Source organism: Equus przewalskii, chromosome 11 (assembly GCF_037783145.1).
Source record: "Equus przewalskii isolate Varuska chromosome 11, EquPr2, whole genome shotgun sequence".
In the NCBI taxonomy this organism is placed as follows: Eukaryota; Metazoa; Chordata; class Mammalia; order Perissodactyla; family Equidae; genus Equus; species Equus przewalskii.
The window spans coordinates 15,993,071-16,065,159 of NC_091841.1; the positions used below are offsets into that span (position 1 = coordinate 15,993,071).

General features: G+C 36.3%; 2 protein-coding genes and 3 pseudogenes across 2 annotated transcripts; 4 read left to right on the plus strand and 1 right to left on the minus strand.

The window, feature by feature from the left end:
- The first annotated feature begins 1,352 nt into the window (after positions 1–1,352).
- Positions 1,353–2,279, plus strand: LOC103566581 (olfactory receptor 4C3D-like). The gene has a single exon (XM_008543030.2). It carries the CDS (start codon positions 1,356–1,358, stop codon positions 2,277–2,279), a length of 924 nt encoding a protein of 307 aa, XP_008541252.1. The 5' UTR covers positions 1,353–1,355.
- An 11,057-nt stretch (positions 2,280–13,336) lies between these two features.
- LOC103545200 (olfactory receptor 4C11-like) lies at positions 13,337–14,355 on the plus strand (annotated as a pseudogene).
- A 12,764-nt stretch (positions 14,356–27,119) lies between these two features.
- On the plus strand, positions 27,120–27,877 carry LOC139074631 (olfactory receptor 4C11-like; annotated as a pseudogene).
- A 7,937-nt stretch (positions 27,878–35,814) lies between these two features.
- LOC103566585 (olfactory receptor 4C6-like) lies at positions 35,815–36,738 on the minus strand. The gene is given in 1 exon segment (XM_070566094.1): positions 35,815–36,738. A coding segment is annotated over 1 exon segment (924 nt).
- A 22,327-nt stretch (positions 36,739–59,065) lies between these two features.
- LOC103544423 (olfactory receptor 4C16-like) lies at positions 59,066–59,996 on the plus strand (annotated as a pseudogene).
- Positions 59,997–72,089: the final 12,093 nt, after the last annotated feature.

The window sequence follows — 72,089 nt, forward strand, 5'->3', positions numbered from 1 at the left end:
CATGGATGGAGGAGCTGCTGCTGTTTGGTAATAAAATGCGGGGATCACTAAGGGCATTTAACAGCGATATTTCATATGACTTTATTCATTCGGGCAAATATACACTAATATACGTAGTAAGTGTCCAACAAATGTTTATTTGCTAAGTGAATATGTAATACATACCATAAATAATAGATTTTACACGTATTTGTGTATGTATATATTTATAACACTTTATCTATCTTATCTAGTAAACTATTTCTTTCTATTTTCCACATTAAATTTCCATTTTTAAAATGTGAAAATAATGATTTCTTTTGTTTAATAGATCTTCATGTATTGGACACCTATCCAAGAGATTTTTTTATCTCAGTCTACTCAAGCTGTAAATTTACTGAAGATGACTTTGTTAAATTGTATGTGGAACAGAATTTTTAAGAATAAAAAAACATTAATTATAGACATAATAGTTATCTTGAAAATAAAATGACCCAGTAACATGTTCTTTCCTAGGGGCAGTTAATATTTTCATGCTTACCCTAAAATGTATGTCAGAAACTATTAAACTGGCATGCACCTTCCTTTCAAAAGTTTATGTTTCACCTAAAGTAGAGAGTAATGATAAACAGAGTGGGAGGACAAGGGCACTTGAATGCCCAGGTTTATGGGCTGGGGAAGCATGCGTATTTTTACACACAAAGAAGTGGCAATTCACTAAGCATTTGTTCATCATCCAATAGGTTCCAGACACTGCAGACATTATGCCTGGCTCTATGGTAGGCACAGCGAGGAAATACACATGAATAGCATAAGTGTTATGGTAGGTACCAAGGAAGGTGTGTCACCAATGACTTATATATTTCCTTTATTTGTCTGCTTATGACAGAGACTTAGTGATTATGTCTTTCTTTCCAAAGTTACAGCTACAGGTTCTAATGAGAATTCTCCTGGAAGAGAGAATAACTCTTGCCTTTCAAAATACACCTCAGAGTTACAATTTGTAAGCTCACAGACACAGAGGAGGGCTGAGAAGCATGGGGCTCTGAAATGATTAAATAAAGTCACAGAATTGGAACCAGAGGAAGAGTACATGTATAGCCCAGTATTTTCTCAGTAACTTACACATCAAATGTTGTCCTATAGATTATTTATAGGTGACAGATACTAGATGTATAAAAGATGGAAAATATCATGGAGGAAATAAAGAATTAAAAAAATTACTGTGGCAGGGAGTATCAAGGACAAGTTCCGCAGTTACAGTGAGTACTCTAATTAGTACTATCAAATTCAGACTACAATGCTTTCATGAATAATACCTATCTTTCTTTATCCCTTGTAGGTAATTTAGGCCTCAGGAAGGCATTATTTCCCAAATGGATCACCTCACTCCCAACAATGTGACTGAATTTATTCTCTTGGGACTCACACAGAATCCACACTTGCAGAAAATACTTTTCATTGTCTTTTTGTTCATTTTCCTATTTACTGTGCTGGCCAATTTGCTCATTGTCGTTACCATCTCCCTCAGCCCCACACTTTCAGCTCCCATGTACTTCTTTCTTACTTACTTGTCCTTCATAGATGCTTCCTACACCTCTGTCACCACCCCCAAAATGATTATTGACATGCTGTACCAGAGGAGAACCATCTCTTTACGTGGCTGCCTTATTCAGCTCTTTGTGGAACATTTCCTGGGAGGTTCAGAGATAATCCTCCTCATTGTCATGGCCTATGATCGCTATGTGGCAATCTGCAAGCCCCTGCACTACACTACCATCATGCGACAGGGGCTCTGCCGCCTCTTGGTGTTTGTGGTCTGGATCGGGGGAATACTGCACGCCACTGTGCAGATTCTTTTTATGGTCACCTTGCCCTTCTGTGGACCCAATGTCATTGACCATTTCATGTGTGATCTCTTCCCACTGCTGAAACTTGCTTGCAGGGACACCTACAGGCTTGGAATGGTGGTGGCAGCCAACAGTGGGGCTATGTGCTTGCTCATTTTTATCATGCTACTCATTTCCTACGTAGTCATCATGAGCTCCCTGAAATTCCAAGGCTCTGAAGGACGACGCAAAGCCCTCTCTACATGTGGCTCCCACTTTGCTGTAGTTGTACTTTTTTTTGAGCCTTGTATATTCACCTACATGCGTCCTGTGGCCACATACCCTGTGGACAAGTTAGTGACTGTGTTTTTTGCAATCCTCACTCCCATGTTAAATCCTATCATTTACACAGTGAGAAATACAGAGGTGAAAAATGCCCTGAGAAGTTTGTTGAAGATGAGAGTAACTTAGGCTGTTCACAATGCCAAAAAGTGATGATGTATTTAAATAGGGAGGATTATATCTGTTGTAAACTGTGGAAGAAAATTAACACATTTTGCACATCCCTGATAGAAAAACAATCCCAGATATTAGCATTTATTGAGTACTTAATAGTAGTTAGTCTCTTTGATATGTGCTTTTATAGCTTTTAATACACTTTACCAAAGCTTCAATATTCATCTGCATAGATTCAGGATGTGCAGTGGAAAACACAACTATAAACCCCTAGTTTGATGATTCTAGAGTGCGTTTTTCTCCAGTCTCACAGCTACTTGACTAAATTTTTCACATGTATGTTACTTGGATGAAATTGGGTTTTTTGTAGAACCTTGATCTCAGAAGATCTTTTATTTTTGCTTTGCCTGTGGCAAATCAAAAAAGAGGCAAGAAATTCTTACATAGATATATGGAGAAGAATGAAAAGTTCACTGCTGATTTTTTTTTGGCACCATGAATTTACTAAAAGTAAAAAGAGAGACAGCCACAAAAAGAAGAAAGAATAATTTATATCCATCTCTATTTTTACCTAGAAATTTTGAAATTACTCTCAATTTGGTGTTATTTTCTTGAATAGCTTTACGGCTCACAGTTTTTCTTGAATATAAAAGACTTTTTTTCCTTTTTCTTACCAAGACTTGAGGAGCCATTTGAAGCAACAAAGGTAGGCATTCATTTAGTTAATCTCAACAGAAAGACATACAGTTATAATCCAATGCTATTGCTCTGTAGGCTGATACATATATTTATATTAAATGTTTTATTATCGATCAGGCACTTTGATTAGGTGATTTATCACATGCTAAATTGATAGTTCCGTTATTACTAGCCCCATTTTACAGAGAAGCAAATTGATTCCAAGAGACCTTTATTAATTTACTTGCCTCAGGTCAAACATCTAAGAGTTTTAGCTACAAAATTCAAACCCTGGTCTTCCAAATCTCAACCCTACGAACTTTAAAAGAAAACACAGTTGTAAGTTTATGTCCATAGATAAGAAATTTTTCTGCAGTCTTAATAATTCACTTTGTCCTTCAAGAAAGATGGTGTTGAATTTTTGTAGCTTTGTCTCACATGTAGCTATATAGTTAAGCAATAATATTCCTTTATGCACATGGAAAATATCAGGTCATTCTTTATTACTACATAACACTTTATAAATCAAAGCTCGTCTGACTATAACACTCCAACTTGTGTTCCTTCTCACAAATTTGCCTTTCTCAAACCCACCTGTCATCTGAAGCTATTTTTTAATTTGATCATAGTAGTGCCAGAGCACCACTCTTTGGGGTGACTGAGTGCTTTAGTTTTTGTATGGCTGTCTCAAATTCATAAGAAATAAAACCTTTTCCTGTGAAATCTAAGCCTGGAAGATTATATAAATAGCACTTAATCTATGAAAAATGATCAAGTTTGCAGTTGCTGGTGAGAATTAAACATTTCAGTGGAATCTGGATTAAATGATGTGGTTCATTTTGACTGTCAGACAGGGAATGAGAGTAAGCCAGGGGTAAGGAAAAGAAAAAGTATTGAGTAAATGTTGTTTCTACTCTAAAACAAAAGGGAAGATTTGAACAGGGAAACTAAAGCCAATGATTATGTCTTAGGGGTGACAACAAGTAGTCAGTGGAGGGGTGAGAAGCTTAACGAGAAACAAATTATAATCAACAGCAAACTTGGAAAGTGTAAGAACTGAAGGAGGAAATGTAAGGCAGTCTGAAATTCTCAGTAGATGGAATTTTGCTGGTTTGTGACTATGTTTAAGGAAGGTTAAGATCTTCCTTTGTATTCATCATCAAGAGTCTTTCATGAGGGTCGATCGCCATCTGATTTCTTGTAATACTTAAAATGACATATAAGGAAGTAAGTATATTTACTCCAAAAGTTAATAAGATAAGTAACATTAGGATCTGTTGTATAAAAATCTTTTGGGTCACAGGGACTTTTAATTCAGTGAAAATGTTAGGCATTAAGTGAGAGGAGTGAGTTAACTCTTGTTGAAGGCCAAAAATGAGGCATGCATTTCGATAGATTATACACTTTAATTCTCTTAATGTAGCAACTTCTATTAGAAAGTTCTTTACTTCATTTTATATAAGAAGAAAGTGAGACTTAATGAGCATAAGCAACAATATCATCTTTTAGAGTCTGCCATCTCTACTATTCTGACTTCACAGTACTCCCTGCTAGCATGATATGAAAATATCAAAACACAGAACTGATAATTGGCCACATTGTGAAGACTGCTTGAGGCATTTTCCCCTTATTTTTGGGGACCACTTTCTTCCCTCAACTCTCCTTTAGCCTTCACTTCCCAGATTGCCTGCACTCTCTTGATTCCACTTGTGTCTGAGAGAAGCCATCCGATAATCTAATTTCCACAGATGTATTTCCTTTCATGGGCATCATGAAAAGTGGGATGTAATGGGCTCAAGAAATAAAATTCAAATGGTTTAACTTCAAAGAAAGTGACACATAGGTGAGAGAGATGTTTGGAGAAAGAACAAGTAACTCAATCACTGAGGAGACTGATACTTTGTTTGGTCTTGAGGGTAGCACTTTGAGGATTTAAATGTTGTTTCTATAGGACTTTTCCCGTTGTTATTCCATAGCATCAATATTTATTACTTGAAAAATGGCTCCATGTCCATTTAAGTTTAGGAAATTTTGACATTTCGTTTAGCCAAAAAGTATTGATCAGTGCCTACAGTGTGCCAAAGAGTCTGGGAGTTGTTGAATACTACAGACAAGGGCTGTGTTTGTGTGGAACTTAAATTCCAGTGGGGAATAGGTGGATAATAAGCAAGGTAACAAATAAATAAATGTAATTGTGTTAGTAATAAGTTTGCTGAAAAACATTTTATTAAGAACCTGATGCGGAAGAGAAGAATTAGATACAGATTTGTGTAGTTGTTGTTTTTGGTTTTTTGTTTTGAGGAAGATCGGTCCTGAGCTAACCTCTGCCAGTCCTCTATTTGCTGAGGAAGACTGGCCCTGAGCTAACATCCATGTCCATCTTCCTCTACTTTTTATATGTGGGACGCCTACCACAGCATGGTGTGCCAGGAGGTGCCATGTCCACACCTGGGATCCCAACTGGTGAACCCTGGGCTGCCGAGAAGCTAAACATGCAAACTTAACTGCTGTGCCACCCAGCAGGCCCTTGTGTAGTTGTTTGAAGCACAGCTAGATATTTAGTTAGGACCAACTTCAAATAACCATATTATCCCCACTCCCCCACCTCTTTCTTTTTATATGTAGGTTATTCTAACACATGCATTTGCAATGAGGATGTTACTTCTCCCATGTAGGTAAAAATGGTTTCTTGGGAGATGAAAATGTCTGTTTTTATATATAAAGCTTAGGCGTACATACATAAATAGCATACCCATGGTGTTACGATTTTAGGAGGGTGATTAGAGAAACAGAATATCTAAAAAGTGGGCAGTAATGAAAACAAAGATTGAGGAGCACTACTCTAACCCACGGTTAGGTAAGAACACAGAGTAGTTTTAGGATGTTAGGAAAGATAATCCAAGTGCAGAGATTGGCCCATCACCTGTGAGAATCATATGTGGCCAAATCTAGAGACTCTTCCTTCTCAGAAGACTTCCCAGGGTGTATGATCAAATATGTTAATGAACCAGTTGTAAATCTGTGAAGTGCGTTGTAAATGTAGGATATTGATATTTTTTACCATTGAAGTTGGAAAAACAATCAAGACTATAATCCCAAATATTTCTAAATTGAAATCATGTTATGAAGTGAGACAGAATTTAGTCCTATTTTTTTCTGACTGTGGTATATTTTTTAATCCTTAATAATGGCAACTGTCCTTCAGTTGGATATGACACAATTTGAGTAGTACTCGAAAGATGAAAGAGCACCAGATTAGGTGATAGAAAAATTCAGTCTTGGCACTTGCTAGGCAGCTAAGAATAAATCCTATTGAATTTTCCTCATATATATTAACAGGCAGACAGAACATTGTGTGGCTATACTGTTATTGAAGAATAGACTTTAGTTGTGGAGCAAATAATTGAATCATTAATACGATGATGTGGTTTTGTGTTTGTGGAGCATCAGGTTAGCCTGGTTCCAGTGAAGTTCCACCTCTGGGAAAGGTGGATCATTGCAGGAGTGGATGGGAATTCACTGGTATGGTGTTTAGCTCCTCAGTCAGTAGAGATGCAGCCTCAAAGGGATACGATTGGAATGAAGCAAGTCTTCACACTTTGAAATTCTGTGCAATTTGAAAATGGCACTCTGCCCTCTTTTAGCCCAGGTCTATTATCCAAAGGAGAACATCTTATTAACGAGGTGTCTTTTAAAATGTGGATTGGAAACTGTTTGCAAATTAAGCTCAAAATGCAGCCAAATGGCAAGCACAGTTCCGTGAATGATTTTGTAAAGCTTAATTGGCTGTGTTTTTTGGCAACATTTTCTATTTAGAGGACGTTTAAATTCCTCTGCCAACCACGAGGGTTGATTTCTATTTAAGTCTTTGGACACTTAGAGGATTTGTTTTAAATCTTTCTTTAAAATCATTAGAAAGTCTGGTCCTATCAAAATAAGTTCCCATTAAATGATTGGATGATTTGTTCCCAATGCAGGCTTATTTGGCTCCACATTTGGATTTGCCACATTGAAACTCTAATATGCCATGATTCCCAGTTCTTATGTAGATGAAAGATCACATGAGTACATCCTGGGTGGGGTCAGAGCTTTGGTGACCCTGACATGATCCTACAAATTTTACTTGCACAATCTCCAACTTCTACTTCCTGGGACCATCAGGTAACTGGCTTTTGGAGGTCACAGAGATGACATCAGACTTAGTTTTGGAGGCAACTTTAAGAACTTATTTAAGTATTAGACATGTTCTTATTAATTTGAACCACTAATTTGAAATCATTGAAATAACTGAATCACCTATGCACATGGACAATTATGTTATACTTAAAATGTGTCAGTAGTTCACTCGTTTCATCTATATACACAAATCATGGCCTCGGGATGGAGAACCTTGAACTAGGAAAAAGTTTTAGCTTGATCTACCTTCTTTTGTAAAATTATCAAAACTTGTGTCTACCTTTTGGTCTCTATCCAGAACATGGGATTAGCAAATAAAAGAGTGCATTTGTTTCAGAGATGTGATCTTAGGAAGGGAAGGAACAAGACTAGCTGGTAAATCTAAGATAGTTTTATAGAGTTCTTTTTACAACACATATCAACTGTCAAGTCAGTTTCTTGGATTCAAACCCAGAGTCTATCACTTACTAACTGTACAGCCTTCTTTCATGCAACTCTTTCTCTCTGTGTGTATATGTGTATGTATGTGTAAGCATTATGCATATATTTGTTGCATCTCCATAAATTTCTGCTTTCCTGTTATACTAATTTCTTTTAACTTTTATTTTTCTACCAATATCCTTTGAGAAAAAAACTATGTGATGTTTTTCTTTCTTTTATAATTAGTTAATGATACTTCAAATTTCTGGCTTCAATTTTTAATGTAAAGGTGAATTGGATTTTAAAAATTTATTTATCTATCTACATAAAAGCAAATACATTTCTCTCTGAGTATCTCTGCCTACAAGGGTGGTTTTGGTGTTGGTGCTAATGTTGATGCTGATGAATTGTTCACGGAAGGAGTGGGGAAATCAAGAAAGGTCAATCGAGGATTAAGTCCCATCCTTCCAGAAGCATTTCCAAAAAACATTAGTTCTTGTGTCTACAATGGTATAGCAATTTCTATCATATAAAAGTGCAACTGTAGATAATTCCATCTTCACACATCTCTCAAGGAAAGCAAAGTGAATTAGGAAGACTATCAACAGAAAAAGTCCTTTTAAATCCTTTAATTAGAGATGTATACTGTTGATGATATATGTGTCCAGATCTTCTGAGGAACACTGGGCTACTGATTGTTCATTAATAAATGATGACCCAGAGGTACTTACTAAACACATTGCCATCACTTCTTGCTATCCAGAATTTTGTTGAAGAAATTATTTTACTCCATAAGAAATTCAGACACAAGAAGCATGTATCAGCTATAATTTCAGCTTCATGGATTCAAATCCAGGCTCTATCATTTATTAACTGTAGCCTTAAGCAAATTAATTGTTTTGCTCTTTTTCAGTCATAAAAAGTGTCTAAATATATCCATATGTGATGATTCTATGAGAAAATATGCATAAAGAACTAGCAAAATGTCTGGTACACAGCACATACTGAATTATTTATTACTATTATTTGTTAGATATGGATAGCTGTGTATAGACTATATATCTTTCTACATATATTGCATTGCATTTAATTTAGGTTTATCTTAAGACCAATAATATCTTTATTGTCCTCAATGAAATTGTATGAACGAATGATTGATGAGTGCAAATTAAAGTGAGATATGGTTTTTCACCTTATCGCTTGGTTAATATAATCTAGATTGATAATATTTAGGGTTAGTAAAGCTGTGGGGAAAATTACTATTTAACATACTATTTCTGGGAATAAAAGATAGTTAACAATTATGAGAGAGCAATGTTACAGAATCTATTAAATTTAAACATATCCATATCTTTTGACATGGTAATGACAGATTTCTCCAACAAAAATAATCAAACCAGTAAGTAAGGATGTCCATAAGTGATGTCCATTGCAGTATTGTGGGTAAGGAAGAATACTATAAATAACAAATTTCAAGCAAAAATAGGCTGGTTAAAGGAGTTATGGTGTAACCATAATTCCGCAAAATGGAATAACGTAGCAATTAAAATGAAGGAAAATCCATAAATATTGACAAATAATGACAAATAATTTAACAAACTAAGTTAAAATTTCAGGTATAGTATATTTTTATAATTTTATTTACTGTAAAACCAGAAATGACTCTGCATACACAGTATACCTACATGCAAATGTACATCTGAAGAACATGCTCTAAACTCTTAATAGAGGTTGAATGAGTGCTTGTCATTGGGAGTGGTTCTCTACGTTAAACTTTCTATCACTCTTTCCATCTATATAAAATTTTCTCCAATGGCCATGTTTTACTTTTGTAATATATAAAAATAAATTATTTTTATTTAAACTATTCTGCTTTTGGAGAGGACTGCAGGCTATTTTAGAAAAAGTTTTGGAAGATATTTCTTTTAATGTCAATTCATAATCTTACATCCTTCATAGCATTAAGGAGTCATTAAGCTGATATCCTGTTAGCCATTTGAGCACTTAATAGAAGGACATGTTAAACACATGTTTACTGAAAGTCCAAAGGCAGGGGAACTATTTTAAAATAGCTTGTGGTCAGTATCATTCTCCTCATCCTGGGGGGAAAAATGGGGATACTGATCTAAGCTCTTTACATTGTAAAATCATTTAATCTTTACAACAGCTCTTTGGGATTGGTAACATTATATCACCATTTTACAGAGGATGAAAGTGAGGCACAGAGAGGTTGTCTGGCATATTATAGAAATTCATAAGGAAGAACTAATGGCAGTGCGGAAAATCAGGAACTTTACATATGTTTCTTTAAGCTTATAGCTTTTACTACTTATTCCCAACTGAACTCTAGTCTAGCACATCTACTCAAGGCACCTCATACCTAGGGTTAGTAGTGTATATAACTAAGTTTCAATAGACAGCCAAGATATGCTGGACAGAATAATATTTAATAAACATTTAAAAGATAATTTAATATTTTATCACTTTTTAATGTTTATAAGTTTAAATGTTACAATTTAAACTCTAATGCTAGGGACTTATGTTAAATACAACAACTGAAAAAAACAATTGAAATTTAGCGAGAATATATAACTTCTAGTTAATTACATCTCTGCAAGGTCCATAATGAAATCCAAGTTTTTGTGATGACAAAGTCACTCCTTCTCTCTCCCTCTTTATGGATAGGGTATTTTCTTGTATCCCTCAGACTAATGAACATGCCAGTAAGTGAGAAATATGTACTATCTACATAATGATTAGATATCTGAAGAAATGTAATTCCTTACTTCTTTATATGAACAGTCTTTTGAGCTATGGTATTTCACAAGAACACTGGAAAGAAAAGGACATTGTTACAGAGAAGATCTGATGGCAGTGATTCAACACTGAACTCGAAGTCCAAGGTTTGGTTCAGTTCTTGGGTTTGGCTACAGCATGTCTGGGAGTAGAAATACTGAAGATGAAAGATGGTAAATGGGATATTCGAGACTGAATGGCAGAAGAATAGCAGTGAGGCTTGGATAATGATGCTTTCTAATTTCTTGAGGCAGGGACTGGCACCAGCATTGCCTGGCCCGCATGGTTCAATGCAGTTTTCTTTGGATGAATTCAGTTTCATGGATTTTATTAAATTTTATTAAATGACTAGTGTGCCCTCTGCACAGCACTACATATTTGGTAGAAAGAGAATAAATCAGCTCTCCTTAAGCATCCAAGTGAGGAGATAAAACCAACATGAAATTTTAAAAAAATAGCTAAGAAGATAATTGAATTATTTCTGATAGGCAACCTATAAAGGTATAAGTAGCAAACACCTAGGATGATGGTGTTGAAGGGGGCATTAGGGAGGAAGTGAGGCATGAAGGAGGTGTGGCAATGGATTTGTTGATAACAGATGGCATAAGCAGAGGCAGGAGGAAGTCAGAGGCTTATAGAAATGGAAAATAATCATGATGACTATTTGAATAGTGCTCTCCAAACATTCTCCTACCTGTTACTTCCTTTGATCTTCATGGAAGTGTTGTGAGGCAGGGCATAAAATTCTTAGAGAGGTTGTAGAGCATAGCAGCTAGTAAGCTAGTAGTCTGTGCTATGAACTTGATCATATACCCACCAAAAGGCTTAAGAGAAAGTTGTACATGTTCTCTAAGCCTTATCCAGTGCCTCAAAGAAACCAAGATAATACTAGTTTCTGTCTCATACAGCTCTTGTGAGAATGAAAAGAGAAAATCATGAAGCTCTTAGCATAGTACCCTCAAATAATAACTACCTGAGACCTACTGACTTTAATTGCTAGCACATTGTGTTATTTTTGCAAGGTTTGAATGTCATGTAGTCAGTCAGTGGCCTGAGTGAGATTGAGAACTAAATCTGCTCATTCTGAACCTACGGCCTTTCCCACCATCCTGAAGAGACTGAGCTGTGTGCTCTGGTAGTAAGAGGTGGGCTTGACTGCAGTGGGAAGGAGACACACAAAACATACAAAATGAAGTTGATTTCTTTTGGAGAGAGTCTTGGACAACATATTGAGAAGTTGATGTATGTACTAGTAGTCAAAAGAGATTTGTGATGAATTCATAGATTTTAAGACAGAAGGGACATTATCTTTCCTAGTGCATTTCATTTTAAAATATTTTAAGTCATGAGATGGCTCAAAGCAAATCTTACTTGGATTTGTAAATGTAAACATTTGGAAGTGTAAACATTTAATGCAGATAATAGCCCAGCTGCTGTGTTTGAAAGAGACAGAGTCCCTGAGATGGCTCCTTTGAAGCCCAGCATTCCACTCATTTACCACAACTGTCTTGTTCTCCAGATGAGGAAACTGAGACCCAGTGTAGTGAGCAATGTAGCAAAGTATCCTAGGAGTTAGAGGGACAACTTGCAATAAAACCCAGTTATCCTGATTTCCAAGAATGTGTTCCTTCTACTTCATTATGGCTATTAAAAAATATTTGAAGTTCTTGGGCTGGAGATGGGAGAAGTTGAGATTAGTGCATTTTGAAGATTTGCAAAGTGTCCTGGCAGCTGTATTTAGTATGAAGGATAATTCTAAGAGTGGGTCTTTGAGTATTTACAGGAGTCTTAAATAACACTTAGTTTACATCCCCATTTTGAAAGCAATAGTCTCTAGCATATTCCCACCAAGTGACGGACAGCTTTTGCTTAAGTAACCCTATGACACTGAAGCAATTATTTTAGCACATCATTTGGCTGCAGTAACAATTGCTAGTTGAGAACACTGCTCGCTGCTCCTCATCCTCAAGATAGGATTTGTCATAGGACATATCTCACGTGATATGAAAAATAAATGTGATAATGCATGCAACATACCTAGCACCTTTCTAGTACACGGTGTAAAATAAATGAGTTGTGTTTATTGATATTTTGATTATTCTTTAGAATTCTTTGTTTCATCTGGAATAACCACTTTACAAGGAAAAATGGAAGGAATGATTTACACTGATTCAGGCTCATGTGCAGAGATGGTGTCAGCTCAGTTGGGCCTGGGTCTTCCTGGAGCAGAGAAAGAGAGTTAAGAACTTTATTTTCTTTAATCAGCATATCTGGAAAATGATTAGAAGCTTGGAAGCTTAGTTAATGGTTGTAACTTCTGGTTTCAGGATTAGATTTTATATGTGTGTGTGTGTGTATATATATATATGTATATATATATATAAAATTAGAACATGTTCTTTATTATGGAATTGCTGTTAAATTTTATTGTAGAATTGTTTAATGAAATGAGCACAGAAAGCATAAATATCACTCAAAGTATAATAATATTACAGGATGATTGAAATTATATAGATATGAATGTAGATAAGTAAAGAATAGAGTAGAACAATGAGAAATATTTGTATGTTGAAAGTCTGAAATAAATTTTTATACTTACTTATAATTATGCTTTAAGGGAAATAAAAATTGGAAGATGACAGACCTCTGGAACTTAACATTAGTAGAATCATATATGAGAAAAGATTATTCAGGTTAAAGAAATATGAAAAGCAGCACATATGTTTGCATACACAGGATGTGAAACCTGATATCATGCACCTAATATGAGTAGTAGATTTTTTCAAATAAATAGTAATTTTCCTCTATAATGCCAACCTCAGGGATTTACTCAAATGTCTCATGTGCCCTGACTGACAATGAAGATAAAATTATGGCCACCATGAGCCTGAAGCTGAAGAAATAATTTCTTTTTAAAGCACAACCAAACCAAGATACTTAAGAGGTCAGGAGTAACGGGTGCAAATTGCTGTCCAAATCAAGAAATTTATTTTCTTAACCATTTCTCACCTGTGTCCTTTCTACATTCACTGTAACCATGGAACTGAATAGCAGTGTGAATGAGATCATTCTGCTTGGGTTAACACAGGATATTCTAAAGGAGAAAATAGTGTTTGTGGCATTCTTGTTTCTATATCTCACAACCCTGTTGGTGAATTTACTTATTGTGATGACCATAAGATATAGCTGGATGCTTGGGGGCCCCAGGTACTTCTTTTCTATTTATCCTTCACTGATGCCTGCTTTTTAACAACCACTGTCCTTAGGTTGCTTATAGATTCTGTATCTGAGAAGAAAATCATCTTTTACAATGAGTGCATGACCCACATCTTTGCAGTTTACTTCTTTTGCTGCATGGAGATCTTGGTGCTCATCCTCATGTCCTTTGATTGCTATGCGGCCATTTATAAGCTCCTGTGGTACACAACTATCATGAGCCAGTGTGTCTGTGGGGCGTTGGTGAAACTGGCCTTGGTGGGGTCCTGTATCCATTCCTCAGCACAGAGTCTCTTGACTTTGAAATTACCCTTCTGTGGCCCCAATGATACCAATCAGTATTTCTGTGATATGCAACCTTTGTTGAAAATTGCCTGCATGGATACTTATGTCATCGATCTACTCATAGTGCTTAACAGTGGGGCTATATGCATGGAGAGTTTCATGATCCTGCTTATCTCCTATATTTATATCTACATTCTTTGAATAACCACAGCACAGAAGGAAGAAGGAAAGCCCTCTCCACTTGCACCCTCCACATTATTGTTATCACCTTAATCTTTGTTCCATGTATATTCACATGCACGCACTCTCTAACCACATTTCCAGTGTACAAGATTGTGCCTATGTTTTACACTATCAGGACACCCTTGCTCAACTCTCTGATTTACACTCTGAGGAATGCAGAAGTTAAAAATGCCGTGAGAAAATTATAGGGCAACAAACTCTGACTTGAGGTGGTAAAGAGCAGAAGACTCCATTTGCTAATTCTGTAACAGTTTAAATAAAATTGGATTGATAGAAAAGAGAAAGTATTGTCATCCCAATGTAAGTAATCTAGTCTAGCCGCAGTAGGATGTTTGAAGAAATAGGTAGTATGATCACAGTGCACAGACACATTTTCTTTCCAGCCAACATCACAAAAAGTGTCATAATATCAAGAACAATGATATTTGAGGGAGGATAAACCCACTCACTTCTCTCTGCATTGCAGCTTTTTAGTCAGATCCTGTTGTAAATATAGCGTTAGCTCCCTCTTTGTACATTATTCTGGTTTGTATTTCTCTTCTCCATATTTCTCATCCAAATTGAAAAACTTGTCCCTGATCTTGACTCATCCATTGTGTTGGCAAATCAGTTCCGGATTCTACTAAATCTAGATCTTATCTTTTCTGGCTCAACAGTGAATAGCCCAGAGTCACTAGAAGAAACTTATGATCCAAGGGTGTATATTTATATATTTACATATCAAATAATTAACCCCCTATTTCATGCTTGTTTCCCCTTAGTAACACTCTTAAAAATTAGCTTTTCCTTTGTCTCTTTAACAGGTGCAATGAGATAATTCATAACACCTTTGATTCAAACAGGGATAATTCTAGTTATAACAAACATATTCATTGCATTGATTCATAATTTCTCTCCATGTACTTTGAGATATTTTTTCTTTGTTCATCAGGTTAGTTATTTTTTTGTTTATGCTATTTACATTTCTGGGTTTTTTTTTTTCACTTTCTTTTATTTTCTTCTTCTTTTTTTTTTTTGGAGGAGATTGGCCCTGAGCAAACATCTGTTGCAAATCTTCCTTTTTTTTTCTCCCCAAAGCCCCGGTACCTAGTTGTATATCCTAGGTGTAGGCCATTCTAGTTCCTCTACGTGAATACCACCACATCATGGCTTGATGAGCAGTGTGTAGATCCGTGCCCAGGATCTGCACCTGTGAACCCTAGACCACGGAAGTGGGAAGTGGAGTGTGTGAACTTAAGCATTTGGCCACAGGGCAACCCCCTATACTATTTAGTTTTATATACATATCAGCTTTTGTAATTTAAGTCTGGACACGTCCCTAATCTTTGGTTGATGAATTGGTGGCAATTTTTATAAAATTGCGAGCTGTAAAAACCAACACCTCATGGATGAGATTATGTAAATGAAAAAGGCAACAACTGACATAAAAAACAAAACCAATTTCATAATAATCCACCCGAAAAGAAAAGATGTTCAGAGAAATGAGATTCCCATCTTGGAAATACAGAACAAAATATATCAAGGAAGCAAAATTTCTCATGAGGTATCATGTACAGTCGAACTGCAGGGAAGTGTTTCACTGACTAGTGTATACAGCCGGTCAGTTGCCTGGCAGGTACACTTCTGGGTTAGGAGAAATGTTTCAGGCTATGACTTCTTGAGTTCTACCTTCATCAAGCAAAGGTATGGTCATTGGACTTTCTATAGAAATGGTCCTCCTTGGAGAGAAAGTTACTGACCAGTGACTAGGATAACCACCTGGTGTTTTGATTTATATTTTTCATTTATCTCATTAAATTTACATTCTGGTTCAAGTAGTGTCAACTAATGAGTATGGACTGGAGGAGTCAGTCCATGAAGAAGTGAACAATGAATTTATCTTTCAGAATAAATGTAATCAGGACTATTCTTCTCCAAATCTGAGACCCTAAAGTGTATCAGATGAACCCATAAATGCCACCTTGGGAGGTTTGGCATGAGCATTCCTCCTCAGGGATAATGCTACTGATGGACTTTCAAACTCTGATAATAAATGTTTGGAAGATTTATTTAAATCTCATATTCTTTACTAGAAAATATCTCAAAGGACAAGTCCTGTAAATCATGAGGTGGAAATTTTCTGGTTTGTAACATAGGGCATCCATAAGATGCTTTCCTTGCCAGCTTTGCCACAAATTCAGCATTGGTATTAATTGCTATTTATTAATATTATATAAGCAGAAGAGAAGAAAGGGAGAAAGGAACAGTAGTAATGACGATAAGATTATGGAGTGTAGAAAGCCTTTCGTCTTGAATTTTTGGAGTCTCCTCTGGGCAGAAGTGTTTGTGGAAAGTCACTAATGATTAGAAATCTTCTTTCTTTTTTCCATCAACTGTGATTCACTGAGAGATCTCTGAAAATGCATGTGTTTAGGACACCAAAGCTCAGAGGAAAAGTTTCATTTCAGATCTTATATTAAAACTCTAAAATAAAATCAAGAATTCTTACGGGGTTACATACTGTCTCTAAGCTGATGACTCATATTTATATCTCCACCTCAGAACAGAATTATATATTCAATGACTTGCTTGACATCTTCCCTTATATAGCTAATGGTATTTTCATATTTAATGACTGATTGTTCTTGTCCTAAACATACTCTGCCGGTAATCTTGCTCAGGAAATGCCATCCTTCCAGAGTCCCAGGCCAAAAACATGTAGTCAAAGTTTGATCATTTCACAGCTCATATATAACCTATTAGAAAAAAAGTTGTCTTCAAAATACATGCAGAATATGATATATTTTCCCACTAATTCTCCTACCATCCTGGTCTTGGCTGCCACCATCTCTCATTTAGATCACAGCCATAAACTCTAAGAATTCTCCCTACTTCTACTCTTCTTCTGCTAAGTCCATTTTCAGCACAGCAGCCAGAGGATCCTTTTAAAACTAGAGTCAAATCAGGACACTTCTCTGCTTAAAACTGTGCAATGTCTCCATTTTGCTCAAAGAGTGAAAAATCCTCACAATGATTTGAACTTCTGTTGCCTCTTTGGCCCCTTCTGGTACTTACACACTTGATCCCTTGGTTCCAGCAACACTAGCTTCCTTGCAATTCCTTTTTTATCTAGTAGGTTATATGTGAGCTGTGAAATGATCAGACAGTGTGTCACTTTATGGCATTTGCTTCAGCTGTTTTCTTTACTTAAAATCCTCTTCCAGTAAGGTGCTTGGTGAACAGCTTCATCTCCTTGTGGCATTATTATAATCTCCCTTCAGTGAGGCCTCCCTTATGTCATATTTAATACAGCATTCCCGTTAGTACTCCAGATCCCTTAATCTTACCCTATTTCTTTCAACTTAATAGCATTTGTCATTTTCTAACACAGTATTTAACTTATATTAATGGTTTCTTGTCTGTTCCCACTAGAACATGAGATCCAAGAAGATATAGATTTTTTTCCATTTGGTCAGAAATATATACCAAGCCAGTGGTTGAGTGCTGTGATCATAAAGGAAGCTCATTAAATCTTTATGGTAGTTGTTGTTATTGAGTGCTTAGAATTTGATGAGTCTAAACTGAAGATTGTAATACTAGGACCTGTTGGTTTTTATAAGAATGTTTTACTTCATGTTTCCATTTGAGTGATAATTTCAAAATACATGTAAGTATACTCTGGGTCATCTGATGACCAGCTTATATACAATTGTAAACATATAATCTCAATACCAGAGTGTGATTAATGTTATGGCGGCTCTAAACACTGCTACAATATGATTGAAGGCTGAGAAGTGAGCAGACATGAACCTGAGCAAATAATTAAACTCACATTGTGGTTTATATTATGGGTGCCTTTTTATTTGGTCAAAATAAGCCAGTCTATGAGAGGCCTCTCATCTCTGGGCATTAACAGAATTCAGTGTTTCCTTTAAGTCTAAAGATGAGACCCCGATCCATAGATGTCCCAGAGTGAGGGGAAGGATGTGTCAACTAATCTTATTGTGGCAAATATTTCATGATATATACATGTATCAAATAACCACATTCTATAACTTAAACGTACACAATATTGTACTTCCATAATATATCAGTAAAGCTGCAAGAACAACAAGTAAAGGAGATGCAACCCTGGCAGTCAATTTCTGAACTTTTCTTCCTAAATATCTATTTTGATGAACATCAAACTCAGATGTTATAGGTTTTGATTGCCGATGTAAATCTGTATGCTTAATGTAAAAATATTCAAAATGTTTGGTAAGGAATTTCATCTTTGCATGTGACATATAATCCTAGAAATCCAGTTATTCTCCCAGGGGTACAGTATTATCATAAAGAGGAGACTGGTCTCATCAATATTTTCAGTTCTGTAATTTCTTTGAGTAAGGCTAGATTTCTATAAAAGACAGGCCAAATGTTAGCATGGTTTAAAGTATAGACATTTACTATTTTTGATATAAAAATTCTATGTTAATGGTCCAGTTTGGCAGGGCAAGTTCATTTCCTCCTCTTTTTTCAGGAGCCCAGGTTCCTTCCAAGCTGCTACTTGGTCATCCCCTAGGGTCTTCATTTTCAAAATGTGATGCAAATATTAGCATCACTGGCATCACCTGGGAGCTTGTTAGAAATGCGGAATCCTAGGTTCCATCCTACACTTAATGTGTCATAATTTGAATTTAACCCTAGAAGTTTCATATGTACATTATAGTTTCAGAACATTGACATAGAGCACTGTCACCTACAGTCGTGACCCCATCAGTTTGGTTTCAGGTGTCAAGAAGGGAAAATAAATTTGAGTAGTACAATCCAATGTTTTAGACTTCAGTCTGGAGATTAACATACCTCTTCTCCTCACATCCCATTGAGAAGAACTTAGTCACAGAGCTGCATCTAGATGCAAAGAGAACTGGAGAATGTCAGATGTGCTCAGGTGGCCATGAACACAGGAGCCCCTCTGTTACTACAGAATAAGGGAGAATGGGTTTTAGTGGACAACTAGCAGCCTCTGCCCCAGGCACCTGGCACCTAGAACATCCACCAAAACATTGTTTATTCAAAATTAAATTTAGCTTGAGAAATATTTATTGACTTCCTATTATTGCCAAGTACTATTTTATGTAGTAATGAAAAAAGAAAAACTCTGTCTTCACAGCTCATATTCTTGTGTATTATGCCATTTCAAAAAACCCAATAAATAGTCCAAGAGTTTAGAGTTCCCAGGATTTGAAGAGATTGAATGAATGTTTCTTAAACTAAGGGCTGGCAATTTTTTTTAATGATGACTTAAAAATTTGCATTTCAAATGGCCTGCAGCACTATAAACTCCCATTTTCATCATAACTCTCATCCCTTCCCAAATCCTCTTTCATTAGATCTTCTGGATCTCAGGAAAATAACAAGCAGAATCTCCTACACTTTCAAACTCTATGTGAATAATTTCTTGCTTTCTTGGGTCTTCCTTCCATATGCTTATGTTTCCTACCTAAGGACTTTTCTAGTAGTTCTACTTTTACATATTGATTATAAATTTTAGCTTTTAGTGATCTTTACTTTCTGGTGAAAACTAGGGAGCAGGCAATTACAAACTATCTATCATATATTAGTATTCTGTAATAGATTAGCAAATCTATAAATAAATAATTATAAAAACTTGTACTTTTTAGAGATATATGTTTCTCATGGTACTATTTTTAATATGATGAAAGACATATTTATTATTAGACCCAAAGACCTTTTGTCTCTCTACAAAAAATTAAGAAGACAAAAGTCAATAAATTTAAACTTATCTTTAGTAATCAATATCTTAGTACATTATTTTATTTGGAAATAATCTAGATATTCAATGACTATCCATTATTTGGTCTAACTTATTATAAGCCTTTTTGTATTTGCATCTATTTACAATAATTATTTTTAAAATTATTCTTAGACATCAAACATCTATCATCTTAAGTTATTTTTCTTGCTGATAATTTTGTAACAGAGATAGCATGAGCTAATTTAAGTAGTGTATTCAGGTAAATAAAGTTATATGCTTTCATTACATTTAATATTGACAATACTGAGGGCATGTTTGTTTTTATTAAACTAAAATGCTTAAGCTAGCATTTATGTATTAAAGATTATCCTGATCATGTGAAATTGAAAACCAACTGAGTTTGATTATATATTTCTGAGAGTTTTAGGAATACTTAATTTATATAAGCATTTATTTTTCTTTAGGCCAATTAAATAGAATTATCTTTAAAACCACATATATAAAGTATACTAAATATATAGATATATATAAACATATGGATAGACAGAAACAGAGATCTTATAACTTTTATTTTAAAATTTTAACCATGTCTCAGGTATAACAATACAATACTCAAAAGAATAGCTGGATCCAAATTGTGTTTCTTGCAGATAGACTAAGTTAATATTACCTGCTCAGATGGCCAAAGTTTTTAAGACTTTTTATTTGTGCACTATAAGGATTCTTTTAAAGAAGCTATTTTTGGATTCATTTTGTCTTTTAGGAGCTTCTCCATACCAATCAAAGAATGCATTCCATTGTCTCCAAGAGGTTTGAGATCTAATTTTCAAGAGTGCCCTTTAATGTGGACTATCTTATCCAAGTCAAAGTTTCCCCAAAGAGGCCACTACAATTCTAACTTATCCAAAAGTTCACCAACTTTTCCGGAAAGACAAACGATCCTGGTCCACAGTGGGTATACATATAAGAGGCAGGTGTCTTTAAGGGAGGAGGAGAAAGAGAGTTTGACCAGGTGGAACCCATCTCTGTCTTTAGATTCCCTGAAACAAATAATCTATGGGAATCCTAGTAATTTTCCTGCTGCCCCAAACCCAGACAATCATGGGTTTCTCCCCTTACAGACACAAGTGTGACCTACTAAGAAGCTTCAACAAACAAAATAAAGGTATGCACAATAAAGTCAGAGAGCTCGAATGCAAAGAGAGCCGAGAATGGATCCAAGAAAGACATGCTCAAACTCTAGGGTCTGTGAGAAAACAGTGAGCTCAATGAACTCTGTGGATGCCAGCACTTCGTTGCTCATTGGCCTTGGAGTCCTTGAGGGTCTTCTTTGAATTCAACTTCTGATGTCATAAACTGTCAAAAGTCCAGAAATAACAAAATTAAAGCCATCAAATCAATAAATAGTATTTAGTAAGAGTTTACGGTACATATAAGACAGTTTGTGAACTGGGACCTTCATATCAGTCTTTGAAAGTAGAATGGGTTTATCTGAAGTACAGTCTACATGCTGTAAACACATTGCACATGATTTATCTTCAAAGTAAATCAGAATTTAAAGAGTGAAAACTATGAACTCTCTATTGGACATCATCTCTTTTTATTGAATTAATGAATAATAACAAAAATACAGAAATAGGCTTATGCTCCTGGATTATATGCAATAACTTGTGGCCAAAAATTTTCTTGTCATGAAAAACTAGAAAAGCCAGATACTATAGAAAAATCACCTGTATGAGGTACTGGAGACCTGCTGAGGTAACAAAAATGGAAAGGAATAAGGCTCGAGAGAGACAAGCCCTTCAATAAAGTGAATTGAATTCTGTGATTGCTTTTACCCTGGAAGCATTTGTTCATTCTGGGCATAGACAGGAGCCTGAGAGTTTGGGATTTACACCAGTTGAGTGTTACTTCTGGGACTTGGATGAGGGCGAAAAGACAAGGAGAGCTTTTGGAGGAAATTTGGAGAGCCTCAATCATACAGTATTTTCCCCTTAAGACATGTCTTCAATTCTAGAGGCTGTACAGGGTGTGTTATGGGTTGAATTTTATCCCCCCAAAAGATCTTGAAGTCTTAACTCCCAGTGGCTGTGAATGTGAATTTATTTGGAAATAAGGTCTTTGCAGATGATCAAGTTAAGATGAGACCATTAGGGTGAGCCCTAATTCAATACAACACGTTCTTATAAAAAAGGGGATATTTGGACACAAAGATAGACCTGCACACAGGGAGAATGACATGTGAAGATGAAAGCAGAGTGTGGTGATTCATCTACAAGCCGTGGTACTCCAAAGATTGCCAGCAAACCACCAGAAGCTAGGGGAGAGGCATGGAACAGATTCTCTCTCATTTCTTCAGAAGGAGTCACATAATAAAACCAAATAAAAAAGAGCAGAAGGCAAATAAATAGAATATAAATATGAAGATAATACAGATAGAGCCTAAATCTGGTATTTGAATAGAAGAATAAAGTTGATAAACTTCTATGAAGTGGTGGTAGTATCATGGGTGTATACATTTGTCAAAAGGCATCTACTGTACATTTTAAAAAGGTGTATTTTGTTGTATGCAAATCATACCTTAAGAAGCTGATTTAGAAATAAAAATGCTTCAAAACTTTTTCCTTTCCATTTTCTCTCTTCTCCCATTCTTTAGCTACTGCCTTCAAAATATTTTAGAAATTATAGAAATTTTAATTAGTAGTTTTCATTGTAATTATTTATATGATAATATATACTATTAGTGTCATTAGGATTTATCATTATTATTATATTTAACAGTAACATTTTCTAAAGGAGGAAACTAGGAGAAGAAATTTACCTAAAATCACAGACACATAAGTGACTAAGCTAGAATTTAATTACGTCACATCTATTGGAACTTTTACCTGGGCTCAGAGCTTTGCCTGCCATTAGAAAAGATTCAATTTAAAGTCCTTGGAAAATTTTAGGAGTCTATACCTCAATGTGATTTTGAAGGTATGCTTTTTTCTTAGAGCAGGGTGCATAGTGGAGCATAGGGTGCACTTGGTAACTGAAATGGGAAGTGTCCCTTAAGACTGCTAAAGAGAGGACAAGGGATCTGAAGACAGAATCTGCCTGTTGACAGTCTTATCCGGGATTAATTGGCCCCATGGTTTGCTGTGATCCTAAGTTAACTGATCCAAGCAGCTCAGTAAGCAAATCCTTCAGGGTTGGTGGGAAGAATAGAACCCTCATCACTCCAGATGCTGGACTTCGGTGAAATTCTATGAAATTCCTACAAATATCTGATGGAGGAAGAAGAAATATCTAACTCCCATGCTCTGCCAAGGAATGTTTTGGGGTAATAGAGCTAGTTTTGGAGATATTTCCATCACAAAAGAGTGGGAATATTTCTTTTTTTTATTCTAGAGCACTCTAAGAGTAGACATAAGAAAGTTTCTACTGGTATTATGACTCTTTTGTAGAGGTTAACTTAGGCTTTTTGGAAGGATTGTCTATCTGTGGACTATCTTCTCTCCCTATAAATCTTGCAAGGGAATGCAGAAAGGATCTGCTTGAAGTACAATTTACATGTTGCAACATACTGCATATGATTCATCTTCAGAGTAAATCAGAATTGAAAGAGCAAAAACTATAAGGTCTCTATTGGACATTATCTTTTTTTCACAAGAAGAAAGGTAAGTTTTCAAGCCCCACTGAACTATTTTCTTTCTCTTCCCTCCCTCTGGGACTGAGTTTTAGGGCAGCTGCCATCATCCAGTTCTGTCTCCTAAGAAATCTTAAGTTCCAGGAACATATTTCTCACGGAAATGAGATGATTCTGATGTTTCAGAGTCCCTGCCCTTTATTGGCCTCTATTTGATGCAGCAATGTCTCAGCCCCAATTCTTATTTTAAAAACTGGTATATTGAATGGGTAGAGGTATAGTATACCATACCTGCAAATTTCTTAATTGCAAAGCTTAGGGTCAGGAGAAGGATAGGAATGCATAGGGATGATATTATGATTCTATGATATTGATTCTTCTAATATTGGCTATCTAGGACCCACTGTCACCCCTGTTAACAGCCAAAATTACACTCTCTTTCTGGGATTAGTGTAAAGGATAATATGAGCAGTGGAAGAGAGAGAAGTAAAACCTAGTGAAATCCGAGGACAAACTACTCTTGATCCCTATCAAGGCTCTTTGCTCACCCTCACATTGTGGGTTTTCCTATCTCATCCCTTGATTCTTATTTCTCTGGCTTTTTCCCACATCACATTTTTCTCTTGGCTTTGATACTTTCCATCATTCCCTAACCTCTCTATCTTCTCCTCACCGTTACTTTTCAAATACACATATAAAATGCTCATCTCTTTGTTTGACCCATCCTGAAGTTTGCATCCACTTAATAGTCAGGACTATACTGAACCTGTCAGTGGTCCTATTCTTTACCTGTTTTGGTTTCTTGGCTTTATACTTGCTCTGCCCCAGATGTTTGGAGACTAAGCTTTGCATGGCAGTGTAGGGTGGAGTTCTGGAGAGAGAGATGGCCATGGAGCATGAAGGTTTGGATTCAGGTTCTGGTTCCGGTTCCTTTCTGATTACTCTTTACTAAAATTTTCCTCCCAGCTTAGCCCAAAGTGCATAAAATAAAATAATAGGAACTGGCTTTATGAAATATTGTAAAACCAAATGAACAAAAGATATTAAACAAAAATGAGAGAAGGCTATAATTAGGGATTGCATAATTCCATAAGCACACACACACACACACACACTTTAGCAGTGGAAGGTCATTAGCAAGAAAGTTATTTGACTGGGAAAACATAGAAGGCCTTGCTAAGGAGATGCAATTTGAACTGGATACTCTGTACACAGGTAGCAATGAGTATCAGAGGAAAGTCATTTACCACTAAGAAATATGGAAAATTCAGAGAATGAGATGGTTGGAGTGTATTTATGAGGGACAGCAGTGTCAGGCTTGGTTGGAGCATAAACAGAAGCACTGGGAAGAAAAAGTGGAAAGCAAGATGAAGGCACAGCGTTAGAGAAGGCCACGTGAGTATTTCAGTCATTGCATTTGAAAATCATTTGTAACCATTTTATTGTATTTGTGATTCATCATATTTTCAAATTGTCCACTTTTATTTTTCAATGGATAGCAAGGAGCTAAAAAAGAGGGAGAGGACACAAAAAGTGAGGAGAATAGAGAATATCTGAAATTGTGTTTCTTCTTTCTGTTTATGAACAAAAATTAGCCTGGGAGGATCCACTTAAAGAATTCTAGGATTGGCAATTTATAATACTTATATTTGTGAAGTATCAGCCCAATTTTGTGGTACGTACAAGGCAATAATTCTTACAATGAAAACTCACATAAGTATCTCATTCAAAGTATTATTTTTCTTTCATTAAATTGTGTAAGACATTATGTTTAGCATTAAATGGATATTAAATACTGTGTGGAAGGAATTATTATGTTCTATGTTTTGAGTGTATAAAAATGATCCTGTTTTTAGGGCAGTGAAAATATTCTGTATGATATTATAATCATTGATATATATCATTACACATTTATCCAACCCCTTAGAATGTACACCACTAAGAGTTAACCCTGAGATAAATTATGGACTTTGGGTGATTACTATGTATCTATGTAGATTCATCAATTATAACAAATGCACCATTCTGGTGAGGAATATTGATAATGAGAGAGTACACATGTGTGAGGGCAGGGGCTGTATGGGAAATCTCTGTACTTTTCTCAGTTTTGCTGTAAACCTAAAAGTGTGCTAATAAATTAAAGTTTAAAAACAACAAGAGTAACAAAAAATTATTCTGTTAAAGTTAGAAGAGATATTTAATTTCTCTATTCTCCACAAGACTAACTGAGAGTTTCCTAAGAAAGGAAGTAACAAGTCTGAAGCCTCTGGTGAATCATATTTGGGATGCCTGCAGACCCCATCTTTATTTTGTTGGGGCCATAGAGAATCAAGTTGTATGCTTTCTACTGTTTCTAAATGTAGGGCATAGAAAGACAAATGTCTTTAGTAGAATGCTGACATCTTAAAGGAGGTAGGCACTTCATTACAGATGACCTCAAAGTCCAATTAGACTAAATTTAGTTAAAAAAAATGACAATTTTATTAAACGACTTTGAGTGATTCTTGTTAAGTACTGTGCAAGTCTTAATACAAGCTGCTATCATGTTTTATATGCCTCCAAATTTTGAATTTTACCAATAAAAATATCTTTAAACTTCATAGCCTGGGTTTCATGGTCTTCAACCAGGAGGACAACTTGCTTTTCCAAGCTTTTCTACTATAATAAAAATACAGTTAATAAGAGAGTACAAAATGCTGAAAAACGTTTTATTACTTATTAAAAAGATTGATAATTTCTAGCCTTTGGGGCAGTAATATTGTACATCAGCAATTATTCTAAAGTTTTTTGTAGAATTATTATTTATGAGAGTGAAAATTGAAGCAATGTAAATATCTCAATGGACAAATGGTTAAATAAATGCTTCCTATAAAATTTATATATTATAATATTATTAAATTGATAATTAAACAATGAAAAGTATAAGAACTTGGGAAGAACTACTATAACAATTCTTAAGTCAAAATCAGAACACAAATGATAGTACATGACGATTTCAATCACATAAGCTATATTATGAGGCATAGGTAAAGGGTTGTCAAAGTAAAGCATATTTCATTCAAGACCCTGAAGGGCTCGGGGTTAATGGGAACAAAGATGAGTGAACCAAAGTGAGAACATTTTCTTCAGGAGGAATTCTCTAACATTATGCTTAATTATATTGAAATATTGTTGTTCAGATTTCAAAGCACACAGATGTGATGCATAATACATGAAACATACCTGTGAATGTGTGTGCATATGTGTGGGTATAAAATCTTTTTTTAAGTTGTTAGGAAAACTCAGAATAAGATAGTGCAAGTATTTGGACTCCACTTTTTGAAAGAAGGCTAAAATTTCAAAGCAGTTAAATTGCTTGCCCAAATGGTACAAGTTCTGCAGTTCTCAATCCTGGCAGGAATCAAAAATTTTAAGGGACATTAATTTTTCATTTAAGCAAAAGCTTTGGTCCAATGTAATGTGTTTCTGAATTAACAGATAGATCTAGGAGAGGCTTGGACATCTGTAGATTTACAAAACTTCATAGATGATTAAAGGCAGTTGGAAGTAACAGGATGGTGCAGAAACAAGGAATTCGGAGTTCAGCCTATTGATATTCCTAAAATGTCACGTCTTCTCTCCTCTCTGACAAAGATTAAAACTTTGTTAACTTCATCTTACCTAGAGCAGTAGTATGGTGATGAATAGCAGTGTGACTGAATTCATTTTGTTTGGATCGACAGAGGATATAGGAAAGCAGAAAGCAATAATCGGGGTTTTCTTAATTCTTTACCTTGTGGCACTGTTGGGGAACTTTCTCATTATAGTGACTATTAAAACATGTAGGACTCTTGGGAGTCCTTGCTGATGCCTGCTTCTCTATAACCACAGCCCCCAGATTGATTGTGGATGCCCTTTCTCAGAAGAAGACCATTTCCTTCAATGAGTGCATGACTCAAGTCTTTGCCCTCCATTTCTTTGGCTTCACGGAAGTCTTTGTGCTCATCCTTATGTCCTTTGATTGTTATGTAGCCATTTGTCAGCCCTTGCAATACACAACCATCATGAGCCGGCAAGTCTTGTTGTGTTGGCGATTCTGGCCTGAGTGGGATCTTGTATCTACCCTTCAGCACAGATTTTCCTGGCTTTGAGATTGGCCTCCTGTGGCCCTAATGTGACTGATCACTATTTCTGTGACTTGCAGCCCTTGTTGAAACTTGCCTGCATGGACACTTATATGATAAATTTTCTAATTGTTTCTAATAGTGGGACCATATGCATGGTGAGTTTCATAATTCTGCTCATGTCCTATGTTGTCATCTTGTTCTCTCTGAGAAACCACAGTGCAGAAGGAAAGTAAAAACTCTTTCCACCTGCACCTCCCACTTTATTGTGGTTGTCATATATTTTGGTCCATTTTTATTCAATACACATGTCCACATGTTCCCTTAGATTTTAGACATGGGCTCAATTTGAGACAGTGGGAGAAGCTATCAGGGAACAGATAAGTCTTTCTTGACCTCGTATCTTAACAACTTGTCTTACTGTCTCTGGGCCTGGCAGATGTTGAAAGCTTTTTATTCCCCTTCCGTTTGGGGCTTTTTTATGCTCTCTCATTCTAGTGTCCTTGATGTAAGAGGATTTGTCTATCCATATGATCACCAGGAAGTCTTTACTTAGGCCTTAGAAAGCCAGTAATTATCTTAAAAATTCTGTACCCTTCCAAATGACCCTATGGGACCAGTCCCTAGGAAATCATCTTATGGCTTTTATATGGCTGTCCATGGGGAATCATCTATGCATTGCTGCCCCTCAGGAGTACTATTAATGCAGAAACACTGTTAATGTGGGCTGATGTCAACTGGCCACCCTCACCTGACTCCATCAGTAAGTCAGCCAGTCTATCGTCCTGTCTAGACTTTTAAGATCTCAGTCTCTTGGGCCCAACAATATGGAGGGTTGTATGCTACATTCTCAGAAGAAGACTCTGAAATCCCCCTCTGTTACACAAATTCACAGACAAAAACACATCTTAAGTTTGGGGTAAGGGGGAGGTGTATCTCCACAGTAATTTCCCCAAGGTGTTCTCACAAATCACTCTGCCCCTTTGACCAGATTTATATCCTGTATCGAGTTGTGAGAGACTTATCTTCACCATTTCATTTGGCTTAGAGATAGGTATACATGATTTGGACCCACTTTGTAATTTTCCATCTATTGCAGCTAGTCAAAATTTCAGTTATAACATCTTGTTACATAAGAGGTGTTAATTCATAAATAGTTTGTATTAGCACTAGACTTCAAGATAATTTATTTTCATTTAGAAAAGGATGATACGTTAATTTAAAGACATTTATTTTCAGTCACATAAAAGATAGATTTTATGGAGAAAATTTTGTAGAATTAAACCTTATTTGTAAACAGGAAAAACTACAAAGGGAATAGGGTGAGACTGACTATATGAATGATTAATGAGGAAAGGGGAGGAGGTATCCCTCCAAGCATAGGAATGGGAGAAAGGAAAGGAAGTCTGAAAATCAATCTTTGGATCAGGGAAATAAATGAAATGACAAAGTCACTTCATGAAAGATCTACAACAGTTGTTCTAAAATCCTTTTGTGATTTCTATGGTGAGGGATCCATTTTTTAGTTTCTCCATCTCCACATTCAGGTGTGAGGCTTCTTCTACAGAAAAAGAACTTCTAGGATCCTAAAGAGAATCATCACTAGGGTGTCAATAGACAATAGGGAGAGTTAGTGTTGAAGTAATTTTGGCACCAGTCACTTCAAATAGCTGGACAACTAAGGGGCTGTGTAAGACCCTAGAAAATGACAACCAGTCATAGAGTTCTGCAGAATACTGCAGAGGTCTCTCATCCTCCTCCTTTCTCCACCCAGTGAGGCAGAAGGAGAGGATCAGATCAGAAACTAGAAAGTGTTTGAATAAATAGAACCTGGTTAAGGAATAATAAGTGTATCTTTTGTCCTATGTGTACCCTGGGCCTCTTGGCTGGCCTGCAGTATAAAAATGCATACTTAATAACTCCATCAGGAGAGAAAGGGTTTTTTACACAGCAATTCCAGTAAAAGTACATACTAAGATTGCAGTTTCTATGGGTCAGGTACCCCTCCCTGAAACCATCAATGTAGTCAAAAAAACAAGATTCTCTGATTTTCCAAGACTTGACCATAGCTTACCTTTGGAGCATGCATGGAGACAGGAATTAAATTTGTGGTTGAGAGTGGCAAAAGAGTTGGTTTATTACAAAAAAAGTATTGACTTCACAACAGGCAAAAACAAACTCAAGGTCTACCTGGTTTTGATCACTCTGCTTTACCCATTTTCACAACTGCTTTCTGAAGTATCCGTGGCAGCAGATGTTCCCATGGCTACCTCCTGTCTATAAGATGACTTTGTACAAATTGGAAATGTGTGCTTCATCCTCAAGACACTTTACTTCCAGGTAGCAGAAAATTGTCACAATGCACTCACTCATTTACGGGACCCTTCCCTGCTATCTGTCAAAACCCTACTATGATAAATATATAAGTCTAGGAGACCTTGATATAAATGGTGCTTCCTTAGATGTGGGGCTTACATCTACACAAGTGTGGAAGCTTTGGATTTCTCCTTCAGGCAGAATTAATTCTTATTGATGCAATGTTATGCCATGTCATTGAAAATTATCTCTCCATCAAGGATACATTTTGCTACCATTACATTCAGTTGAATGTAGTCTCTCAGAACTACTGTTAACACTGCTTCTGGCTACATCAGAGAAAGGGATTCCTGCTGGAAGGGTCCATGAGCTGATCACCATCCTTTTTTCCATATCTCAAAATTAGAGGTGTTCATGTCATTCACACAGATATATTCTGCTGATTTCATGCAACATCACAATCCTTTCTCAGTCAGGGGCATTAGTTATTGTTACTCAGAATAATTTCCAGTCTGATTTCATTTGTGGTTCCCTCCCTCCCTCCTTCCTTCCTTCCTTCCTTCCTTCCTTCCTCCCTTCCTTCCCTCCCATTCTTTCTTTCTTCCTTTCTTCCTTCTTTGTATTTCTTTCAACAAGTTGTTTATTAATTACATTCTAGGTTCCATAATTGGTGGACACATTTTTTTTTCCTGGCAGTAGTATTCTTTTATTCAGAGAATAGCATGGAGTAGCATGAGGGCAGGACCCATGGTCAGTAAGAGCTGCAGAGTGTTGAGGGCAGGGCTAAATTTATAAGGCATAGGTATGTGAGTTATTTCTTTACAAGACAAAGGAAAGATGGTGTAAAAAGTAATTAAATGGTATCAGTGCAGGTGGGATCTGGTTATTGGGGGTTCTATAACTTTAGATAAGAATCAGATCGGATTAAATCAGAACATCCTACGCTTCCCGGAGGATGATATAGATCGGTATGTAGGGCAGGTCACCTTGGACTTCTCTCCCTGTGGCAGCCTTGATCCTCATCATAACACCCCCCTGAACCCATTTGGCCCCAAAAGCTTTTGGGGATATGGACGATAGTCAATCTTCAGTAATTACTTCCAGCTGTACAAGGTCGTAGAGCTGTCCCTAAATGGGGCCATAGGGGTACAAGCAGAAAGTCCGGTGGACCAGAAGATTGTGCCTGTGGCGTCCAAGGCTGACAGGGTATAGAGAGCCTCTGGAGAGGTGAGAATCATCTGATGAGAAGTGGTCAACAAACAAAATTTTGTTGAAATTTTGTCAGTCTGTCCCTGAGTTTCTGTGTGAAGCAGAGGCCCAAATTGCAAGGAATACTTAAGGTGAATGAGAACTTGGTTTTTTTTTTTCAGTTCTTTTCTCTGTCTTGTGGTGTTTCACCACACAGATGCAACTTAGTATTCTTAGAATTGAGCAACTGGCTTAGATTGCACAGAACTCTTTGAAGACTTCTGTTGTTTTTTTCTTTTCTCTGCATAGCTCCTTCTGCTCCAGTGCTCTGCTTCACAGGTTATAGCCTCTTCAGTCACCCTGAACTCTGATCTCTGCATCTTCATCTCAGTGAGAACTGTGGGGCCTTGCTGGCATTCTCCCTCAATGCACCATAGCCTGGAATGCTCTCTAGCAGAAGCCTGTGGTTATCCTAGAGCTCACCAAATTTGTTTCCTTTCCCTAAGGATCCCACTATTATATTGCTTGTTGTCCGATATTGAAAACATTGTTTTACATATTTTGTCCAGGTTTTAGTTACTTAGAGCAATAGGAAAGTCCAATTTCTTCATATGTCCAGAAATTTTAAGCACTGTGTTTTCTTAAAAATATCTATCCCATTTGTTTTTATATTATTTAAAAAGTGTTAATTATTATTTGTAGAAGTGAGAACTAACGCACTTCTCTTACTTAAAAAAAGGAAAACATTACAAATGAGTACATAATCAACTTTAACATCAATTCTACTTCCATCACCATCTCCCTTGTCCCCACTTTCACTGTAATTGAATTTTTAAAATATTTTTAGTTTATTCAGCAACCTTTCCCTCTTTATTTTTAATGTATCATATACACACAAAACTCTGTCAGAAATGTTTTCCATTGACTTTGTGAGATAGGTTCTAACTTTTTTTCAAATTGATAGTCATTTATCTTAATATTGCTTATTTCTATATTGACAAAAACTTCCAACTTCATCATACATTAAATTACCAAATATATATAGTTGAATTCTATGCTGAATACTTATTTGTATATTCTGTGGGTATATCTTATTTTTAAAATTACTATAATGTTATAATGTACTTGGCCTTGGCTCTTCTTCTTCTCCCCCACCTGGAACAAATATTTGACTATTCACATATGTATATTCAACCACGTGAACTTTTGAATCATTTTATCAGTTTCCATGAAAAAAATTTCTCAAGATTTCAATTGAGATTTCACTCAATTTGTTAATTAATTGGGAAAAATTAAGAACTTTAAAATATGGTATCTTCCCATGATGAATTTTGTAACTCCTTATTAAGATGTGTGTCTTGTGAAGATGTTTAGCGTTCCTCATAAAGAATGTACACATTTTTATGTTCTTTATAGTCTTATTGTTATTATGAAGCAGACATTTCCTTTTATAATTGTTTGTTGTAACTATATTTGAAAGTATTATTATGCTGATTTTTGACTAAATTCTTTTAACAAATATTAAAATCTGTCAGTTGATCATCTTGGTTTTGTAAGTGGATGAACATGTCAGCCAATAATGAATTGTGTTACTTCATTTTCAGTTTTGACTATCTTATCGATTTTACTATTATTTCATGGATTAACACAGAGTTTCCAAACTGACAGCCCATAGACCAAATTCACTCAAAATTTTGTTGATTTGTTTGATCCCAAATTGTTATTATATTATATATTATTATATTGAAATCATTAAAGTTGGTATGAAATATGTATGCCTGATTTCTCTTGAAACCTGGGTTTGTGGCAAATTTAGGCATAAATTCCCTATAAGGCAACACCAGACCAGAGCTGAGTCATGGCAGTTGATGATGTGGGCAAGATCTGCTCCCTCTCCAGAGGTGACAAATGTCTTAAATGTCTCTGCACAATTTTGCTTGTCTCATTTGTTTTATCTTTCTGGCCAATGTAGGCATCTGAGATTGCAAACTCTGCATTAGACGTTCAGTAAAATATGTAATAATAGCGTTATAAAAAATAGCCTTGTCTAATCCCTGAATTTAATTTTCAATTCAGTTAATTTCCGATTCCAATTCAGTTCATTAATTCAGTTAATTTACAATTAACTGTGAAATATTCTTTAGTTTTCTGGAACATACCATTTCATCAAGTTAAAGAATTTAATTTTAATTTGCTGCATTTTAATTATAATCCAAATGAAATTTTATCAAATCCCATTTTGGTATCTTAGAAATTATCAAATTACCTTCTTATAAAACAATGTAATTTTATCAACAGAAAGTCCTAGTAACAGAAATCAGTGAACCAAAGTTTGTATCAGAAACCAGAGTATATAAAAAAATTTCCAGGCCTTACTTGCTAAAATGCATATAATGAGAAATAGAGGCACCCATTTTATGAGAACTAATTTAATCACCTATAAAAAGATGTGAACAAACAGGCAGATGACTAAATTATGCAATGACAGTCACATAAAAAACTCATCTATAGGATACAAAAGACAAAACTAAAGCTAGCATTACACTACTTCTTTTATTGACCTTTATCAAGTTATTAAACATCACATATTACACAAATATAAAGTCAAGGTCCTCACTCCAAGGTCTTTCCCAGTATTTAGAAATATGATTATAATTAAATAAAGATCATCCTAAGGTTTTCCCAAGGACCCAAGTAATCACACTATTATGGATTTTTTTCTTCTGTATTGATGGATGGGGGAAAAATAAAGAAATGTAGGGCTAAGAGGAGTATTTTACTCTGAAATATTTTTAAAAGTTATTGTAGGGCCAGCCTCGGTGGCCTAGTGGTTAAGTTCAATGCACCCTACTTTGGCGGCCTGGGTTCAGTTCCTGGCTGCAGGCTTACACCACTCATCAGTGGCCATGCTGTGGTGGCAGCCCATAGACAAAAAATAAAGGGAGATTGGCAATAGATCTTAGCTCAGGGTGAATCTTCCCCAGAAGAAAAGAAAGGGTATTGTGAAGTTTCTTCTATAATTGAAAATTAAAGGACAGATAGAAACTGACTGCAAAAGCTTTTCACACCATGTTGCCTGAGTCCTCTGTAGCACAAAAGTTAGAGTCCATCTGCATTCTGAAAGAAGTTTTGACTTTGGGTCATTTTTAAGAGATAACAACAATATTTATGCTTTTTGGGGACTTGGGGAGTGTTAGATGTATGAGCACTGCACGATCTGTGGTGCACATCTCTAATTCGCTTCTTGCAACTCTCCTCCTGGACTCTTATGCTCCATTCACTCTGATCTTTTACGTTTCCTTGAAAATGCAATGGTGGTTCCTGCAATATAGATTTCTTTCTTTAGAATTTTCATCCCCTTAATTCTTTTATGGCTGTTTCCTTCTGATCATTCTTGTCAATTATTGGTGCTCATCATTATTAAACTTAGTGATTAATATATTTTATCACTTTTCCTAAGGATATCTCAACAGAATTCAAAATCAGCAGAAATATGCCTACTAATAGAATCCTTCTCTGATTACTCAATACGATGTGCCCTCCACGAAATAATCATAGCTTTCCATTTCAATTAATTCTCTTGTAATGATCACTCTCTGACTTTTGGTTTTGCTGAGGAAGATTTGTCCTGAGCTAACATCTGTTACCAATCTTCCTCTTTTAGTATGTGAGCCACCACCACAGTATGGCCACTGACACATGAGAAGTGTAGGTCCGCACCAGGGAAATGAACCTTGGCCACTCAAGCAGAGTATGTCAAACTTAACCACTTGGCCACCAGGGCTAGGCCTGTTTATTTTTAATTACTTATTAGTTGTGTCTTTTTTTCCCCCTAAACATCTGAATTTGATTGTTTGGAAAACAAAGCTCTTGTAGTCTATAGCTATTCAACACATATTTATTGAAAGCTTAACAGGTGCCCAGAATAAATAAAACAAAAATCTTTCCCTCACAAATGTCCAGTCTGGAGAGAGATGGAAAGCAACAAAAACAAAATAATCATTATACAAAAAAGTATACATTTTATCATCATTGCTAAGAAAATGAATATGTTGACATGGAGAATAATGTTCTGAGTGGAAGAATCTTTAAATAGAGCCATAGGGGAAGACTCTCTGATATAATGACACTTAGTCTCTTAATCTAGGACCAGCAGTTAGAAGGAAACAGCCACTTGAAGACGATAAGGGCTTGTTTTCAGAGAGAGAGAGAAGTCAAAGCACTGAGGTAAGAAAAGGCTTGCATAGCACTGAGGGCAAATGAAAAAGCCCAACATGGCTGATGAGCAGTGAGGGAGGAGGTGAGACCCTCAAGAGGTGGTTGGGGAGATGGAGGCAGTAGAAAGATTAATCAGGGGACTCTAGGACAAGGCAAGGAGTTTCTAAAGGCAATGGGAAGCCAAGAAAGGATATAAAACAGGGAGTATCATATTGTAAATACTCTAAACCATAAATCAGACATATTTTTAAAAGATCCCACTGGCTTCTAGTGGAGAATGGACAGTTTTGTTTATTACATATTTATTTTTAATTTTTAAATATATTTATTTTATTTTACTTTTAATTGAGGTATAATTTTTTTCTTACGTGTGGTGACAAATGTTAACTAGACTTATTGTGACAATTATTTTGCAATATATACAAATATTGAATCATTATGTGTTACATCTGAAACTAATATAATCTTATGTGTCAATTATATCCCATACATTTCTGAGAGAATGACTTCTATGGGAAACACAAGATGTTCTCAGCATGACAGTCACTTGCCAACCAAAGTGCCTTGTTTCATCCACAGTTCCCTCATGGTGTTTTTTACCTCTGTGCTCCTCAGGGTGTAGATCAATGGATTTAACATGGGTGTGATGATGGAATCAGACACAGTCATTACCTTGTGTATAGAGTAAGTGTCTATAGGCCTCATGTACAAGAAAATGCAGGGCACAAAGACAACAACTGTGAGGTGGGAGCCACAGGTGGAGAGAGCTTTGCGCTGTCCTTCAGAGCTGCAAGACTTCAGGGAGCAGAGGATGACCACATAGGAGGCCATAAGGATAAGGAAGATGGTCATACACATCACCCCACTGTTGAGGATGACTAAGAGGCCCAGATTGTGGGTGTCCATGCAGGCCAGTTCCAACAATAGAAACAAATCACAAATAAAATGATCTATGATATTGCGGCCACAGAAGGGTATTTGATACATGAAAAGAAGCTGTATTACTGCATGGATAAATCCCCCCACTCAGGCCCCTCCCAGCAACAGGTGGCACACCCAAGGTCTCATGATGGTCATGTAGTGCAGAGGCTTACAGATGGCCACATAGCGATCATAGGCCATGACAATGAGAAGGATGATCCCCACACCACCAAAGAAATGCTCTACAAAGAGCTGGGCCATGCAGCCTTCGAGGGATATGGCAGTGCTCTCAGAGAGGGAGTCTATGATCATCTTATGAGTGATGACAGAAGAGTAGGTGACATCCAACAGGGACAAAGAAGTAAGGAAAAAATACATAGGTGATCTCAGATTCTGACTTGTGATCATGGTTACCACAATGAGAAGGTTTCCCAAAACAATGAACACATACATGATTAGAAATACAGCAGAGAGCATTTTCCTCAGCTTTGGGTTCTCTGAAAGACCCAAAAAAATGAATTCTGTCATGTTGTTTTGATTTGCCATTTATTGTGTGCTGATATAGCTCTGACTGAGACTTGGAAAATCTGAAATAGCAATATATGATTTATTATTACTTCATGTATTACCAAGACCTCAGAAACTCATTGTTGTGTTTATTCACTTATTTACCATCCAAGCATTTCGCTTTTAAGAACCTGCTAAATAAAGAAAGAGCTTAAAAGATAAGTGTTTCATTAATGCAAGATCTCCTCCAAGCCTTTTCTTCTCTTTTTAAACGGCTCTTCTATGTGAAACAGGTTTTTCCTCCCTTTCCCTTTATGACTTTTAGTATTAAGAGCAAAACTTGCACTGTGGCACAGCAGTTAAGTGTGCACGTTCCACTTCTCGGCGGCCCAGGGTTCACCAGTTCAGATCCCAGGTGAGGTTACAGCACCGCATGGCACGCCATGCTGTGGTAGGTGTCCCACATATAAAGTAGAGGAAGATGGGCATGATGCTACCTCAGGGCCAGTCTTCCTCAGCAAAAACAGGAGGACTGGCAGTAGTTAGCTCAGGGCTAATCTTCCTCAAAAAGAAACAAAAAGCCAAATTTTTGAGCACCTACTTCACTCCAAGCACGAGAATAACCCTATGATTGATGCTATTTTACAGATTAAGGAACTAACTCTCATAGAGTTTAGGAAACTTAACCAAGTTTGTACAGTTGGTAAGTGGTGAAGCCAGACTGTGGATCACATTTCTGACTCCTGAGTCAGTGCTTCACGCATCAATATTGCTTCTCTAGTAATTGTGCTGTAAGTTTGTCACTTACCAATCACCGGGCAAAGTAACATTACGATCATTATCTTGTTATCTTCCAAACCATCTGAGGTGGGTTTTTTCCTCTTATGCCTTAATTCAAACAACATGGCAATCCTTTTTTAGTTTTGGGCTTTACTTCTAAATAGTAAATGATCAAAATGCATCTAAAACCAGTGAGTCTATAATCCCTGACAAATATATTTTTCACTGATGAAGGTTACAAACTGTGATGCTCTAGCAGAGACACAGATCCACAATGTAACCTACTCAGACCTGAATCAGCCCAAGTCATTTCTTTTAGTTTCCTCTTTTCCTTAAATGAAACAAAGGATCTCAGAACATAATAATAGCAATAGTTAAAGTTAGCTTGTATGTTCACTATGTTTCTGAGCATTGTGCCAAGTATAATCTATGTATTACCTTAATTAATCCTTATGATACCATATGAAGCAGATACCATCACTCCTCCCTTTGTAAAAAAGAGAAACTGAGGGCTTAGGAAGTTAAATCTCTTGTGTAAGATTATATAACTAGTGTGCTGTGAAGCTGGCATTTTGATCACACAGCTCAGATTGTTAACCACTATATTGCATCTCTGCTGAGGAGAAGAACAGATTACGTGGTGTTTCAGGAGAGTTACTATTGCAACCTAGAAGAGAAGATACAGTGTAAACATACCTCATATTACTTGAGACTTTTAAGCAGAGGCTGGCTACCACATCTTAGAAATTTTGCAAAGAGCATAGGTTCCAATTTATATTTGGACTATAAAACTCTGTGATTGCTGGGGGGTCATTCTTGCTATTCAACAACCCACCGCCACCTCCATCCTTTACACTAAAAGCAGGGCATCCACTGGACTATGGGGGTGCCATCTTTTTCACATTATTTAATTTAATCCTCTCCCTCCTAGCCCAAGAACTGAGATCTTTCTTGCAAGAACCCTTGTGAATTGAAAGGAGCGCTGGCTTGGGCATCAGGAAATGAGAAGTGGATTTTATTCCAGGTTGCGTCACTAATGAGTCTGTTTTTTAGGTATGTTGCTGGCACCTCTGAGCCTCAGTTCCCTCATTTGCAGTCTAAAGATGGGTCACTAGATGAATAACAACAGAAGAGATTCTGTCCTCTCCACACACAAACACTCATCTCTTAATTGTGTTAATCATTTATGATTCTAGGTGAGATTTCCTTAAATAGGTGATTCATTTCACATTTAAAAAAATTGAGGGTCATCACTCTAACTAAAATCTAGTGCCCCATCTCTCCTTATGGCTTGGAACTTAGAGTGACTTTCTACCAAAATAATACAGAATTAAATTTGTCTACCGAACATTCACCTCCTGTCACCAGCACCTCCTTACTTACTCAACTTCACTGCTCTGTTCTCCTCACTTTATTTATTTCAATGTCAGCCCACCCACTTTTGCCAGACTCAAACCATTTCTTTCCACCACAACCTTTCTGTTTGCAGGGAATGCCATTGGATTCAGACATAGAAAATCTATCTCTAGGTCCCAGCCAGGCCACTTACCACTTTTGTAATCCCAGACTCCTCAAGCTTCAATTTCCACAGCACAATTAGTAAAAGAGAAACCAGATGCCATATATGTATTGCTGACTATTTGAGTGGAATGCATACAGGGCTTGTTCTCATTTAATCATGATAAACAGCCATATGATGTAAGTGTTAGGATTGCATGGATTTTCTGAAGCAGCAACTGAGGCTTAGAAAAGTTGTGTAACTTCCTTACCAGTTTCTTTGCAGGTACACAACTAATTCCAAAGCATAGGCTTTAACTGCTGTGCTTTACATCCCCCAATACTTTAACCTCCTGCCTCACAGAGCTGCTGTGAAGGCCAAAGAAGGTAATACATGTGAGAAACTTTTGGAGAGCAGTATTCACACATTTTTCCTAATCACGTCCTTATGTCTATAAGCTCTAGGCTTGCCTACCAACTTTTTCTATTCTCTCCATCAACCAATCCATTTCATGTTTCTCTTATTTCCATAGGAAAATGCTTAAGGATTGCTATTTCTTCCATATTTCTCAAAGTTCCTAATAAATTAGTAAGGATGCAGTGGGCTTCAATGTAATCCAATACATTTTATCAATTGGAAGGAAACTACAATGTGCTGTAGGGCACTGGTAATGCTGGTGCCAACTCATCCTCAAGGGTTGAGAGCAGATCTCTGATCAGAGTCTGGTTGCTATTTGTCAACCAAGCACAATGATGCCATTTACTGGCTGTAGTCTTTACCATTTGCATTCCTAGATACACTCCAGCCAAAACCAAGAACTAAACAGTACCTTAAACTTCAACATCAGTGTTGAATCACACCCTCAACTGCCTTCATGATAGTTCCTTTCACAGTGGATCAGTGAGGAGTTATTTTTTAGAAGGCTGTTCAAGTAAAGAAAGGGGCACTTATAACTAATGCTTTGCTTTTTCCTTGCCAGTCCACTTCCCTCACTTTCCTTAATTATTTAAGTAGGCAACAAATATTTTAAATACTTTTTCCAAGATGTGGTCCATTTTCTTTAATAAGGGCTGGACTAGTAAATTTAAATTAATGATAATAGAAATCATTATGAACTAAAGAAATAAAAGAAAAATAAGTTATTTTTCTTAAAGCTAGACTGTGGCTAAGAGAAAGGAAGACTAAAGCTATTCTTAGCAGAGGAAAGTTCATGGACAAATGACATCCCCAGAGGTGGGGATAAGAGTCATTGCACAATGTAAAGTAGAGAGTAAGGGCCTCAAATCTCAGAAGTCAGTTCTAATTTGACTTCTGGAACACCTTTTAGCTGTGTAATTAACTACAGATGATTTATTCTTTCAGGTGTGTATTTGCATTTAGAAATAATTTATATATTTATAAATGTGATTTTATAATATAATTATACAGTAGGTACACATATATACTGCAATTTGCATTTTAATGAATAGTTTATCATTAATAGCATTCCATGTTAATATATGAAGCTTTATCTTATTTCACTTTTATGATATCTCAACAATGTGATGGTGAAAATTTTTGACTGTTTCTGTATATGTGCATATATATATGTCCATATGTTTCTGTAAGACAAAGTTTTACAATAGAATGCAAAATAAAAGAGTATAAACATTTTAAATTGGAATAAGTATTGGTAAATTCTAATTTTAAAATGATTATTCCCCTCAATAATGTAATAGAGAGTATTGTTCCTTCTATAACTTTTTGTCTTCTTTCTTTATATCAATTTCTTACATTTCAATTGTACTACTTTTCTTTCATCTCTATTATCTTACAGGCATGTATTGTACATTATAAAATAATTCAGAAAAAATTTCAGTTATTATTTTGAAATGAGTATATTGATGAATCGACAGAAAATAATTGTCACTGTCTTTTATCTATGAAACTATTGTAATGTTTGCTGAATTTTTTCTGAATTAGTTTTTTATTTATATATATTATTTACATATGATATATTACAACTTTTAAGAAAATAATATTCCTAGGTTTTTTCGTTTTTCCTTAAGCAAAGATTAGAGGCCAATTTTAGGCAAGAAAAGAGAGAGCCTTGAATCCTAGGATAGAGGATAGAGAAAGAGAAGGAAAGAAATGGAAGAGTGTGGGAAACACAGACATATACTCGTAGGGAAAGTGAGGGAGAGAGAGAAGTGAAATTGGAAAAAAGGGCAACAGAGAATCTCTTAGTGACTATTAACAGATATATTATCCACTCCATTTCTTGCTGCCTATGAGCATTTTTTGGAAACTTAAAATTTTATTTTATTTACTAATTTTAATTTCTAAGATAGAGGTTCATACATTTAATTTTTAAAAATTTGCTCAAAAAGGTTCAAAAACAGATCAAGGAAAATAACTTGATCAAACTCAAGTTAGAACTAAATATAAATTCAACTTCATTACTTAAGTTTCCATACCGAGAGACTAAATATTGCTTACGGATAAAGCACACAGGTATTGAGTGTGAATTATTGACATATTTGAAGAACAGTAGTATTTTGAAGGTAATTTATATGCTATAATTCTATGTAATAACTAAAATCTACATATTAAATACTTAACCAAATAATAAAAATGATTCTTAGAGCTTAGTTTTTACAGTTGATCAAAAATAGAAGGCTGTATAAATACAGATTCTAAGGTCATATCAAGTCTACATTAAGATCTTACCAAACTCAGGAGTAATTCACATGAAGTAACTTCAGAGAGTCCAAGAACCAAGCGAAATTATTCCTACTTGTTTTTTCTGACAGTGGAGGCAAGCTGTCTGGGATATAAAGGAGGGAAAAGTCATCTTATTATTATATCTTGGTCAAATTTGTAGAACTAGGATTTTTATTTGTTTCAAATAGAGATTTAAAATAGAAACTTTAAGTATTTATGATCCTAGTGAAGAAATAATCTTTCTGGTTTACCGAGGGATTCACATTCTCTCCAATTAAGGACAATTGCTAAAAGATATTCAAGTACATTGTTTACCTAATCCTTCAGGTCTTTTTGAGTCCTAGTTGACCATGTTTTAGATCAATGTAGAAATGGTTTTTGCTCAACTTCTTAGAACATACATGATGAATATAATGTTCTCCTTTGGGTGAAAGACCTGGGCTATAAGAGGTCAGAGTGCCTGTTCGAGCATCTGTGACAGCACAGACTTGCATCATTCCAGTTGCATCCCTTGAGGCTGAGTCTCCGCTGATGGCGGTGCTGATCCTTAATCCAGTGGATTTTCACCCACTTACCTTCATAATAAGGTGTTTCCAGGGGCAAGGACATTGCTGGGGACAGACCAGCATGCTCCTGTACAAACAGATAGCTAGATCACAGTATTAACCATTTAATTATTTATTTCTGCACTGTGATCTGTACTTCAGTTACAGAATGGCCACACATGTCATTCAGCAGAGCCATGTTTCTTAACATGCATTGCTTTGTTTTTTCTCCCTTTGGAATAGTTTCTTTTTAAAACTCAAAGAAGTTATTTGATGGTAATTGGTGTACTTGAGCTGTTCTGCAACATACATGGAAAACAAGACTTGGTTCTTCAAAAGAAACCCTAACCTATCCAGATTATCTACCCTGAGATAGCCAAACTGATTTACACTAACTCCTAGAGTCCTATTATTTCCTGATTTGCTGTTGTCAATTTTTAATTTTGTGCCTCATTCATAATTATTTTAGCACCACCCTCATCGAACTCTTAGTGTTTTTCAGTCAGACTCTGATTCATTAGCTTTGATATTGTTTAAATACTTATGTATGCCCTGGATTAAATGGTATTTTTTCAATACCTTGCCAGTGCTGACCCTTGACTTACCTTTGGTTGTATTCCAGCTTCCAGGCAGGACATGACTATAGGACAGTGGAAAAAGAAATAAGGAAGTGAGGAATCTTTTATTCTTACTATAATTTCTGCTACTTCTAATTTTCAGCAAGAATTGCAATTTTTGTCATTTTTAATAATTCAAATATTGCTTGTAATATTCTTCGGGAACTAGAATTTCTGGAAGCAAGTGTAGTTAGTCAAAAATCTAATAAGCAAAGCAGTCCTTATTGCTTCAGTCACCCAGCAGTGGGAATGTCCTGCTCTCGTGTTAACAGACCTTCAATAGACTCAAAACAGGTTGAGAGAAGCAAAGAGCTTTTGGGAAAAGAAAGGCATTGTGAGAATTTGACATAAAATATCATATTTAATGAATCTTTCCAGGTTTCTCCATCAAGTACATATTTTGCATTTTCATGGAGGAACATTACTTCTAAAAGTTACAGTTGATGAAGTGCTGCCACAACTTTGTCATAATTTTCTCATTAGCCAAATTATTATTTTTTTATTTATTTATTTATTTATTTATTTTGAGGGAGATTAGCTCTGAGCTAACATCTGCTGCCAATCCTCCTCTTTTTGCTGAGGAAGACTGGACCTGAGCTAACATCCCCGCCCATATTCCTCTACTTTATATGTGGGACGCCTACCATGGCATGGCTTGCCAAGCAGTGCCATGTCACCACCCGGTATCTAAACTCGTGAACCCCAGGCCCCCAGAGCGGAACCTGCACGCTTAACTGCTGTGCCACTGTGCCAGCCCTGCCAAATTATTTTTTAATGACTGAAGGTGTAATTGTAGTTGGAGGAACAAAAATTATCTACAGGGACTTACACACCAAATACAGCTGCTGCTTACCATGTTCAAAATGTTGGACACAAGGACATTTCTAACCTTCTGTTTGTCTTGTGTATCTTTTGCCAAGAGCTGAAAGAAGATGGCTTCTGTAGTATTACTTTCCAAGTCCATGAAGAGTGCAACTATTGGGAGGAACCTAGTGTACATCCAGAATCCCAGACGTTGGGAGTGTGGGAAACATGGCATTTAGCATCCAGCACCTTCCAAAGTGAAGGCAGGTGGAATGGAGTTCAAAGGAGCCAATGCAAAGCACTAGACACAAGTTTAAAATGTGAACTATATCTCTTCATAAGAAAGAATCAATTTTTCACACAGGGAGATCTTTAAAGGTTGTATTAAAGTGATTGAGGAAAAAAAATGAGAAATTCTTGGTAACCAGAATAGTTTCCGTCTTTAGTGCTTAGCACTAAATTCTAAGCCATTTTGCTAAAAATAGAGTAATAAAGTGATCATTTTATCTAATGGTTAATTTTTCAAATTTACTAAGTAACCAATATTAAAAATATGTAAAAATATTCGTATTGTTCATAGTAATTTATGTACAATGAGATATTCTGAAGAGAGTTTGAAAAAATCTATAAATGTTTTGATGACTCATTGAAGTCTAGTCTAGATTTGTTTAATTTTAGTTCAATTTATTTTCACTATAAATGACCAAAGATCTGAGTCCACCAAGTTTTTTCATACTTTGGGTCTACACATAGTAAAAATTTATTCTTTCCACAAATATTTATTGAGTAAATACTATGGCGAGACATATTTTAGGTCTTTGAGATAAAACAGTGGGACAGAATGAATTCCTGACCTTTTAAGCTTAGATTCTAGTGAAGGAGAAATAGGTAAACTAATGCATAAGTAAATAGCGTGTTTCATTAAAAGTTTATTGTACTGTGGAAAAATAAAACCTAGAAGATGGTAAAGAGGATCATCAGGGCTGCAATCTAAATATGTAGACATGATAGTCTTCATGGAGGACATCATATTTTAATAAATATTTGAAGAGGATTAGGGGTCACTCATGCGGATATCTGCTTAAGGAAGTGTGTCTGGTGAGTTCGAGGAATAGTAAGGTCACCAATGAGGTGGGAACCAAGACTGTAAGAAGAGATGAGATCAGAGAGTGGGTGGTGGGTCCAGATCAAATAGGATCTTGCAGGTTGCATTGATTCATTTTTTTTCATGACATAAATTCTTTTCTGATTGCTTCAAGGTTTCTCTGTGAAGTTGAAGGTAATGTCATTGGTTGAGACTGAGGGAAGAGAAGAAGGTATTGGGGTTTTAACGATAGAGGGAGAGGTGAAAATGGTCCCTGAGGACATACAGTCCTTTGTCACTAATAGTCCTAATAGGCCTTTAATCACTTTAGGACAGTGAGAGAGTAAACGGACCTGCAGTGTGATGGTCTAGAAGAATCAAGGGCTCACTTGAGATCCAGGCTGTGAATTTAAAGAGCAACCATTTAGTATGGTCCCAAAATACCACACACAGGATGAAATACAACTTGCTTAAAAATTCACACAATCCATCAGCATTTTCTGAAGATAGCTAAATCTACAAAATCCTCTAGGACTAGGTTAAATTGAAGGAGCTATGACTCAGTTTAATTTGAATTTCTCACCACCTTGTGGGAAGATTGAGTAAGGGCCAAATCAATCAAAAGATTGTAGAAGACAAAAATTAACCCCTAAACAGGTTGTTCTAATCTGAGCAAAGATGAGATTGTGTGGCTTGTTCCTCTACCTGTTTAAGAAATCATCCTGGGAATTGGTTTTTATCTGATCACTTATCATGGCCTTTGCTTAGCTTATTTGTCCACAGGTGTGACAAATTTCCGACTTTTAAAAGATCTATTAACTCTCTTTAGTAGTAAGATTTTCCTTTTCCCTCCAGGTTTAGAGCCTTTACCTCTTTATTTTTCTCTTTAAGATCTGAACAGTATCTTTCTTCAGTTAAGAGTTCTGCAAATGTTGTATTTGGCTCCTTCTCCAAACAGATTCTAAAACATTTTACATCTGGCAGCAAGCCAGATGTGAAAGTGGCTACTGCTGCCCCAGGAACAGTCCCAGTGTATCATTTATTCTTGATTTTATCCCAAGTGTTTGTTGTTAACTCTTCCTATAATGAGCAAGATTCCTCCACTTTATTGTACCTATAATTATAAAGGCATTTCAGATCATTTTTCACAGGGTAAGTTCTTAAAGTCACTTTCCTCACACAGTTTCATTTTCAACCTAGACTATGTTCCAATCCCAGGACCCCAGGGCTGGCTCACTTTGCCACTGCTCTTTGGATGAACATTTCCAATCTCAGTGGGCAGCACAGTTACCTAAATTGATAGATATCTGACAGAGCAGAATTGTTACATTATAGAGCTAGTCCTTACAATCTGTTGGTTGTTTCCTTAAGATAAGGACTTTTTGATACACTTCTGATATTTCCCATAGCCTGTGAGTCTTTAAAAATTGCAATACGTTCTGCTTTTAGCTGGTTTGGAGCTGTTTTATAGAAGCCAGCATGCGTAACTTTCAGGGGATTTAGGAGGGAGGTTGTGGCTACATCAAGAGGGCATTTACATTTGAGTTTTAATATTTGGTACAGGAATGAGAAAACATTAAGATGAAAATTCTCTTGAGACAAAACTCACATTTTAAAATAAGGAAAAATAAGTTAATGTTGACTTTTGCTGACATAAAAATCATGTTTTTTGTATTTGCATATATATTTACACCTTCTGGAGGCCTTCATCCCTTTCAGTGAATCCATATTGCCATGTGTTATTATTTACCTTCTGACTGAAGGGCTTCCTTAACCTTTGTTGTAGTGAAGTCTAGTGTTAGTGAGTTCCTAGAGTTTTGTATATCTGGAAGTCTTTACCTCATCTTTATTTTTGAAAGATACTTTCAATGAGTTGAACTCTAGGTGCACGATCTTTGTTTGAGTACTTTAAAGGTGTTGTTTGAGTACTTTAAAGGTGTTGCTACACTGTCTTCCGGTTTACATTATTTCTGGTGAGAAGCCGGCTATAATTTTTATCTTTATTCCTCTGTACATAAAGTGTCTTTTTGGGGGCTGACTCCGTGGCCTACTGGTTAAGTTCGTGAGCTCCACTTTGGCAGCCCAGGGTTTTGCCAGTTCCGATACTGGGTGCTGCCATGCCATTGCTCACCAAGCCATGCTCAAGCGGCTTCCTATATAGCACAACCAGAGGGACCTACAACTAGAATATACAACTATGCATTGGAGGGCTTTGGGAAGAAGAAGAAAGAGGAGGAGGAGGAGAAGGAAGAAGAAGAAAAAGAGGAAGAAGGAGAAGAAGGAGAAGAAGAAGATTGGAAACAGATATTAGCTCAGGTGCCAATATTTAAAAAGAAAAGTGTTTTTTTCCCTGGATGCTTTTAACATTTTCTCTTTATCACTGCTTTTGATCAATTTATAGTGATGTATCTATTAGTGTACTTTCCTGCATGATTTTTGTGATTGAGGTTTGTTGGATTCTTAGATGTGTGGATGTATACTTTTAAATTTGGAAAAGAAAAATCCCTGTTAGTTCTTTAAATATCTTTTCAATCTCTTTTGCCCTTCTATTCTTTGAGGATTTCAGTTACTCATGGTAGGATGTTTGAAGTTTTTCCATAGCCCACTGATGCTCTGTGTATTTGTTTTGTTTTCAGTCCTTTTTTTGTTCATTTTTCATTTTAGATGGTTTATATTGCTATGTCTTCAACTTACTAACATTTTCTGCTACGGTGTCCAGTCTTCTACAGTATCCAATTTTCTGTTAACCTGCCATCCAGCAAGTTTCTCACTTCAGTTATTGTATTTTTTATCACTTGAATTTCAGCTTCAGTCTTTTTTATGTTTTCCATGTCTTTACTTACCATATTCAATCTTATCTCTACTTTCTCAAAAATATTAGATACAATTATAATAATTGTTTTCATGTACTCACTAACTCTATAATCACTGTCATTTTGTGTGTTGGTTTTGATTATTTCTTATCCCCATATTGTAGATTATGTATTCCTGCTCCTTTGCATACTCAGTAATTTTTTATTGGATGTTAGACATTATGAATTTTACCTTGGTTGCTAGATATTTTGTGCTCCTTAACTTATCCTTGAGCTTTGTTAGGTGAGACTAGAGCAGTAAGTTTATGGTTAACTTTTCTTCACTACTGAGGCAATGAATTTCTGAATACTCTACCTGGTACCCTGTAAATTATGAGGTTTTCTATTCTGCTGGGTGCGAAACCCACACTATTCCAGGTTCTGTGTGAGTTACATGGGTTGCTTCTTCTAATATTGCTAATCCTGCCTGATGTCCTAAAGATACTCAATATTCTAAAGATGTCAGCTCTCCACAAGTTAATCTACAAATTAAAGAGTTCCAAAGTAAAATTAGTAATAATATACTTTATAACAAGTATATTCGTATTGAAAAATAAATATGCCCAAAATGGGCAGATAAATTTGAGCAAAGAGTGGAAGGGAAGAGTTATCAGATATTAAAATATAGCACACAGCTACAATGATTACATAATTTTGGTGTTAGCAATAGAATAGACATATCAGTGAAACTGAACACAAACATCAAAATATAACATAATAGGTATGAGATTTTGAAAAGGTTAATGTGGTATCTTGAATTACTGGAAAAAATTAATTATTCAAAAAAGGTGCTGGGTCAGTGTATAGCTATCTGGAAAAATATTCTGTTTTTTTTTTTTTTTTTTGAGGACGATTAGCCCTGAGCTAACTACTGCCAACCCACCTGTTTTTGCTGAGGAAGACTAGTCCTGAGCTAACATCCATGACCATCTTCTTCTACTTTATACGTGGGATGCCTACCATAGCATGACTTTTTGCCAAGTGGTGCCATATCTGCACGCGGGATCTGAACCAGTGAACCCAGGGCCGCCGAGAAGCAGAACATGCGAACTTAACCACTGTGCCACTGGGCAGGCCCCTGGAAAAATATTCTTTATACTATGGTAAATACAAATAGATAAAACTTGAAACGGAAAGTATCTGTCACTCTAGTCAAGGAGATTATGGTGAAATTGTTCTACAACTTTCCAGTAGAGCAGGCTTTTCTAAGAATGATGGAAGGGTAGTTGGAAGTAAGAAGATTTCATTACAAGATTAAACAGATGGAAAAGTTAAGGACTGAGGAGAAATAAGAAGGAGAAAAGGGGTGGTTCTCATCAAGATGGCGCTGTGAGCAGACGTTGAACTCGCCTCCTCCCATGAACACAACCAGGTTACAACAATTTTGGGAAGAATCACCCTGGATTAAAAACTGAAAACTGGATAAAAAGAACCTCCATGACAAGGGACAGTCCTGATGAAAGCAGAAGAGGCAGTAACTCTGGCCGGAGAGGAAAAAAACCACCTTTGGGAGCAGCGGAGCTTCTCAGCTGGCCAGGCAGGAGCCAGCCTAAGGTACGCAGCCCTCCCTGGAGGAGTGAGGTGCAGAGCGGGGGCAATACTGCTATAACCATCCTTCGGACTCAGCCCAACTGAGATAGGGGTCTTACTATCTGGCTTTGCTGGCTATTAACTGCAGCGAGGACACCCCAGAAAAGCTATCGGCTGAAAGCTGAAAAGATGCGGGTCTTAAAGGGCCCACGCACAAACTCATTCATTACAGCAACCTAAAATCACCAGAGAGAAGGCTGACTGTCCTTTGGTGAAACAAGACTCACCTGGTGGGCTCTGGGGGCATCTTGGTGAGAGGAAGATCCTCTCCTGAGACTGAGACATTGGTGGGGGCCGTTGTTCTGAGCTGGTCCAGGCATGCTGATAGGGACACCCCTGGAGGCCATTGAGGTGCATCACTAGGGCTGTTAGCCCAGGGGTCTGCCACACCCACTAGAGCACAGATTTAATCCAGTTCAGCCAGGGCAGGCAACCTGCCCTAGGGACTGGCCCCACCTAACAGCAAAGCCTCAGGCTACTTTTCAGCCTGCACTGACCAAGTGACTTGATCCTCTACAGGCAGGCAAGGGTGTCTTCCACTGTGGTGCAGGGCTTGTGTAAGGACCAGGTGAACTGTGGGGGGCACTAGGGCAGAGGTGGGGGCCTCTGCAGTGTGGCGGTGGGGTACGCTCCAGGGGGTTGAGAAGAGTGCACAGACCAGGACTATGTTGACAGTGTATGTGGTCCAGTGGGGGATGAGGCTTATCAGCAGCAGAAGACTGGTGCTCCACAAATAGCCATAAAAACGATCAGCCCCACCTTCCAAAGCCTGAAACAACTGAGTGCCTCCATGCCAAGGGCTAGCCCAACTCAGCTACACTTCTAAGAGAACTGACATTAGCCTTGTTGGCCTCAGGCCTATCACAACTGTATGCCCCTGAGCCTGGCAACTAGCTACACTGGGTACCAACCCAATTAAGAGGTCACTTGCAATAAGAGTGTGCTAATGGACTTTGTAGCCAACAGTGCTGAGGCCCCTCCAAACCAGATGTACAAACAGCTGGCCAGGGAAGGAAAGATCAGACTCCCTGTGTACCTTCAGTGGGAGCAACCCTGCCACAGCAGAAGAACACAAGTAGCCCACAAAGGGGTCACTCTTGGGTCTTATGGTCTGGTGATGAGAGGGAAGCACACTGCTGGGCCTCATAAGGCATCTCATAATAAGGTCATTTCTCCAAGATCAGGAGACATAGACGACTCACCTAGTACAAGAAAATAGCACAGAGAAAGAGGGATAATGAGGAGGCAAAGGAGTACTTTCCAAGCAAGGGAACACCATAAAACACCAGAAAAAGAACTAAGTGAAACAGAAACTAATGACCTCCTTGACAAGGAATTCAAACAAAATATAATGAGGATGCTCACAGATATGCAGAGAAGAATGGATGAACACAGTGAGCACATCAGCAAAGAATTGGAAGATATAAAAAAGAACCAATCAGAAATGAAGAATACAATACTTGAAATGAGAACTTCACTAGAGGGACTCTATAGCAGAGTAGAGGAAGCAGAAGAATGGATCAGCGAGCTAGACGAAAGATTAGAGGAAATCACCCAAGCAGAACAGAAAAGACAAAAAAGAATTAGACAGAATGAGAACAGTGTAAGGGAACTCTGGGACAATATCAAGCATGCTAACATTCAGATTATAGGGGTCCCAGAAGGAGAAGAGAGAGACAAAGGGGCAGAAAATTTATTTGTTGAAATAATAGAGGAAAATTTTCCTCACCTGAGGAAGGAAACAGACATCCAAGTTCAGAAAGCACAGAGAGCTCCAAACAAGAGAAGCCCAAAGAGGCCCACACCAAGACATATTATAATCAAAATGTCTAAAATTAAAGACAAAGAGAGAATCCTAAAAGCAGCAAGAGAAAGGCAACAAGTGACATATAAAGGGAAGCCCATCAGGCTGTCAGCAGACTTCTCAGACAAGACCCTACAGGCGAGAAGAGAATGGCATGACATATTTGAAGTGCTAAAAGGAAAAAACCTACAATGAAGAATACTCTGTCCATCAAGGCTGTCATTCAGAATGGAAGGAGAGGTAAAGAGCTTCCCAGACAAGCAAAAATTAAAGGAGTTTATCACTAAGAAACCAGTTCTACAAGAAATGCTGAAGGGACTTATTTAAGTGGGAAAGTAATGACCACAAATAGAGATAAAAGAAAAAAAATTATCAAAAAAACCCAAAACAACAAAAAGAAAAAACAGGCAATAAAATCACTTGTAAGGTAAAAGTATAGTAAAAGCAGCAGATCAACTACCTGTGAAGGTAATATGAAGGTTAAAAAAAAAGTACTAAAATTGCCTATTTCAATGATAAGAAGGTAATGGGTATATGTACACTAAACAAAAGACTATATATGATGTGAAAAACATATAATGTGGGAGGAGGGGAGTGAAAAAGTAGAGCTTTTAGAAAGAGATCAAGCTAAAGAGTCTACTCAATATAGACTGTTATATGCATAGTATATTAAATAGGATCCTCATGGTAACCACAAACCAGAAACCTATAACAAGCAGGAAAAAAAGTAAGACAAAAGAAATCAAACATATTATTAAAGATAGGCATGAAACCACAAGTGAAGAGAGCAAGAGAAAAAGAAAGGAACTGAGCAGAACTACTGAAACACCCAAAAAAAACCCCCAAAAAGTGACAAAATGGCAATAAATACATATTTATCAATAGCTACTTTAAATGTCAATGGATTAAATGCTCCAATCAAATGCCATAGGGCGGCCAACTGGATAAAAAAACAAGATCCATGTATATGCTGCATACAAGAGACACATCTCAGAACTACAGACACTCACAAACTGAAAGTGAAAGGATGGAAAAAGATATTCCATGCAAACGGCAAAGAAAAGAAAGCGGGAGTAGCAATACTTATATCAGACAAAATAGACTTTAAATCAAAAACTGTAATAAGAGACAAAGACGGGCACTACATAATGATAAAGGGAACAATCCAACAAGAAAATATAACACTTGTAAATATCTACGCACCCAACATAGGAGCACCTAAATATATAAAGAGATTATTAACAGACATAAGAGGAGAAATGGACAGTAACAGAATAATATTAGGGGACTTTAACACTCCACTTACACCAATGGATAGATCATCCAAACAGAAGATCAATAAGGAAACACGCGCCTTAAAGGTCACATTAGACCAGAGGGACTTCGTAGATATATACAGAACATTCCATCCAAAAACCACAGAATACACATTCTTTTCAAATGCCCATGGAACATTCTCCAGGATCGATCACATATTAGGCCACAAAACAAGTCTCAATAAATTTAAGAAAACCAAAATCATACCATGAATCTTTTCTGACCACAAAGGTATGAAATTGGAAGTCAACTACAGAAAGAAAACCAGAAAAGCCACAAAAATGTGGAGATTGAACAAAATGCTATTGAACAATGATTGGGTCAATGAAGAAATCAAAGAAGAAATAAAAAGTTCCTGGAGACAAATGAAAATGAAAACACGACATGCCAAAATCTGTGGGATACAGCAAAAGCAGTTCTACGAGGGAAGTTTATAGCAATTCAGGCCTACCTCAACAAAGAAGAAAAATCCCAAATAGACAATCTAAAAGTGCACCTAAAGGTGCTGGAAAAAGAACAACAAACACAGCCCAAAATCAGCAGAAGGAAGGAAATAATAAAAATCAGAGCAGAAATCAACGAAATAGAGACTAAAATAACAATAGAAAATATTAATGACTCCAAGAGCTGGTTCTTCGAAAAGATAAACAAAATTGACAAACCCTTAGCTAGACTCACCAAGAAAAAAAGAGAGAAGGCTCAAAAAAATAAAATCAGAAACGAAAGAGGAGAGATTACAATGGACACCTCAGAAATGCAAAAGATAATAGGAGAATACTATGAAAAGCCATACGCCAACAAATTGGATAATCTAGAAGAAGTGGATAAATTCTTAGAAACATACAACCTTCCAAAACTGGACCAAGAAGATGTAGAAAATTTGAATAGACCAATCACCAGTAAGGAAATCAAAACAGCAATTAAAAACCTCCCAAAAAATAAAAGTCCAGGACCAGATTGCTTCCCTGGTGAATTCTACCAAACATTCAAAGAAGACTTAATACTTATCCTTGTCAAACTCTTCCAAAAAATTGAAGAGGAGAGGAGGATTCCTAACTCCTTCTACGAAGCAAACATTATCCTGATACCAAAACCGGACAAGGACAACACACAAAAAAATTATACGCCAATATCACTGATGAACATTGATGCAAAAATCCTCAACAAAATACCAGCAAATTGAATACAACAATACGTTAAAAAGATCATACATCATGATCAAGTGGGTTTCATTCCGGGGATGCAGGGATGGTTCAACATCTGCAAATTTATCAACGTGATACACCACATTAAAAAAATGAAGAATAAAAATCACGTGATCATCTCAATAGATGCAGAGAAAGCATTTGACAAGATACAGCATCCATTTGTGATAAAAACTCTAAATAAATTGGGTATAGATGGAAAATACCTCAACATAATAAAGGCCATATATGACAAACCCATAGCAAATATCATTCTCAATGGAGAAAAACTGAAAGCTATCCCTCTAAGAACAGGAACCAGACAAGGATGCCCACTGTCACCACTGTTATTTAACATAGTATTGGAAGTCCTAGCCAGAGCAAGCAGGCAAGAAAAAGAAATAAAAGGGATCCACATTGGAAAAGAAGAAGTGAAACTGTCACTCTTTGCAGATGACATGATTTTATATCTAGAAAACCCTAAAGAGTCCACTAAAAAACTTTTAGAAATAATAAAGGAATACAGTCATTTGCGGGATACAAAATCAATGTACAAAAATCCATTACGTTTCTATACACTAACAAGGAAGTAGCAGAAAGAGAAATTAAGAATACAATCCCATTTACAATTGCAACAAAAAGAATAAAATACCTAGGAATAAACTTAACGAAAGAGGTGAAACATCTGTACACCGAAAACTATAAAACATTCTTGAAAGAAATTGAAGAAGACACAAAGAAATGGAAAGATATTCCATGTTCTTGGATTGGAAGAATTAACATTGTTAAAATGTCCATACTTCCTAAAACAATCTACAGATTCAGTGCAATCTCTATCAAAGTTCCAACAACATTTTTTACAGAAATAGAACAAAGAATCCTAAAATTTATATGGAACAACAAAAGACCCCAAATAGCCAATGGATTCCTGAGAAAAAAGAACAAAGCTGGAGGTATCATACTCCCTGATTTCAAATTATACTACAAAGCCATAGTAACCAAAACAACATGGTACTGGCACAAAAACAGAGACACAGATCAATGGAACAAAATTGAGAGCCCAGAAGTAAACCCACACCTTTATGGACAGCTAATATTTGACAAAGGAGCCAAGAGCATACGATGGAGAAAGGAGAGTCTCTTCAATAAATGGTGTTGGGAAAACTGGACAGCCACATGCAAAAGAATGAAAGTAGACCATTCCCTTACACCATGGACAAAAATCAACTCAAAATGGATGAAAGACTTGAATGTAAGACCTGAAACCATGAAACTTCTAGAAGAAAACATAGGTAGTACACTCTATGACATTGGTCTGAGCAGCATAATTTCAAGTACCATGTCTGACCGGGCAAGGGAAACAAAAGAAAAAATGAACAAATGGGACTACATCAAACTAAAAAGTTTCTGCACAGCAAAGGAAACCATCAACAAAACGAAAAGACAACCTAACAATTGGGATAAGATATTTGCAAACCACATATCAGATAAGGGGTTAATATCCAAAATATACAAAGAACTCATACAGCTCAACAACAAAAAAACCAACAATCCAATTAGAAAATGGGCAAAAGATCTGAACAGAGATTTCTACAAAGAAGAAATTCAGATGGCCAACAGGCATATGAAAATTTGCTCAACATCATTAGCTATCAGGGAAATGCAAATCAAAACTACAATGAGGTATCACCTCACTCTGGTCAGAATGGCTATAATTAACAAGACAGGAAACAACAAATGTTGGAGAGGATGTGGAGAGAAGGGAACCCTTGTTCACTGCTGGTGGCAGTGCAAACTGGTGCAGCCACTATGGAAAGCAGTTTGGAGTATCCGCAGAAAATTAAGGATAGATCTACCATATGATCCAGCTATTCCACTGCTGGGTATTTATCCAAAGAACTCGAAAACACAAAGGCATAATGATACTTGCACCCCTATGTTCATTGCGGCATTATACACAATAGCCAAGACTTGGAAGCAACCTAGGTGCCCATCAAGGGATGAATGGATAAAGAAGAGGTGGTATTTATACACGATGGACTACTACTCAGCCATAAGAAATGACGAAATCCAGCCATTTGTGACAACATGGCTGGACCTTGAGGGTATTATGCTGAGTGAAATAAGTCAGAGGGAGAAAGTCAGATGCCATATCTGACTCATAAGTAGAAGATAAAAATGACAAAAAAAAGCACATAGCATTGGAGATTGGACTGGTGGTTACCATTGGGGAAGGGGGGAGGGGGGAGGGAAAAAAGGGTGATTAGGGTCACATGTGAGGGGATGCACTATAATTAGTGTTCGGGTGGTGAACATGATGTATTGTATCCAGAACTTGAAATATGATGTACATCCTAAAAGAATAAAAATTTTAAAAAAATTTAAAAAAAGGAGAAAAGGACAGTAAGATGGTAATTTCCTTGAAATTACAGTGAGGAGGGCCTGTGCTTTATATTTTCGGAACCTCTTCTAGTCATATAAGTATTTGTGGAAAGACGTGAATGATCTGGAAAGTCTTGCATCAAGTTCTCAGAAGAGCTCGGCTTCCTGTGATCCAATATGTTTGAGAATTTAACTGTCCATAGATACACTTTACATCTCAGGTTTCACAAACTCTAGAATTATGGAGCAGTGAGGTGATTGGAGAAGGGGTCAAAAGGGGCAGCTGATGCACTGAGCTGGGATTCTAATAAGTTTATTGGGTTCAGGAGGCAGAGAAAAATGGTAATTGTGGGAGGTTGTAGGAATCTGAGGCTTTTTGCATGTTTTACATATTGCTATTCTATAGGCAAGTTGAGATATGAATGTATTTATCTTTGCAAGAGTAAAATTCTCTAATATGAGCAATGGTCATGAAAATTGTGTGTATTAAATAGCTCAAAGACAATTAAGAGATTTCAAATAAATAAAAAGGAAAATAGATTGAGAGTTAAGGTGAATATTAAGAGAGTATGTTGGCTATGTACAATATTGGGAAGAATGTTATAACTTTTCTTTTCCTTTTTTTATTTATTGAGGAAAATTAGCCTTAAGCTAACATCTGCCACCAATCCTCCTCTTTTTGTTTTTGCTTAAGAAGATAGACCCTAAACTTACATCTGTGCCGATCTTCCTATACTTTTTATATGTGGGACACCTGCCACAGCATGGCTTGATAAGCAGTGCATAGGTCCTCACCCAGGATTCAAACTGGCAAACCCTGGGCCGCCAAAACGGAGTGTGTGAACTTAACCACTACACCACCAGGCCTGCCCCTGTTGTAACATTTTTTAGTCAAGAAACGTTTTCAAAAATTTAAATAATTGTAAGCAAGGTGCATAATAGTGATGATACTATGTCAAAATTCTTAATCTTCATATAAAAATTTGTCTTGTAGCACTTATAACATGAATAAAAATAACTTTTAAGAACTTTATTTTGTTAAAATACTTAATTCCTTTAGGTCCGTGATCTTTCAAGAAAAAGATGTCCACTGTGCCCTCTCAAAATATCATCAGAGGGAAAATTCCCAAAATGTACATTATACTAACTGATCAATTTGCAGCATGCCCTACTGGGAACTATCCAGAGAAATCATTTTGGAAATCTCTGTGGGTACCAGAGTGGTACCTAGAGCCTCCACCGTTCCCAGGTGGTTTCATGAAGAGCTTATTTTACTTTCCTTCAAAGACTGTGCATTTTAAACTTGACTCATCCTCCTATATCTGAGCTTTTCTTTCTCTTCTTCTTCCTTCCTGCCCTGTCCAGGAAACATTCTTCAATATTTTATTGGAGGAATTCATCAAGACCCCCTCCAATGGTAATCATTCTCTACAAATGTCCAAAAAAAAACCAAAAAGTAAAAATGTATTTAAAAGATAAATTCCATATATTTTCAACAATTTGAGTTGACACTAATATTGAGTGTTCTATCAGGTAAATGACAGATTGTTTACATCTTTGTACTTAGAGTCATCACTACAGAATAATCAAACATAATTTTAAATGAATTTCTATATGTCTTGTGACTATATTGCCCCTACTTCCTCTGAGAAAGGAACAGAAAAAAAAGGAATAATGTTTTTAAAAGTTTACAGATGGAACTGGCCCCATGGTATAGTGGTTAAGTTCACAAAGTCCATTTTGGTGGCCCAGGTTTTGTGAGCTTGGATTCTGGGCATGGATCTACAACACTGCTCATCAAGCCATGCTGTGGTGGCATTCCACATACAAAATAGAGGAAGATTGGCATGGATGTTAGCTCAGGGACAATCTTCCACAAGGGAAAAAGTTCTTCTCTTAATATAGTAGATAAATAGAATGAAATACAAGCTTTAGAATAAAACAATCTTTTAATCTCAACAAATATTTTATGAGTAGCAGGTATGTGAGAAACCATTATTGTTGTGTGTGGATACAAGGATGCCTTCCACATCCTAAGGTTTGTTACAGTTTCTTGAGATGGCAAAATGTAGAAAAGTTCACAAATGCTTTTCATCTAAGGGAGTTGAGCAAGATAAATCTTCATTATGGTTATTAAAAGTTAGAAGAGATTATGCCTGGTTAGAAATTAGAGAAAAGTTTAAGAGGGATAGTGACCCTTACACAGCTTCTGGAGAAGGACAATTTTTCCATCTCCAATTGACAGATTTAAATAGAATGCTGTGTTTCTCAGTATAAAATTATTACTCTTTGCCTGTTTTGAAAATGTTGTCACACTAATATAATTTGCAGTTTGACATGCATCTCAGGTTTAGTTTGAAAAGCTGAGTAATTACTCCTCATGGAAAGTTGAAGGCAAGAGGACAATGTGGAAACTAAAAACTATATAAACAAAGTGAAAGGTAATGTGCCATTTATGTGGGAGGGGAGTTTTTATCATTCTTTAACTTGGGCTTTTTAGAGATAAAGAATCTTGGGATGACCTGTTAACCTTTCCACAGAAAATTGTAAATTTTGCATAGAAATAAAATGAGTGTAAATGTTCCCCAGAGATAGAAGGCGAGTAGAACTGAATTGAGGAGGGTTGGGTAGTTTAAGAGAGAATCCTTAAGGAAACCAATGACATAAAAACATACACTTTTTATAAATATGCATGCACAATATATTGTGATAAATAAATGTAAAAAGGAGACATTCGTTACGGGGTAGGAGAGGGGTGTGATTTTATATTTATATCATGAACTTCCAAAAGCAGTGAGATGTATCCAAACTGCCAAGTGATGTACCATCCAATTATGGGCCCCAAGATTCATTGAATATGGAAAAATAATTAATAATAAATGAAACAATATCTCTTAACTTTATATAAATTGAATTAACAAAATTAATCAGAATTATGTAAAAGCCACAGAGTTATATTTGAAGAGTGCTGTCAGAAGTAGAACATTCACAAGCTTACATGAGATTCATAAGGACCCGATGAAGAGATCATTACAAATTGTGGAACAAAGTGACATATTAAGAAACCATAGTTAAAATGTCCATGATGAAGAGTATTTATTTTTCGTAAAATATTCCATAACACCAAGTATCACATCATCAATTAATTCCTTTATTTTTTGCAGATAAACCATTTCATACTCACCCCTGCACCTCATTCTTGAATCATGCAGCTGAATAATAATGTGACTGAATTCATTCACTTGGGTTGACCCAGGATCCTGTTAGGAAAAAATAATGTTTGTCACTTTATTGTTTTTCTATGTGGGGACTTTTCTGGGTAACTTTCTGATTATTACTACTATCAAGGCCAGCCAGTCACTTGGAAGTCCAATGTACTTCTTCCTTTTCCACTTATCCTTATCTGATACCTGCTTCTCTACTTCCACAGCCCTTAGAATGATTATGGATGACCTCTTGAAGAATACAACTATCTCTTTCAATGAGTGTATAATCCAAGTCTTTTGGTTTCATTTCTTTGGGTGCCTGGAGATCTTCATATTAATCCTCATGGCCCTTGAGGGCTATGTGGTGATCTGTAAGCCCCTGCACTACATGACTATCATGAGCCACAGGGTCTGTGGTGTGTTGGTGGCTGTGACCTGGGTAGGGTCCTGTGTGCATTCTTTAGCTCAGATCTTTCTGGCCTTGAGTTTTCCTTTCTGTGGTCCCAATGTGATCGATCACTATTTATGTGACTTGCAGTCATTGTTGAAACTTGCCTGTACAGACACCTATGTGGTCAATCTACTCTTTGTGTCCAATGGTGGAGCCATTTATACAGTGAGCTTTGTCATGCTGATGTTGTCCTATGTTATCATCTTGCATTCTTTGAGAAACCACAGTGCTGAAGGGAGGAGAAAAGCCCTCTCCACCTGCATTTCCCACATCATCGTGGCCATCTTGTTCTTTGGTCCTTGCATATTTATATACACATGCCCTGCAACCACCTCCCCCATGGACAAGATTACAGCTGTGTTTTATACAATTGGAACACCTTTGTTCAACTCTCTGATTTATACACTGAGGAATGCAGAAGTGAAAAATGCCATGAAGATGTTATGGAGCAAGAAATTGATCTCAGATGACAAAAGATGAATGGACATTTCAAATTTTTCTTCATCATTTGAGTTGATCCAGAAGTCCATAGAGTATATTTTCTTCTTATTGTGCAATCAATATAATCCTAAATTGGGGCATACGAATTAGTTCCTTCAGGAAAATTGGGAATGTGAACACATGTACTGGTTAGTTTTGAATCAATCTTATGTAGAAGAGGATAAAGCACCAGGTATAAAAGTTATGTAAGACATGTTGCCTTAGATGTTGTTTACCTCTGTGTCTCTGCCTCTCTTTGCCTAGTATCACTTCTGGTTTTGATCTAGTGTTTTCCTTGCCCTCTTTCTGTTGACTTCTTGATGTTGTCTGTTTATAGTTACACCTCTATATGCTTATATACACTGCCTGGCATATTTTCCTTCCAAACTGTTCATTTATTAGACACTGTGGTCTCATAATGTCTGATCATGAACCTTCAACTTGGTTGTTCTTCCTGACTCAGCAGAAAGCACCAGATTCAAATAATTATAAAATCTTCATGTTTTAAGGGGAAAGATATATATAATCTAGGTAACCTCTTTTCTATTTCTTTGAGTTATCATTCAAATTCTTATCATATGTTTACCTAGATCCTTCTACAACAGTGACATAACACAGTGAGAACATTCACCCTACTGAAGGAGTCTTTTCTTCTTAAGAAGGTTCTGACTTTTGAAGTTGTAATCACCATATTATTCTTTTTGTAAAAATTACTTTTTGCTCCTGAAATGATCCCTTCTAATTTTGGGGAAGTATTAAATTTTCTCTTAAATCTTACCAATTATAATAATTTGTTTATAATATTGGGTTATTATGATTGTAGCACAGATTGCCCAAATTAAAGTAGATATATTTAAGTGGGCTATAAGTAAAGAGCATATCAGTTGATGGTAGGGAATTGTAAAATAATAAATGATTAAAGAAAGAATGTTATGGCCCAGAGAAGGATTTTTAGGCTTTGAGACAGAAATAGTTGCATCACAAATATGAATTATTTTAGTGAATTTTAGTATACTCCAGAAAAGAGAGTAATTTAAGAGAGACTGAGATATCTGAGTGAAAATTATATTTATGCAATGGAGATGGATATCACCTTTTGTTACCAGCCATCAACACCACAGTCTCTAATTAGATGATCACTAAGAATCTTTCTGATTTAAACTTTTCTTATTTGTATTTTTATCTGTATAGAAAATTCAACATGAAAATTTTTGTTCATTTGAAATATCTATTTCTACTTACAAATCACTATATTAAATTGAAATTATTAAATTTGTAGTAATTTTATTGTACCAAGAACTTTAGAATTTCTTTAACTTGAGAAAAAGGTATATTATTTCTCTGTGTGAGAATGGAAACCTGTGAATTCCACCATGAACTCTAGTGACACATACACATCACTTGTTTTTCTCAGATTCTGTGAATTTCAAGGCTAATCCATCTCTCAGTTTATCATTGATCACAACTGCAACACTTTGATTCTGCTTTTGTAAAGTTTGCATATTAGTAGATTGCAGTTGGCAGAGATTTAGTTGAAATCTTCTTCTATTTTAAGACAAGGAGAATATGAAAAGGAGTCTATGTTGCATCCATTTCAGTTGCCTCCCTTGATTCACTCTATCTGTCTTCTGGACATGCTTTTAACATAGAGTTTACATGGCAGCTGTCACCACAACTGCAGACAGAGATTATGATCTAATTTTGATCCAGCATTTTATAATAAAGGTAGTAGAACTGCAAAGATGACTGAATGTGCAAATTCACCATGATTATTTGTTGAGTCCAGTGTTCTGATCAGAAAAGAGTGGGACTCTGAGAGCTAAATAGAACTCTGGTGTGGGTAAAGGTGAGAAACATGAACTCAAATTATCTTGCATCACGTTGGTTGTCATAAGCAGCTTCTTCTCCCTTGAAAGAGAGGAAAAAACAGTCTTCTCTAGACTAGACACCATGCTTTTATCTCATTTGAAGAATTGTCATGTAATGATAATGTTTTGCCTCATGAGCTTCCTCTAGCACCACTTATTGCTTGCAAACAGCTAAGCAGGGGAAAGTCCAAGTAAGAAAGCACAATTTTGCTCTGGAAGAAAATGATTTACATGAGAAAACGGCAGGGCATGGCTACTGTATATAAGTGTGAACCAGAGGAGCACTTCGTTATTGGAGGTGTTAATTCATGATGGCAAAATATGAATCTGGAGCTGATGAGGGTTTTTCTGTAGACTCACATCATTGGAAATGTCTTATTAAGTGATCATGTTGTTTGCTTTGCTCACAGAACTATTTCTTGGATCTCTGGGAAAGAATTACAAGGTAGAGTTGCTAAAAGTATGAAAGACCCAGTAGTCATTTTATTTAAATCTTAGATTTTGGCAATATATTAAAAATATGTACTATTCTTGGCTATGATAGCTTAGGAGTCAATCTGATTTTAACTTAATTCTTATTTAGAAGGACTTAAAGTAAGTTGTTTGAAGTAATTAGATCTCAAAGTTCCTAGGCGGGAAATGTATGAAGTATGTCATCAGTATGTCCATATTCAAGCGGAGATCAAATAAAACCAGCTGAAATAATTGTGAGATGACTCACATGAGACAAGTGGATCAAGCATAAGTTCCACCTAATTTTAATTTTTATTTATTTATTTTTGTTGATTTATTTTTTTGTGAGGAAGACTCGCCCTGAGTTAATATCCATTACCCATCTTCCTCTTTTTTATTTTATTTTTGCTTGAGGAGGACTAGCCCTGAGCTAACATCAGTGCCAGTCTTCATCTATTCTCTATGTGGCATGCTTCCACAACATGGCTGATGAGTGGAGCAGGTCCGCATCCAGGATCCAAACCCAGGAACCTGGGCCACCAAAGCAGAGTACACAGAACATTAACCACTCTGCCATGGGGCCAGCCCCTAATTATTTACTTTTATACTTTAAATTTTTACAGTTTTTATGTTTTTTAGCCTTCTTAGAAACATCTTTATTACAAGTGTTCCAAAACATTTCTATACATGCATTGCAGAAGCAGTATAAATTTTGTTCACTTACTGTATTCCATGCAGTTTGTAAGTTCTTATTTTTTTAATGGCTATCATATTACAATATTTAAATGTATCAAATTAACATGTATTCCTTATGCATTATATATAGTATATTTCAATTTAAAAAGTATAGGTTCTTTTTAAAAGGGCTTATCTTGAAAATAAATCTTAAGTCAAACTTTGGAAGAACTAAGGTAACTGATGGGTGGTGGAATGAATCCCAATGTGAAATTCTTTAAATAAAATTGTATTGTTTTAAATAATTTTCCCTAATGTTACACAGAAACACATAACAAAAAAGTTTTATACTTAAATATATATATATATAAATCTGGAGATTGGCAAGTTTTTTTGACATGTGGCATTCATCCATGACTTCAAATTTGACGTTGTTATGGGTTGAATTGTGTCCTTAAAGAAAAAAAAATATGTTGGAGTCCTAATCCCCAGTACCTCAGAAGGTGACTTTGTTTAGAAATAGGATCTTTTGTGTAAGTGCATGACAATTGGTTCTTTTGAATGTAAGATGAGTGACTGACATTAAGCTTTTGATTCCTGAGGCATCCATCTCAAAGTCATCCATTTCAGATAAACCCATTGCCAGCTACACAACTGGATAAAGAACTAGGCTGTCTTATCTATGAAGTTCCCCTTTTAGAAAGCCCTGGGTGACTGGTAACTGATCATTTGAGTGATCTTGTATTTCCCTTCTCATGCCTTAACCCCGCTCTTACCTTTTAAATTCACCAATAAATATTGAACCCTCAAAACTCTAGGCCTCCCACCTTGACGCCAATAAAGACAAAACTCCAGGTCCATGAGCTCTCCCTCTCTTTCCCTCACTCTCCCCCTCTCTCTTTCTCTCACTCTCTACCTGTGACTTCACTGTGTGGCTCTGGCAATGCCATGTACCCTCTGTGACTGTGAATAATAGCTCTTCTTTTTCAAAGTCTCCTGATGGTTGTTGCTAAGGTGCATCTTGCAATCATAATAACTGCAAGGGCCTGCCAAGCCACAACATTGACTCCAGTTGAGGAAATGTCTGTGGAGACTCTCCACAGCTAGTACCACTCAGTTGAGTGCCCTCAGGCATTCCTAGCTGATAGCATCACTGTAGGCAAAGACCAACTCAAAACAGATCTTTACAAAAGTAATTAAGTTAAAATGATGTCTTTATGGTGATCCCTAATCCACCATAACTGGTATCCTTATAAAAAAAGGCAAATTGAGGGGCCACCATGCAGCTGAGTGTTTAAGTTTGTGCACTCCACTTCCACAGCCCAGGGTTTTGCAGGTTTGGATCTTGGGCACAGATGTAGCACAGCTCATCAAGCCATGCTGAGGTGGTGTCCCACATAGCACAACCAGAAGGACCTACAACTAGAATATACAACTGTGTACTGGGGTGCCTTGGAAAGAAGAAGGAGGAAAAAAAGGAATATTGGCAACAAATGTTATCTCAGGTACCAATATTATATTTTAAAAAAAGGGAAATTGAACATATACAGATACAAGGAAAAAGCCAAGTGAAGATGAGGGCAGAGATCAGGGTGATGCCTCTACAAATCAAAGAATGCCAAAGATTGTCAGTAAACTACCAGAAGCTAGTAGAGAGGCATGGAACAGATTCTCCTCATAGTTCTTAGAAGAAACTATCTCTTTCAACCCCTTGATCTCAGACTTTTAGCCTCCAGAGCTGTAAGACAATAAATTTCTGTTGTTTAAGCCACCCCATTTGTGAAAATTTGTTATGGTAGCCTTAGGAAACTAATGCTAATATTCTGAAAAGAACATCTGGAAGTAGCCTTTTGAAGCATATACAGGTTGGTATCTTTATTGTTCTTCTGTTGCTGCTGTAATAAACTAACACAAACCTTGCAGCTTAAAACAACACAGATTTATTATCTTACAGTTCTGTATGTTGTAAATCTAACATGAGTCTCACTGGGCTAAAATCAAAACGTCAGCAGGGCTGTCTTCCTTTCTGAAGACTCTATGGGAGATCTCATTTCCTTGTCTTTTCCAGGTTCTAGAGGCTAGACACACACTTTGGCTTGTGGCCTCTCAATTCCATCTTCAACGGAAACAATGTTGTATCTATTTGACTACTCTTTCCTTGTCACATCTCCCTCTGACTTTCTCTCTGCCTCTCTCTTTGTGATTCATTGGACCCCCCTGCATAATTGAGTAAAATCTCCCTATCTTAAGGTCATCTGATTATGAACATTAATTTCATCTGAAATATTAATCCCATTTGCCATATAAACTAATATTTTTACGGGTTCCAGGGGTCAGAGTGTAGACATCTTTAGAGACTATTATTCTGCCTACCACAGTAGACCTCAGTAAATCTAACTTTGGAGAATCCACAAGCTGAATGTTTTCTTGGGGCACCCAGAAGGCACTCCATTCACTAATACAATAAAAATGTACTGGTAAGGGGAGCAGAAAATTTTTAAGAAGCTTCTTGAGATGAGTAGATGAAGATTCTTCTCTAGAACTTTGCTCCTTGGTATTATTGGGAATGATGGGATTCTAGAAGAGCAGGTAGAAGCAGTTAGTAACTCTTAAAGGTGAAGCGGATATAACTATCATAATGACAGCAAAACCAAAGTGAAATAAGGTATCTTTTATCATAGGGCTGTATGACAATGGCAAATACATCATCGTTTTTCTAGGGACAAGATGGATGGAAAGCCAACTAAATGGATAAACATCTCAAAAGGATATTGCAGGACTTGTTTAATAATAGCAATAAAAGGAACTGATGAGAATAGTAATGGCAAGCACCATAAAGGAACATTGAGATACCTGACCCAGGTCCAGAATTAAATGAATTTTCAGAACCCAGTGATTGAATGGTATGTTGATTCTCTTTAAGGAAGGACCACTGCACTGAAAATACATAAATATCTCTTTGATCCTTTCCCTGAGTGTCCTGTACTGCCAGTGTAATTTGTGTAATAGAGAAAGGGAGATTCTAAGACTTTTCAAGAATTATTAGATATGTGTTCAGTGCTAACAGTGATATCCTGAGGCCCAAAATACTATTATGCTTCTTTCTTGATAAAGTAAGAGATTATAGAGGCCGAGTGATAGAGATGAGGCCCAAACACATCTGACAGTATAGGATGGGTTAGTGGACTCCACTCAGATTAGTTTCTGTTTGACTCAGGTTATTTTCCCAGTCTTTTAATGTACTTAGAATCTGGCACAATTATTATTGGTTCTTGTCCTGTAGAATAGTGCCTATGTGGTAGGAAGGACAAAATGGAAGCTGCTAAAGCAATCCTTGATCCCAAAAAATATAATAAATCAGAAACAATACTCAATCTTGGAAGATATTGCAGAGATTAGCGCCACTACTAAAGAAGTGAATAATGCAGAGACAATAGTCTCTGTTATATCTCTATTTCGTTAACCTGACTAAGTATTGTAGGAAATTTCTGCTAGTGGACAAAGCTCTAAACAATATACTTATTTTCCACTTTGTATAGAGGGAGAGGTGTTACATTGACACAGGAGAAGTGGCAAATGCCTTTGTTATTGATCATGGATCTGGAAGGTAAAAGAATGGACAAGATGTCCTGGAAGAGAGTTATACAGAAAGATCTATTGAATTGAGCTCTAACTAGAAAGCAACTATGAAAGAGTAGACTTTAAATATCCAGAAGGTCAGGATGAACCATACTCTGAAATAAGTCAGTTTAAGGACATACCAATGATGGCACAATAAATACATGAATGAAGTGTCTATAGTCCAGTGGTGTACATTATGCCTGGGCCCAAAGATGTGGGCTCCCTGTCATAAAAGCTGACCTATCTTCTGTTACTTCTGAGTATTGCTTCTGCTACCTTCTCCTACATCTGCTATTCTGAGATAAATACTTCAAATATAGATGTTTTTTCCATCTTCACAGTGATTTTATCTACCTCAATATTTTAGGGATCTCAGACTGACTGATGCAGTTACATAATATCCCATAAACATTGTCAAGGACATGACATCTATTTGTGGGAAAAGGAGATGTGAAAATGTTCTCATGTTCTCTGAACTCACTTATTTTACACTCTAGCCCACTATCTATAAGGAGCCAGCCTAAAAGAAGAGAAGAAAGATCTGTTAGAGCTGAATTAAAGGACTAGCCAGAAGTCAAATCTTTAAGAAGTTGGGAGGCTGTCTGCAAGATTCAGTATATACATTGGAACACTGAACCAATGTCCAATATATGGCTTGGAGTCACCATTTGCCTAATACACATCATTTTGAGATCCAAGAACTGAAAGTAGAGTGTTACCTATTGTTAACACTCCCAGGAACCCACTTTACAGTCATCAGTTTCACCAGGATAGAGTTCCTAGTTTCTGCAGAGGAAAACATCTCTACTAAGTGGAACAGAGTGGGTATCCTGCTGACCTGGAACCACCATTCTGTGTTTCTTATACCAGTGAACCAGCAGCCAAAGAAGAGTTACTGTTCTGGATGGAGTGCTTGATTCTGATTATTGTCAGTAGCCAGGGTTGCTATGACAGATTTAAGACAGGGATGACTCTATCCAGAATGTAGAGAATTCAGTAGAGTGTGTCTTGGCCCTGGCGTGACAATGGTAGCTATAACTGGACAATTTGCAAAAACTACAGCCCAATAAGAACAAGGTAACTAACGGATAAAACCCTTGGAGATAAAGTTTCCAGTCACTCCCCAAACAACCCAAACCAACTGAAGTGCTGACCAAGGGCGAGAGGAATCTAGAATGGGTGAAGAAACGAGATGTTCAATATCAGTTGTGGCTCTGGGAATTGCTGCAACAATAATGGGTATATCTTAGTTCTGTCTCCTTCTTTAGATCTAGTTTAGAAAAGATGATCAGCAATCATCCTAAAGTGTATTTTGAGTTACTATCTCCCAAACCTTTGGCCTCATGCTCAATTGCAAACACTGGATGAAGCCACATTCATCTTATCTTACACTGCCAGCTGCTTTACCCTTCCTTGGGAAAGCACTATTTGTGGAGTGTGCTTCATTGTATCTGCTGTGGTAAGAACACCCAAATCCAATCTGACAAGACCACGAAGGTCCTTTTGTAAGTTCTCTATGGAAAGATAGTCATGGTGCATTATTCTGTAAAGCAGCACGTTATGTAACAATACTTATACCTCTATTCCTTTCTGTGAATATAATCACAATATAAAATAGAAAGTATGTGCAAAAACAGGCATAAGATCTTTTTTTAAAATGTTTTAAATTTATTTTTTTATTGTGGTCATAATAGTTTGTAAAATTGTGACATTTCAGTTGTACATTATTATTTGTCAGACACCATATGTGTGCCCCTCACCCCTTGAGGCCACCTCCCACACCCCTTCCCCCTGGTAAACACTAAACTGTTCCTTTTGTCCATAAGTTTGTTTATATTCCACAAATAACTGAAATCATATGGTGTTTGTCTTTCTCTTTCTGGCTTATTTCACTTAGCATAAAACCCTCAAGGTCCATCCATGTGGTTGCAAATGGGACAATTTTGTCTTTTATTATGGCTGAGTAGTATCCCATTGTGCATGTATGTATATATGTATATATATATATGTATATATATATGTATATATGTATACACACACACATATACATTTATACATATATATTTTGTCTTTTTTATGGTTGAGTAGTATTCCGTTGTATATATATATATATATATATATATATATAAATATACCACATCTTCTTTATCCAATCATCATTTGCTGGGCACTTGGGTTGCTTCCACATCTTGGCTATTGTGAATAATACTGCAATGAACATAGGGGTGCATAAGCCTCTTTGTACTGTTGATTTCAAGTTCGTTGGAAAAATATCTAGTAGTGGAATGGCTGGATAGTATGGCATTTCTACTTTTAATTTTTTGAAAAATCTCCATATTGTTTTCTATAGTGGCTGCACCAGTTTGAATTTCTACCAGCAGTGTATGTGGGTCCCATTTTCTCCACAACCTCTCCAACATGTCTTATTTTTTTGTCTTGGTGATTATAGACATTCTAATGGACGTAAGGTGATATCTAAGTGCAATTTTGATTTGCATTTCCTTGATGATTAGTGATATTGAGCATATCTTCTTTAGATAAATGTCTGCTCAAATCCTCTTCCCATTTTTTGATTGGGTTGTTTGTTTTTTGTAGTTCAGTTGTGTGAGTTCCTTATATATTACATAGATTAACCCTTTGTTGGATATCCGATTTGCAAATATTTTCACACAGTTGGTGGGTCATTTTTTCATTATGATCCTGATTTCCTTTGCCTTCCAGAAGCTCTTTAGTCTGATGAAGCCCCACTTGTTTATTTTTTATTTTGCTTCTCTTGTGTGAGTACACATCATATTTGAAAAGATCCTTTTAAGGCTGATGTCAAAGCGTGTACTGCCTATATTTTCTTCCAGAAGTATTATGGTTTCAGGTCTTACCTTCAATTCTTTGGTCCATTTTAAGTCTATTTTTTTCTATGGAGAAAGGTAGTGGTCTACTTTTATTCTTTTGAGTGTGGCTGTCCAGTTTTCCCAGCACCATTTATTGAAGAGGTTTTCCTTTTTCTATTGTATGTTTGTGGCTCCTGTGTCTAAGATTAGCTGTCCATAGATGTCAGGATTTATGTCTGGGCTTTCAATTGTATTCCATCGATTTCTGTGCATGATTTTTCACTAGTACCATGCTGGTTGACTATTATACCTTTGTAACATATTTTAAAGTGCAGGATTGCAATGCCACCAGGTTTGTTCCTGTTTCTCAGGTTTGCTTTGGCTATTCAGGGTCTTTTGTTGCCCCATATGAATTTTAGGATTCTTTGTTCTATTTCTGCGAAGAAAGTCATTGGTATTCTTATTGGGATTGTGTTGAATCTCTTGATAGCTTCAGGTAATATGGACATTTTAACTATGCTTTTTTTCCCAATCCATGTGCATGGAATATCTTTCTATTTCTTTATGTCATTATCAATTTCTTTCAGTAATGTCTTATAGTTTTCCCTGTATAGGTCTTTTGCTTCCTTGGTTAAATTTATTATAGATATTTTATTCTTTTTGTTGCGATTGTAAATGGTATTATATTCTTGAGTTTTCGTTCTGTTAGTATGTTATTGGAGTATATAAATGCTACTGGTTTTTGTAAGTTGACTTTGTGCCCTGCAATTTTGCTGTAGTTTTTGATTATTTCTAATAGATTTCAGATGGTAGGGATGACTTTAGGGTTGTATATATATAAAATCATGTCATCTGCAAACAGCAAGAGTATCACTTCTTCAGTGCCTACTTGGATTCCTTTTATTTCTTTTTCTTGCCTAATTGCTCTTGCCAAAACCTCTAGTACTATGTTGAATAAGATAAGGTTAGATTGGGCATCCTTGTCTTGTTTCTGTTCTCAGAAGGATGGCCTTCAGTTTATGCCCATTGAATATGATGTTGGCTGTGGGTTTCTCATATATGGCCTTTATTATGTTGAAGTACTTTCCTTCTATACCCACTTTATCAAAGGTTTTTTTTTTTTTTATCATGAATGGATATTGGACCATGTCAAATGTTTTCTCTGCATCTATTGGGATCATCATGTGTTTTTTTCCATCATTTTTTTAATGCAGTGTATCACATTGATTGATTTGTGGATGTTGAATCATCCCTATGTCCCTGGTACTAATCCCACTTGATCATGGTGTATGATCTTTTTAATGTATTGCTGTATTTGATATCCCAATATTTTGGTGAGGATTTTTGCATCTATGTTCATCAGCTATATTGACCTCTGATTTTCTTTCATTGTGTTCTCCTTGTCTGGCTTTGGCATCAGGGCAATGTTAGGAATTTTTCCATGTTTGTCAACTTTTTGAAACAGTTTGAGAAGGAAAGGTAATACATCTTCTTTGAATGTTTGGGAGAATTTTCTGAGAAGCTGTCTGGTTCTAGAATTTTATATTTAGGAGGTTTTTGATTACTGTTTCAATCTCTTTGTGATTGGTCTATTCAGATTCTCTGTTTTTTCTTGATTCAGTTTTGGGATGTTGTAAGAGCCTAAGAATTTATCCATTTCTTCAAGATTGTCTACTTTGTTACCATGTAGTTTCTCATAATATTCTCTATAATCTTTTTTATCTTGAGGTATCTTTTTTTATTTCTCCTCTTTCATTTCTAATTTTATTTATTTCAGCCTTCCATCTTTTTTTTCTCAGTGATCCTGGCTAACTTTGTCAATTTTGTTTATCTTCTCAAAGAACTATCTCCTTGCATCATCGATCCTTTCTACAGACTTTTTGTTTTAATTTCATTTATTTCTTCTCTAATTTTTATTATTTCTATACTTCTTCTAAGTTTGAGATTTGTTAATTCTTCTTTTTCTAATTCTGTTAGGTGTACTTTAAGATTGTTTATTTGAGCTTTTTCTTGTTTGTTGACATTGGCCTGTATTGCTATAAATTTCCCTCTTAGGACTTCTTTTGCTGCATCCCATATGAGTTGGTATGGCGTGTTCTTGTTCTCATTTGTCACCAGATTTTTTTTTTTTATTTCTCCCTTTGTTTCTTAGATGATCCATTGGTTGTTCAGTAGTATATTGTTTAGGGTCCACATTTTTGTTCCTTTCCCAGCTTTTTTCTTGTAGTTGATTTCTAATTTAATAACAGTATGGCTGGAAAAGATACTAGATATGATTTCAATCTTCTTAAATTTATTTAAGTCTGCCTTGTTTCCCAATATATCGTCTATCCTTCAGAATATTACATGTGCACTTGAGAAGAATATATATTCTGATGTTTTAGGATGAAGTGTTCTTTATATATCTAAGTCCATCTGTTCTAGTTTTTCATTTAATTTGACTATTTCCTTTCTGACTTTTTGTCTGGGTGATCTATCCACTGATGTAAGTGGGATATTGAGGTCCCCTACTATTAATATGTTGTAATTTATATCTCCTTTTAAGTTTGTTAATAGCTGTGTTATATACTTTGGTGATCCTGTGTTGGATGCATACATGTTTACAAGTGTTATGTCTTCTTGGTGGAGTGTCCCTTTTATCACTATAT

Coding starts and splice junctions, on each gene's coding strand:
- LOC103566581 (XM_008543030.2), top strand. CDS start 1,356: ATGGATCACCTCACTCCCAACAATGTGACTGAATTTATTCTCTTGGGA.